This window comes from Daphnia pulicaria, chromosome 6, assembly GCF_021234035.1.
Source record: "Daphnia pulicaria isolate SC F1-1A chromosome 6, SC_F0-13Bv2, whole genome shotgun sequence".
Taxonomy (NCBI): domain Eukaryota; kingdom Metazoa; phylum Arthropoda; class Branchiopoda; order Diplostraca; family Daphniidae; genus Daphnia; species Daphnia pulicaria.
Genome location: NC_060918.1, coordinates 20,632,745 through 20,701,628, shown reverse-complemented (window position 1 = coordinate 20,701,628; position 68,884 = coordinate 20,632,745). Strand labels below are relative to the sequence as shown.

The 68,884-nt window shown below is 39.5% G+C and overlaps 5 protein-coding genes, 2 long non-coding RNA genes and 1 pseudogene across 11 annotated transcripts; 5 read left to right on the top strand and 3 right to left on the bottom strand.

The window, feature by feature from the left end:
- The first annotated feature begins 12,681 nt into the window (after positions 1-12,681).
- On the top strand, positions 12,682-14,960 carry LOC124343439. Its single transcript, XM_046796747.1, has 7 exons — positions 12,682-13,007; positions 13,069-13,189; positions 13,258-13,510; positions 13,581-13,787; positions 13,859-14,078; positions 14,155-14,468; positions 14,545-14,960. The coding sequence occupies exons 2-7, from the start codon at positions 13,131-13,133 to the stop codon at positions 14,590-14,592; spliced, it is 1,101 nt and encodes a 366-aa protein (XP_046652703.1). The 5' UTR covers positions 12,682-13,007; positions 13,069-13,130; the 3' UTR covers positions 14,593-14,960.
- A 3,896-nt stretch (positions 14,961-18,856) lies between these two features.
- Positions 18,857-19,945, bottom strand: LOC124343442. Of its 2 annotated transcripts, XR_006919261.1 has the most exons (4): positions 19,821-19,945; positions 19,472-19,753; positions 19,189-19,407; positions 18,857-19,126 (listed from the first exon to the last, which is right to left on the bottom strand). It is a non-coding gene; the product is annotated as an uncharacterized LOC124343442 (long non-coding RNA). The 2 variants fall into 2 exon arrangements; XR_006919260.1 differs by having other exon boundaries at positions 18,857-19,407.
- A 1,294-nt stretch (positions 19,946-21,239) lies between these two features.
- On the top strand, positions 21,240-22,655 carry LOC124343441. Of its 2 annotated transcripts, XR_006919259.1 has the most exons (5): positions 21,240-21,543; positions 21,631-22,007; positions 22,071-22,235; positions 22,298-22,498; positions 22,562-22,655. It is a non-coding gene; the product is annotated as an uncharacterized LOC124343441 (long non-coding RNA). The 2 variants fall into 2 exon arrangements; XR_006919258.1 differs by lacking the exon at positions 21,240-21,543 and having other exon boundaries at positions 21,563-22,007.
- Positions 22,656-24,702: 2,047 nt separating this feature from the next.
- Positions 24,703-32,261, top strand: LOC124343438 (6-phosphogluconate dehydrogenase, decarboxylating-like). Of its 2 annotated transcripts, XM_046796744.1 has the most exons (12): positions 24,703-24,806; positions 28,673-28,794; positions 30,061-30,180; positions 30,282-30,477; positions 30,556-30,604; positions 30,702-30,733; positions 30,810-30,981; positions 31,112-31,196; positions 31,255-31,490; positions 31,565-31,701; positions 31,776-31,998; positions 32,078-32,261. In XM_046796744.1, the coding sequence occupies exons 1-12, from the start codon at positions 24,799-24,801 to the stop codon at positions 32,171-32,173; spliced, it is 1,476 nt and encodes a 491-aa protein (XP_046652700.1). In that variant the 5' UTR covers positions 24,703-24,798; the 3' UTR covers positions 32,174-32,261. The 2 variants fall into 2 exon arrangements, with proteins under 2 accessions (XP_046652700.1, XP_046652701.1); XM_046796745.1 differs by lacking the exon at positions 28,673-28,794 and having other exon boundaries at positions 24,709-24,806.
- Positions 32,200-37,498, bottom strand: LOC124343435 (proton channel OtopLc-like). Its single transcript, XM_046796741.1, has 15 exons — positions 37,382-37,498; positions 37,245-37,325; positions 36,175-37,161; positions 36,016-36,084; positions 35,507-35,949; positions 35,327-35,419; positions 35,224-35,287; positions 35,050-35,151; positions 34,855-34,954; positions 34,342-34,482; positions 34,109-34,269; positions 33,372-34,028; positions 33,123-33,308; positions 32,953-33,057; positions 32,200-32,878 (listed from the first exon to the last, which is right to left on the bottom strand). Exons 3-15 carry the CDS (start codon positions 36,190-36,192, stop codon positions 32,669-32,671), a joined length of 2,349 nt encoding a protein of 782 aa, XP_046652697.1. The 5' UTR covers positions 36,193-37,161; positions 37,245-37,325; positions 37,382-37,498; the 3' UTR covers positions 32,200-32,668.
- A 1,828-nt stretch (positions 37,499-39,326) lies between these two features.
- Positions 39,327-44,893, top strand: LOC124344411 (sodium/potassium-transporting ATPase subunit alpha-B-like). Of its 2 annotated transcripts, none has more exons than XM_046797949.1 (24): positions 39,327-39,470; positions 39,629-39,917; positions 40,018-40,221; positions 40,327-40,440; positions 40,496-40,748; positions 40,831-41,009; positions 41,084-41,111; positions 41,203-41,264; positions 41,353-41,551; positions 41,633-41,747; positions 41,814-41,946; positions 42,032-42,224; positions 42,286-42,534; positions 42,606-42,744; positions 42,837-42,979; positions 43,046-43,183; positions 43,252-43,308; positions 43,393-43,454; positions 43,529-43,623; positions 43,745-43,919; positions 44,047-44,094; positions 44,160-44,242; positions 44,310-44,411; positions 44,586-44,893. In XM_046797949.1, exons 1-24 carry the CDS (start codon positions 39,460-39,462, stop codon positions 44,704-44,706), a joined length of 3,192 nt encoding a protein of 1,063 aa, XP_046653905.1. In that variant the 5' UTR covers positions 39,327-39,459; the 3' UTR covers positions 44,707-44,893. The 2 variants fall into 2 exon arrangements, with proteins under 2 accessions (XP_046653905.1, XP_046653904.1); XM_046797948.1 differs by having other exon boundaries at positions 39,328-39,470; positions 39,626-39,917.
- A 236-nt stretch (positions 44,894-45,129) lies between these two features.
- LOC124344592 (diuretic hormone receptor-like) lies at positions 45,130-60,300 on the top strand. The gene is made up of 12 exons (XM_046798189.1): positions 45,130-45,206; positions 46,547-47,100; positions 49,573-49,780; positions 54,498-54,591; positions 54,674-54,767; positions 55,315-55,395; positions 56,849-56,928; positions 57,404-57,535; positions 58,293-58,478; positions 59,601-59,791; positions 59,881-60,005; positions 60,136-60,300. Exons 2-12 carry the CDS (start codon positions 46,767-46,769, stop codon positions 60,213-60,215), a joined length of 1,605 nt encoding a protein of 534 aa, XP_046654145.1. The 5' UTR covers positions 45,130-45,206; positions 46,547-46,766; the 3' UTR covers positions 60,216-60,300.
- Positions 60,301-61,519: 1,219 nt separating this feature from the next.
- LOC124342185 lies at positions 61,520-64,496 on the bottom strand (annotated as a pseudogene).
- Positions 64,497-68,884: the final 4,388 nt, after the last annotated feature.

Below are 68,884 nucleotides of genomic sequence, written 5' to 3'. Positions count from 1 at the left end.
CAAGAAAAGAATTTATGTTTAAAAAAGATAAGTTACTCTGCCATTAATTATCCTAACGTACCTCAATGTTATTAATATCACATACTCCCCTTCATCAACTTCTTTATATATACTATATTAATCTCCATATCGTACATAAAAACCGAAAAACGTAAATAATAAATTTGAAGAGACCCTTAGATTTTTTATTTCCGACGTTCTCCCTATCACTCTGAGAAAACAGCGCCATATTATTGAACGGTGGGTGGTTGGCTTTTGGGGTCGTTCCTAATAGATTTGCTTTTCGGAAACTATCGTATTTTATTTTGGGGGAATTTTCCTCAGATTTTAAATGATTCATCAGCTTTAGTATAGTTTTAATTCGATTTCAGATTATTAGGGCTGTGCTGTTCATTTCTCCCCTTAGGAAAGACATAAAAATTCCAAAACAAATGTCAAGAGAGTTTGTAAAATGTGAAGAGTGTCTAATGGATGTCGACACATCCAATCTGTTGGAGCACATTACAGTGTGCACGCCTCAAACCGGATAAGGAACTGTAAGTGAAAATTCTGAACAAGCTCAGTATTCAGCATTCTCTCGTCCATCAACGTCTGCAGCATCACATCATTTGAACGAAGAGGTTGCTATCGGTAGGGTTTTTGAAAAGTTCGCTATTGAAGAATTTGTAATCAAAACATTTTTATATACAACAGGAGATGCACTAAGTGCCCTTCAAGCGTTCAAATCCACGGCGTTGGACTTCTCCTACTCTCCTACTCCGACTCCTAGGAAAACATAATCGAAGTAACACTACCAGGATATCTTGAAGCAGCGACAACCGCAAAGTTTCATCGATAAAATTAAGAAACCACTAAAGGTTCGTTACCTTTACGAAATAGGGATTGATACAGGTGGTTTGAGAAGAGCATTTTTTAACCCATCTTGTAAACGCCATTGTAACCAAATTGATCCGAAGAAACAATTGCAGTGAAGAACTTTTTTTCACGGCCGGCGTCTTCACCGCAGTTGCAGTTCTGCAGGAAAACGTGACAAGAAAATATGTCATTACTAATCTGAAAACTTTTGTCGGGGATTGAACACACTAGGCCTTGACGACGTAAGTCTTGCTTTTATATTTGATATATTTGATTAATATATTTGAGTTAATACAAATTTGTTTTATGTCTTAGTTTGTGGTGAACAATCCTTCTGTAACAACCTTATTTCGTGATGACCCGGTTACGGGGGACTGCCCGGACTGCTTGATCACCATGTTAAGGACCAATATAAACATTGATCCTACTGCCGATTGCGAACAAAGGATTACGTTCCAGCTGTTCACTCGGTTCATGAATCAAGTCGATAGTAATATTATTGATATTTTAAAGAAATAACCCTAATTTTAAATACTTACTTATTCCGTCTTCTTCCTTAGATGGAGAAATTTTCCGTGCGTCATCCATCGAACGAATGGAGGTGTCGGACATTTTAATGTTTGCACTAGATCAAAGCACATAAGTGCATCGATGGAAAAAACAATCAACGTAAGGTATGTTTTTCCACCAGCCAACAACTACCCCCGACCATCATTATTATCCGACATGTAATGACGAAATCACTTTATCGGTAACGTGTGATTACAAAGTGTTGAAAAATTCATGGATTGAGGCCATCGCCTAAATTGAGGCCGGATTTCATCAGGCCTAATATTCCCGACAATTTCAACTTCAAACAAATGCAAAAAAACTATCAATCTTTTTTGTATTTTTATTGATACTGACTGGACTGGCCTGCTATTATTTTATCAGCTCCAGCTTGAATTTTTTCTAGCTCCAATTGATCAAATGTCATTTCCATTTCAAATTTTCGTTAAGCGATTTTCATTTCAACTGGAAATGATTGTAATCGAATGTTTTTTATTCTGTGTTTTCTATGTTTTTATATTGTGTGTTATCAGTCACCAAGAAAAATTCCCACCCAGATTTCCACCCAGAAATATTCCCACCGAAAAAATTGCTGAACATATAAATAAATTCGAATGATTTCAGTCTAATAAAACAACCTTATAAACAGGTGATTTCCGTCAATATGCCATAAAGATAGAGGAGCTCTGACGAAGTATTGACGCCTGATAATTAATTGCCTTGTGGGAAAACCGAAAGTTACAACAGCTTTCATATACGCAGCACGAGCCCTTAGAATAGTGCTGTAGATAAAGCACCCACTCCACCAACTCGGGTTGTATACGCCAATACCCGGGTGAACACCCGGATAACGGGTAGCGGGTAGAACGTTGCCAAATATCAAATAGAAATAATGGATGGAGTGAATTTATATCGTGAAAACATGTTGCCAGTTTTAAAGAAATATTTCATAAATAATACAGTTTTATCTTTTTAGTTGTAAAATTACTTTAATTTTCGTTTCTTTATGTAAATTTATTTTTATTTTATTTTATTTTTATTGTTGCTTCAAAAAATTACCCATTTTCCCCTTATTTGGCATCTACTCGATCTACTCGAGTGCAACTCGAGTAGACGGGTAGTTATCGATATCACCCGGGTACACCGGGCATCGAGTCAAGTCAGCGGGTTGTACTCGACAGCACTACTTTAGACGGCTTACTTTGAAGCCCTGTCCTCGGATCGCTCTAATAACCCTATTGAATCCTAGAATAAAAATTTATGAATGAAGAGGACTGATAACAATCAGACAACGATCATTTTTCTACCTTTTACCCATTCTCACCATCCAACTCCATTATTTGACGAACTCTATTTTCAAGCTCAATATCCTCCATGTAAGACATGTTCTTTGAAGTTAAACGATCGATGATCGCTCATCATCCTTCGAACGGTTCGAAGACTAATGCCGTTTAATTTGGCAATAAATTTGGCTGTATATCCAATGTCTGAAAGGTTCAATAGGTTTGAAATTATACATTATTTTATGTGCAATATCATTTAAAGATTACCAAGCTAGGCTTCCAACAGCACAATGTGAAAGAAAACAGAAAGCAGCACAATTAATAAAAAGTCATGGAGAACAAGCAAAAATTATGAAAACTTAAGCAACATTCTTTGTCCAATTTTACAATGTAAAATAGTTACTCTGAAGTTGAAAATCTGCTCAAATTAGATTACAAAATAAGAATATGCAGAGAATCTTACAGAACTGCCTTCACATAAACTTGACTTATTCAGGTTTTGAGGTATTGTTCCAAAATATGTTTCATGCGGGCGGCCACAAATTGGGTCAACGGCTGTCAACGCCTTTTCAGTCAATTAGGTGGATTTTATGGGCTATGCGTTTCCTCCATTTACCCTAATCTCAAAATAGATCTAGAAAATTAGGAGGGAATTGACTAACACTGTTATGGTTTGTCCAGTACGGCTGGCGCAGCCTTGGTTTCCAATGCTGCGGGAACTCACATGCGACATTCCTCTCCTTCTGCATCCGTCCTCAACTTTGTTGGTGTCACCCAAAGGTGAGCCACAACCTCTACTGAAAACCGGGGCCTTACAATTAGCCGTTTGGATGTTATCCGGGGACAGTTCCGTTTTCGGAACCATTGGTCAAGCTTCTCGTGGACAGCAACCGGAATTCAACATTTTCGACATAAGAGTCAGCCTAGAAGGATTGGAGTTATTGGTGTTTTCAATGGGGTTGAACATTTCTTTTCGGTATCTTTAAACTCAGTTTTGGAGTTTCTGGCGCATTTGTACCAATCGGGCAGGTCCTATAGCACTATCAATATCAATCGGTTGATGCTCTCCAAAATACTTCCGTCTTTTAACGCAATCCAGTAGGGATTCACCCACTAGTGAAGAATCTTCTGGACGGGTGCTACAAGTGTAATCCCCCTAAACTAAGATATGACTGTACATGGGATCCTAACGCAGTCATTAATTATATGTCGTAGTTGGGTGAAAATCGCAGTCTCACAATATCGGTTTTAATTCGAAAAACCGTCATGTTGTTGGCTCTGGCTTCTCTGTTGAGAGTTTCAGAACTGGCCTGCATTTGTCTGCCGTCAATAATCGTTTCAAATAGCGGAGTTACTTTTACGCTTTTGAAACCCAGAAAAGCGCAGCACAACAACTAAAGTCAATCGTTATTCTGGGTCTTCCGGATTCGGCGTGTTGTCCATTTGAAGCGATCAGAGTATACGTCGACAGGACGTCGTCAAACCATCGCAACGATAAATTTATTGATTTTCTTTTCATTTCGTTTATTTCACCTCATGGAAACGTTACGGTGAACAACATAAGTGAATGGATACGTCCAGCCCTTACCTCATCCGTAATTGATACTTCCCTGTTCAAAGCAAAATCCACAAGAGGAGAAGCGGCCTCTAAGGCACTGGCTTCCGGCATGTCAGTATATCGTATTCTTTAAGCTGGTTATTGGAGTAATGCGTCTACATTCCGTAGGTTTTACCAGAGAAATGCTATAGCGCCGATGACACCAGCAATATTAAATTCAGGTGCGGGGGTGTTCGCGGGACCAATTTTAAAGTCACCCTTAGGGTCGAAAGTAGTAACTTTCGTAAGTATGATTGAAAATACAAAAATCAAGGAACAGACCGTTAAAGTACGTTTTTAACGTGTTAAAACGATGCGATATAGTATTCGTTGATCATGGTGAGTGTTGATTGAGGAATCCGGGGTACAAGTGCTTAAGAAGTATTAGTTTGATTAGTGATATCCCTGCCCTTGAAGGATATGACCGAACTATTAAATATACGGAAGATCGCTTTGCATGAATGACTGATGAAGAAAAATTAGAGGTATTTGGACAATTTTTCAAATTGCTAAAAATTTGTTGAAAACTTACGAAACCCAAAATAACTATGACAAAAATTGTAGCGGAAAGAAGAGAAATGGTAAGAACATTTTAAAAACGAGGAAATTATTTACCAAGTACAGCAACTGTTCGCTAGATACAAAACCAATTAATGAGCCAAGGAATGAGTCGGCACAGAAAAAGAAGGGTAAATCCTTAAAGGAATATTTTGAACGTTGGTTTGATAAGATGTTAGAGACCGAAAAAGGAGTTCTTAAAATCACAAAAGCTGATTTCGAATTTGATGACGACCGCTTTATAAAGTGTCTTAAGTGTGACATAAAGCATTGCTAGTGACGCTGGATTCACATGGATCTTTCAGAATAACTTCTGCTGTGCGTCATTTAAAAAAATAAAACACTCTCCTATGACAACAGCTAACACTACAAAACTGAAAAACTGTAGCAATCAGCGCGATAGTCATACTAAGACATCCGGTCAAGAAAAAAAAATTAAGGACAAAATCAGGAGCCGAAAATACGATAAGGAGATTGTTGTGCAACGGATCAGTGAAGGTTGCCAGCCAAAGGAGATAAAGCAACGAGAAACAGCTAACGAGACCCAGGATTTTTAGTTGATGGCTCTAGTATGTCAGTTACTAGCGCCAGGTTCGTCGTTTCTGACGATTCTCCAACGAGCAGCGAAACACCAGACCAATCATCAGATACAATGTCAGATACCATACACAGCGGCCCTATCCTACTTTTCATGTAACTGCCAAACGGTTAGCAGCTTACTAAAAAATTGATTGAAACTACTTCTAAATTCTTCTGCCTTTTTTACTCGCCTTACTAATGCTATTAGACATCCCTATCCGATGTTAAGCTTACTTAAACTGAACCACTAAAAATTCTTTTCTGCTTTTATTAAACACCCCCCAACCCCCCAACCGTAGCAGTAGCTACTAACCAATTTTCAACCTTCTAAAAAATTTTCAACCCAATAAAATATCATGAAAGAATCTTGTGTCTAGGTAACTCGCTGCTTTTTATTATTAATTCACGTTGTCACGTAACAGTGCTCGCCAAACCGGAATAAAACATACAAGAGAAACAAAGATATAGTGCTGGATGGAAAAAAATGGCTGAAGCAAGAAATTATGGCCAACAGTAAAGGAATAAGGGTTGAACATATCTGGATGAGAGTTGACATGAACAAACGAGTGAACATCATATAAGAGCAGGGAACATCGACGATCGACAGAATCATATTTACTGATGACTGAAGCGAGGATGTTTGGATTAGAGTTGGCTTGTGTTTTTATTTCCAACTAGCCTTGGGCTAGAGGTATGCTTTATTGTTTGTTTACATAGTCCTTTTCACTGCAGGGGGTTGGAGGCTTGTGATGTCTTTTGTCAGTGGGGGCTCTTAGGGGCTCCCTTCTTCTGGGCTCTTAGGGGGGTATTTTCTTGGTGGGTGTTAGGGGGCTCTTGAGATAGCTTGCTTAGGCTGTGGAATTCGATATTTTGGAGTGTGGCCCTTGTAGGAGTTTTATATTTCCAATTTTATTTAGTATCTTGCTGGTGTTGTTAATTGTGTTTGGACTTCTAAGTTGTGCTTCATGTGGATTGGTGTGTTAGGGCGGCTGCTGAAAGAGCTCCGGCTGGTTCTTGTTTATGACGGGGATTTTTTAACCATCGCCGGATATTAGACTGATGAGGATCATTCGCTAGCGGGCTCTTCCATTCGCAGTTTGCGTTCTACGTGGGATCTTGCAGAAGATGATTAGTTTTTGAGATCTTCGTCCTCCTATTAGTCCCTCTTTGTTGGTGTCTTTGTTGGTGGTTCAGGATACATTATCTTTTACATTTTTTGTACTTGAACTTATATTTTTCATTGTTACCATGTATTTTTTTTTTCATTAAGGCGTCTTCGTCGTTGATCTCTTGGACGAGTTTTGGGATTTGATCCTAGCCTAATGCTCTCCTGGTGCATTATTTGGCTGCACCCAGAGACGGGAGTAGAACTCTTCCTACTATAAGGCATTCCCTAGTGTTGTTTGGTTTAAGAATTAGGCTAGAGCGTTTCTTATTTTGTTTATTGTATTGCTGACCTGTTGAGGCCAAGCAGTGTGTCAACGCCTATGTTGACGTTATGGGCAACAAGTAACTGGTGGATTTTAGGCGGGATCTTCAGTTGCATGGCAGTCGATCAGAATGTGTTTTGAGTTTTCGATGAACTCGCATCAGCTAGCCCTCTTGTCCATTCTAGTTGAAAGAGTTCAAGTAGTTCTGTTCTGATTCTGTGGAGGCATACCATGAATGCTTTGTCATTGTAGTGGAACCATTTTCAGGTATGGAAGCATGGTTTAAAATTGATGAATTGAAACAATCCTGTTATTTGTCACGCTACGTACGGCACCAAATCCTTCGATAAAACGGAAGACCAAAACGGTGATGTAACTAATTAGGGCCACAGAAGTCAATAGAATGAAGACAACATTGATGAAGACAGATGCCCAAACGAACCACTTGGCAGAAAACATTTCGGTCATTATTCCGCCAGAAATTTGAGTGACTACGTAACCCCAGAAATAGGTGCCTAATACCAATCCTTGAACAGGCTCGGGATGACTAAATAGACTAATTTGCTATACGAAATTTCACAGAGCTAAGAACAAACCTTTTCGATTTCCAACAGTTGATGTTTCTTATTTTCCTGAGCAGAATACACCTAATCCGGATTTTTAGAGTCCCATTCCGGATTACGATCCGAAAACGACCTCCGAAAAAGGGGGTATTTCGGTGCGGTTGAGTGGAAGATCGTTTGTTAAATATCTTTATAACTTTTTATTTTTTATTAGAATTTCATCATCGTTAATTTACTTCCTCTCTATGTAGTTGAAAAGGAGGGATTCAAGTCGCATTTGTCTGGTGTAGCATCCCCGCACTTAAAGCTACATGGCCGAACGTGCTATACCTCATTACTTGAAAAAGAATATGCTAATAGACAGGAGCAACTTAAACACGCATTATTTAATTGCAGTGATGCTGCCACAACTATTGATGCGTGGACATGCAAAAGAAGATGATACTTAGGCGAAACAGTACATTGGTTAGACATGACGAGCATGAAACGAAAGAGTGCCTGCCTTGCGTGCCGTCGCATAAAAGGACGTCACAAGCATGAATTTTTGGCCAAACTCATTGAATCTATTCACGAAGAATACCAAATTATGGACAAATTGCGTGGCTCAACGACGGATAATTGTTCGAACTTCATTAAATGTTTTCGTGAAAGGGGTGCATCATCTACGCTCCCAAACTATGAAGAAGAGAACCATCAAGATTACGAAGATGATTCCGAGGATGAGGAGATGATTTTTTTTTAAATTGGAGATATTTTGAATGACTATTCAGTTATCACAACGATTGAAAACAAAAATACGACACTACCTTTGCATAGACGGTGTGCTTGCCATCTACTCATTTTAATTTCCAAAAAAGATATCGACAAGATCCAAGATTTCATTTTCGAACAATTAAGATAAACTGTTTTCGAGAAACTTCAGAAGTTATGGAATAAGCAAAGTTCAAGTTCTCTTAGCTCTGACATAATCATGCGACACTTAGGTAAACTCTTCGTTGTTAAATACGCGATACGCGTTGGAATTCCGAATGCTTTGCAGTAAGATGTTTTGTTCAATTATTGAAGAACAAATACCGTGAGAAGAAGAAATTTTTTGCAGAACTCAAGCTTGATTTCATAACTTTCAATGAAGAACTATTTTTAAAAGAATATGTTGTCGTCATGAGACCTGTGAAAGATGCATTGGACGTTCTACAGGCTGACGTACACGTAGGAATGGGCTATTTGTTACCTACTCTTAGTGTGTTGAGAAATAAATTGACGTCTCTTAAGAATTACACTTCAATTACTTTTTGCCAGTAGATATAGTCTAAACATGTAATAAAACAACAAATAACCAAAGTGGTAAAAAGAAGAGGTAAAATTTGTACTGTGGTTATCGTTTTTCTTCAGAAAACGTTACCAATTACCTTTTGAGTAAGATAGTGTGTTTGTATGTGTTTAATGGAGCGTGATAGTGAGCTGGGCTAACAGTTCATTTGTCTAATATGTTAAAGTCCCTGATTGAAGTTTATGGCTCATGTGGGTGATCTTGTCGAGGGAATCAGACGTGTCCACCGTATTTTTTTTTTCTTTTTGGGACTGCTGGCCAGACAACAGACTGGCGGAGGGAAGCTGGGTAGATCTGAGCTCGGATTCTGCACAAGAACTTTGTTACAAGGTTTTTAATTGAAATGTCGTGAAATTAACTTGAAAAGGATGAAACTGGGGATGGCTGCCATTTTAAGCTGTTAGCAGTATATGTCGTTCTTTTTTTCACACAAAAAGATGGAAGATTGTTCACGAGGAGATGGAAGACAGCCCTTGAAAGGAAGGATCGGTATAGTTACTTTACCGGGAAATTCATCTCTTGTTTTCACACCTTCTAGTGGCAACGAACAAGTCCCTATTCCAAGCGGGATTTATGGGATAAAAAGGGATTACGAGATCTAATTTAGTTCTTTAGTGTAGAAATTCATTTGTAAAAAATGCGCCAGCTCGCTTTCAAGTTTCAATATAATATTTTTGTTCATAGGAAATGACATCTCATTTTTCGGAAGAGGGACTTAGTTGGCGGCAAATCCTTGGAATGCTGACTTTTTGTCTGCTGTTGTCAGTTACAGTGTTGTCGAAAAAAAAACGAAATGAAATTGAAACAAATAAGGAATTTGTGAAACGGAAAGTGGTCTACAACATGTAATTATCATTTTCAAATCATTACGTGACTTGAAATGTTAATAAAAATCACTTTTTCAATTATCTTCCTAGATTTGGAAAATATATCGCGAATAGAGGAAGTTTACTCAAATATGTTGAGGAAAATTCAGAATTAAGCTATATGATACCAAAGTTTTAGTGTAAAGGAATATGATTCAATAACAGCATACATGGCGAAAGAAACGGAAATTAGTCAAGCTAATGTGCCAAACAATGAGTCTCCTACAATCAATTGGGGACAAAATATCAAACGTAAAGAAAACTATAAAGAACCAAATTCCTTTTACAACCTAACTGTCAGAAAAGACAATGAATCGAATGAAACTGAAACAACATGCCTCACTGATGATGAAAAATAATTTTTCGATTATTTGCGGAATACAGAAGATGAAGTACAGAAGGCCCAGTCCTATTTACCACCTATGTGAATCCGGTACGAACGTTGGCTACTCCCTTTTGGTGTGAAGATGCATCAGTTCTCCGATGACACTCAAGAGTACCTAAGATTTCCAATTCTGCCTGACTTTCTTGGCCAAGTGAATGCTCTTACTGTTCTGGCCAACTGTGCTTCGTCCACGACTGACTGGTTCACAAGGAATAAAGTAAAGCCTAACTCAAGTAAGAACCTTCTACTCTACACATCTTCTCCTCACGCTGCGACCAAGATAGTGCCTATTACTCTCGCCCTCGGTGACACCGTCATCCCGCCGTCCGACTCAGTTAAAAACCTGGGTGTTATTCTTGATAGCTCCCTCTCCATGGTGGCCCAAATTAGTCGGGTGTGCAAGATTGGCTTCTTCCAACTACGGACGATTGGCAAAATTTGGAAGTTCCTGATCACCTCAGCTGTGAAATGACTTGTTAATGAATTGGATTTATCGCATGTCGACTATGCCAACTTCCTGCTCGTCAACCTACCAGAGAAGCTAATCGCTCGTCTTCAACGACTACAGAATGCTGCTGCTAAACTGGTCGTCGGCGCCCGCAAATTCGACCATGCTAAGCCGATCATCAGCTGCCTACGCTGGTTGCCTATCAAATTATTTTTAAAAAAAATATTTTTGTTGCTAGAATTGATTTTTTAATATTTTAATATTTTCTAGATCTTCTACATTTACGTGGTGACAACGTGCCATTAACAAACGTTGTACAAGATGCTGTTGATCAAGCAATGGAGCTTGCTGAGATTCCCTGTATGGGGAAGATGGCATACAAGGGCTTAAATGGCGAAAATAACAATGGAATTTGCGGCACATTTCGGTATGTCTGGAAGTTTACTCATCGTTCTTTGATAGTACATATACTCAACAGTGAAGAAATTAAGAAATCAGTGAAATTTCTAGTTGACACACTGCTATGGTAAACATTTCAGTACTAATTATAATACTATTTAGCTAATCTACATTAAACACTTGTTACCACACAGGACAGTACTACCGGTAGTAGGACTAAAAATAATTCTGCAATCTGCAGACCCATTTGCAAGAGATGTGAAAGGAAAACCTAAGGAATCTACGATACCAAAATGATGTTGTTTGTGCTGTGTTCTAGAATATTCTTTGGTACATCCAGCGAATCCGAAAGGTTGAGTCTATTGCCATGACTTTCCGTCTGCTTTTTCTTTACGCGACGGACCCCACAGTCTATTACCACGAAATCTTTTTCTTTGCAATTAGCGTCTGATTTTCTATTACCACGAAAGCCTAGTGTCCCTCTCTTTTCTTGGTAATTTTTTCAGAACTGTCTTTTGCCACGATATGCTGTTACATTTTTCGTTACGTTAAATAAACGTTTGTCTATTGCCACGAAATTTTGTTTTCTCTTTTTTTTCACTTTTTGGCTAATGAGGTGTTACTTCCTGATTTCTTGTCATTATATTTTTCTTAGAAGTTGACGGTTCAACTGATTGCGCCCGCACCCATTGAACATGTCTTATTTTCTTCATTCGTGTTAGAGTTGGTCTATCGTTTGGTGTTTTTTTTCTGTGTTGTTTAAAAAATGTCAGCCCTTGACCGTTTAAAGATTAATGAGCATTTTGTAAATTTTGATGATGTTTTGAATTTTGTAGAAAGACTTACTACTGAACATTTTATGCCTCTTCGTATCACCGATAGCAAAACTATTGAAAAGTACAACGAGTCTCTAAAATGCGAGGAGTCTTATCTTGATTCAAATCTTAAATTTCATCACGCTAAATTTGTTTGCTCTCATTTCGGTGAACACCGTTCGAGATCTAATGGCAAACGTTCTAATCAGTATATGCGTGCATGTAAATGTCATTTTTGTTTACTGTTTCTTATGTTCGCAAATCGAATGATTTTCGAATCAAATCTGTTTTTCCCAAGCATTCTAATCATGCTATGTCTGAGGCAACTATTGATACATTTCGTAGGAAGGAGTAAGTTTTTACTATTTTTTCTAATAATGAAAAATTTATTACTTTCCTTTTTAATTTTTAGGCGATTAAATTGTGATGTCAGTGATTTTATAGAGAACTCTCTTTTTGCTGGCGCTCAGCCAACTCTCATCCGCAAAAGGGCTTTTGTTCAATTTGGAAAAGATATTCCCGCTAAGTCTATTCAGAATATGCATCAGAAAATTGCTGGTTAGCAATTTTTTTATTTTCCCTTTTGAATGTTCAATTAATTTTTTTATTGTAATAGGACTCCCTAAAGACGAGTGGATTAATTCCGCCGAGTTGTTGCAGTCATATGCCGAGAAAGATCCAAATAACACAATTAAAGTTATCCATGATGAACACGATGTGATAACGCACATCTTTATTCAACTCTCTGTTCAAAAGGATCTTTATAAAAAATTTGGCCATCTCGTCCAGTATGACGCCACCCATAGAATCAATAAGTGTGGCATGCCGCTCTACACGCTATTGGTTGAGGATAATTATGGAGTTGGGCAACCTGTGTGGTACTGTTTTATGAGAGAAGAAACCACTGATTCCATCAAATTGGCTCTTGAAACGTTTGCCCAGGTGAATTTTTTTTACTTAATTTTTTTTTCTTTCGCTTATTAAATTTTTGTTTTATCTGATTATTATTTTGAATAATTTGAAATCGCGTAAATTATAATTTTTCTTATTTTCAACGCTAGATGTCTTTTCCATGCTAATTTTTTTTATTTTCAGTATAATGGCATTTCTGTCACTCAGACTGTTGTCACCGACAAGTCTTTTTCGGAAATTTCTGCGTTTTCCGTAATTTTTCCAAAGGCAACCCAATTGTTATGTCATTTTCATGTTCTTCAAGCTGTTGACGCCAGACTTGTTAAAGCTAAACTTCTTCCTAATGAAAAAGAGGAAATTTTTAACTATTTCAAAATGGCTTTGCATGCAAGAAACTTGGATGAACTTCGGATGCAGCTGGTTATCTGACAGCTCTAGGTTTTTATTTTAATTGTAATATTCTATTCTATTGAATAATTTATATTTTTTCTTGTTCTAGAAATTGATGGTCTAGGAGAATACTTTACAAAAGATTGGTTTAATGAACCTCATCCTTGGTGCATGATGTTTCGTGACAATAAGTTCACAAAAGGCAACAATACAAACAACCGCCTTGAAAGGTAAAATTTTAAACTTTGTTAATGTTTCATCCTTCATTAGCTTTTATTTTAACTTTCATATGTTTTAGATATCACAGCACAATGAAGACTGTTACTGGTCATCGATCTTTAAGATTCCCTGAACTTCTCCAAATCATTTTGGACATTTTTTGTCTACGTATGATTGATAGAGACAGGAAGGAAGTTGAAGCGAGTGTCAAATTTCCTACACAATCCATTCCTTCTATCCTGAAAGATTTTTCTCAAAAAGTTACTCGGTATGCGTTTGAGTTGGTAAACCAACAGATGAAATTGTCTAAAACTGGATACAGCATCATTAAAGTAATTGTTTTATTTTTCATTAATTTTTACCTTACACATAATGTTACGAATATTTTTGTTTTTGATTTAGACAGATTCATCATTCCAGATTACTTCTGGAACGAGTAATTATTGCATTTCTCGTGACTTGTCACGTTTTTCTTGCACGTTTTTTGCTAACTATCGCCTTCCGTGTCGTCATTTGCTATTCATATGTGTTGAAGAAAATTTGACTCTTTCTTCTAATTGCTATGATGCGTGCTGGAACCAATGTTCATCAAATGAAAAATCGTTTGAGGTATCTAATTAGTTTTTATCTGAATTTTTCGATATTTATTTATGTTTTTTTTTATTATTATTTTATTTTAGGTTCCTAAGGATGGCAATACTGTTTCACCTATATCTGTTTTTGTTAAACAGCGACACGGAAAAGTCGTAACTAGAGAAGATATGTGGAATGCCGCCAATAAGTTATCAAAGGAATGGTGCAATGCCGTTCAAGACCTTCCACTTCCAGCATTCCAGGGTCAAATAAACCTCATGAATAAAATGCTTTCTGGAGCAAAGAATTGTCATGTTGTTTCGTTCGGTACGTGTTTTTCACACCCTTCATCATCATTTTCATTTTGTTGTTAATTTTATGTTTCTTTTATTTAAATTTCAAGATATGAGTAATGGCGCATCTGTCGACGTATCTGATGATGTCACAGAACAATTAACTCCCTCTACATCTAAATCATCGACTGTTAGTCGGAAGGGTAAAGCTTTGAAAAAGAAGTCATTAGATGATTCCGCATCGACATTTGTAACCTCTCCTCCCAATAAAAAAAATTGTGTTCCGAGTACGTTGAAACAGTTGCAGTTGCCTTACCAAAAGCGCTATGCTGGTCGTCCTCGCACATCAAAGGCGAGTCATTTTGCTGCCTACACTAAAGCTCCGAAATCTTTTTTGGCCAAAAATACTACAGAAAAAAATAAAGTAATATTTTTTGTTTCTATTAGTTAGTTTTATGTATTTTTTTCTAATCTAATTTTTTCTCATTACGTTTTTTCAGTGTTTTTGTCTTGGATTATTGGTTTTGAGAAGGTATCTCTTATTGTAGATTTTGGAAGGAAGATTAAAGAAGAAGAAATCATTAGCATACCCGACAGTGTCAGCAATGCAATCATTGAAAAAATCAAGCAATGCAATCTTTCCTTGTAGTTTATGCAAGAGAAATATTGAAAAAAACAAATCTTCTGTTGGTTGTGATTCTTGTCTCCAATGGTATCATATGGATTGTGAAAAGTTGAGTCGAGTTCCAAATTCCGAGAATTATTTTTGCAAGACTTGCCGTAAATGATCTTTTACTCAATAGGCCTAAGTCATGCAAGTTTCAATTTCCAAAATATTTTTTTGCAAGACTTGCCGTAAACGTAAATGTTCTTCTCTTTACACAATAAGTCCTGCCTTTTCCTTTTTATGCCATTTTTTTTCCTACGTTTTTGTACTTTCCAAATCAGACCAAATAAATTTTTGGTGTTTCCTTTCTTAGAAAAGATAATGAGGTGTTGTGTTTATTTCTGCTTCCTTATCACCTTTTTCCAATTAATTTCATCGCCCTAATTCTTTCCTAGAATTCCACCCCCCCCCCCCCATAATCATAATTCTCCTTATTTCCCTTCCTTTTCTTTTTTCAACTGTGCTTTCCTTAAAGTCATTAGGCTACCCTTCTTCATTTTTTGGAAATAAAGGACGTTTCTAGTGCAATGCTTTATTTCTGTTTTAGTTTTCTTTATTCAGTGTTTCACTTCTTCTCAATTTGTTTGGTTGTCTGTCTGTCTGTGTGATTTTAATTTTCCGTTAATATGGAGCACAAAACTGTCCGCAAGTGTGTTGAACCATATTTATCTCGTTTACTTGCTTTGGATTGTGACGTCATCGACATGGGAGACAATGAGTAGCCCTAAATAGATATAATTATTATTATTGTAAACCTTTTTTAAAAATTCAAAATACTTTTTTTCTTTAAGAATAAATTTGGTTGGACGTTTTGTATCATCGTATGCTCAAGTGTGGCTTCCTTCCAGAGTTGAACTTAAAAAATTCATTTTTGTTGATGTTAATGGTGTCACATTTGCATCCACTGCTATTTGCCACAAATATTTTCAATTTGTTCACGATAATCTTGAGGTATAATCTTTTTTTTTTAATTATTTTATTATAACTGATATCATCCATCTAATGTTTAATTTTTTAGATAAATTCCATTTATCGTATCTCTGGATTTTCCACTTTAGGCTACCGAGACCAACTTAATTTTCCTTGTAAATCAAATATTCAGTTATTGTTTAGCAGTCTCACTCGAGTAAGTTACGTTAATATTTGTTCAAAAAATCAATTTCTCATAACTCCTTAAAATTTCTTATAGTGTGTTCCCGTTTCAGTAACTGATGGCGATGTTCTTTTTGATTACCCTTATCTTGGTTACAATTTTTATTCCATCTTATCTTTAAAGTCCCGTTATGTTGAAATTGGAGAAATTTTTGGTAAGCTAATATTTTTTAAATATATAGTTCGCAACCTTTGTTTGCTTTCATTTTCTTTCTATTCACTTTCCTTAGATTTGTTTGGTTTAATTTCTGCCGTGAACGAAGATGGCTCTATCTTACTTAGTAAAGCATCCTGGTTTTCACGAGGATAATGTTAGTTTTTTATTTTCTTTGTTATTTTTTAATTTTTAATTTTTGTTTTTCATATCAGGTATTTATCTTAGGTCATCCAGAAATTGTTGATCATTTATTCAGTTGCAACGGATGTCAGCCAGTCCCACGTGATTGTCTTATCAAAATTTGTGGTGTTAAGCTTTCCACTTACTGTACTTATTGTGTTATTTTTCAGCAGAAATTCTCTGATTCTCATCATATGAAAAAATCTCGAAATATATTTTCGAACTTAAACATTTTTCTTTTAGTTGTTATTACCTTAAAAGTTAATGACTGTTTTTTTTTAGAAAATGAGTCAAGTTTTTAGTCCAGTTTATTTACCGATAGCGAATTATTCTACCATTTTTTATAGAAGATCGATTTCCGTTTCAAGAAAAAAAATTTTCGCAAGAAATTTTTTTCCAAGAAAGGATCGTTACTCTTTTTTTCCTATGAATTAATAAGTGACGAAATTCTATTGTAGGAAAACGTTTATTTATTGGTCCATGCGAATATATTTTTTTTTGTTAGTATTGTTTGATTCTTCATTGAGAATAGTCATGTTACAAGATTCGTCGCAAGAAATTGTAGGTGTGGGAGGAACACAGCGAAATGCTGTTCAATCACGTCGATTTCAATGAGATTTCAAAGGGGAAGAGGGTAATACCATCGCAGCATTTCGTATGTTATCAACTATTCCAGCAGTAACTTATTTAGCTAGGAGTAACGTTTGCTTGTATATGGAAGTAGACAAAAAGGAAACGTGTTCTTTTTTCTTAAGGTTGAGTCCTTTATTTGCTGGTGTAGTCATAGCTACAGCACGATGTATTAGGAGAGGTGGGCAAACGCAGTAGGGCGCCCCCTCTTAAAACTGTGCCAACTTTCTGAAATTGTTTACACTTCTGCCGCTAGGTTCTCTAGTGTTAGTGGCCCTGGAATTTGGCGCGAATTCTCTGAAGTTAAGCGTCTGCCATTGTTGATAGTAGATTGGTAGATTCCATTTCGTTGTTTCATTTTATAATTTCGTTCTTTAAGTTGTGGTGATGTGTTTTTGATAAATCGTGTTGTGAAATGGTGAAGTGTTTCGTGGTTGGATGTTCTACGGGATACAAATCAGCAAAAGAAAATTTCTAGTCAATTTCTAGTCTATGAATATATTGTCCTTCGTTTTCGCTTTCAAGCAAAGTGGAAAGAAAATTAGATGGATGTTGCCTAAAAGTCAAGTAAGCAACACAAGTCAAGAAAATTGTCCAAATTGTGAAAAATAGTAATTTTTATTGCATTTTGTTTCTTGTTACATTTCATAAGCGAAAAAAACAATCAAGAATTAACAATTATTCTAAAAAATAATAAATTGTAATTTATTTGACGTTATTACAAACTAGCATGGTGTTAATTTTATTTTTACTGAACTGAAACACCCTTAAACCACGATGCGTTATCCACAATGGTTAAACTTCGCGCCAGATTCCAGGGCCACTAACACTAGAAAACCTAGCGGCAGAAGTGAGAATGATTACCGAAAGTTGGCACAGTTTTTTCCTCTTGCGTTTGCCCACCTCTCCTAATACATCGTGGCTACAGGTTGTCGTTTTTACTCATCTGATGTTATTGAACAGAAAGGAGTTTCTCTTCGTGTTGTTTTGCCTGACTCTAGTAGTATCCGTTCTGAACCACCGGAAGAAAAAATGTTCGCTGCCATCTACAAGAAGGTCCGCTTGGATAGTTCCCCTCCTGATTTTACTGGAAATGTCCACTTCATGCTCAATCGAGATAAATATCAATCTTTTATGACGTATGCCCTTGTTGAAAACGCAAAGGAGGAATTCGACCTGACACTACGTCCGTGGCAGAAAATGGTCGTCAAGAGATTGGAAGAACAGTGTGACCGCAAAATTTTATGGGTCTTTGATTACGATGGAAATACGGGGAAGACGAGACTTGGCCATTATTTGATGATGAAGAAAAACTACCAGATTTTGTTTCCTGGAAGCACACACAACTTGTGCTCAATGCTCAATCCGTTTGCGGCAGGATTCGTTTTTGATTGCTCGCGCAACGCCTTCACCTCAAGTGGAATCAAACAAATGAATGAACTGTACGAATTATTAGAGCAGCTCAAAAATAGATTTGTTGTTAGCGGAAAATATCAAGGTTCAATGAAAATCCCAATATCAAATAAAGTAATCGTATTTGGAAATCAAGTTCCAATTTTGGAACGTTTGAGTTTGGACCGTTGGGATTTTTTTCACACCAGATTGGGGTATGTTTTTTTTTAAATTGAATACGTGAAGAAATACTAATATTCTGATTTATATTTAGACATGTTGGTATTAATTGTACCGGATTGGAAGACTATTTCTACCAGTGCTCCGTGGACCGTGAAAATAAATTTAGCGGATTGAAGCCTTGTCACAAGCTGCCCAGTACGAAAGGCGACGCAGATGCAATTGCTGAGTACGTTGAAAATTATCACATCAGAAAAAATCTTAGATTGATTGGTAGCAACAAACTGGCCTTTCCTCACGGCAATATTCATGCTGGAATTATAAATCGTCTCTACCGAGAAGAAAGATACGAAGATTGTGTTGCGTATATATTTCTGAGCATGAGTGTCTGAAAGACAGTATTATAACAATTAACAGTTTGCATTCATTTCTTAAGATGTGAGCAATAAAAATATCTTTAATTTTTTTTTTCTTGTCCCTCAATCTTCTCCCTTGGAAATGGAACAATTTTAAGTTTTAAACAATCATTTCTAAAATGGTACTACATGTTGGACAAATTCTGCTCCAAGTGTGACGAGGTCTGAAACAAAATTGCAGCAACACCCAATGGAAAATGTCCCAATGCAACACCCAATGCAACACCCAATGCAACACCCAATGTTTACTTTAACGCCGAAAAGGCGTCCTCGTGCGAAACTTTCTCTAGATTTTTCTCCGTCAACAACTGTAGACAAATTTTTTTTTAGTATCAACACTGTTTTTGTTTGTTATTTTTACGTTACGTACGTGTAAATTCCTGACGAGAATCAATTTTTCGCTGAAAACTATTCGCCCGTCAACTTTAGCCACTCCGCCATTCACATTATCTTGGTAATGTAAATTACATTATCGCCGGTAATATGTTTATTTCCCGATACGCACGTGATGGTGAAAATCATTCCTTTGTTGCCCTTACACAATTTCGACTCTGCGAGGAGATCGTGGCTGTCTGCGTCTACTTACGCTCTGTAGACAACCAAAAAGAGAAAGGTTACTAAAAACGAAAATGGAAGGTTTCTAGGTTACTCACCAAACGGACGATGTTTCCTGCCCTTTTGAGCGCTTCGACTGCAGCTGAATAGGTAACGTTCACCACCAACACATCGTTCACTTTCAAGATGACGTCGTTGATCTTCATTCGTTCGGCGATAGCAGCCGCACCGCCCGTGATGATCTTCGTCAGAATGATGGCTTGATCTTCGCAGATGTGTTGCTTGTCAGGTCCACCCGAGATGATGAATCCCAAACCAGAGCTAACTCTCTCGATAATAATTTCCTCATAATTCCCGTCCAATCCATGGCATCTGTTCGCCTGTGTGAAAAAAAAAAGAAAATTAAATTTTCAATTATTCTTGGCTTCTATGCGTTATTATACTCACATGCTTATCCACTACCAAACCGGGCGACAGGTGAGATTGAATATGTGAAAGACAAGAGGAAATTCATCATTAGTCAAAACAACATTTGGTTCAACAATTATAAATCAAGAAAATGCATTGCTAATGAGCTTCGTAGATAATGTGACAGGTTGAAATTTACTGCAAAAGAGGGTAAAAAAAACCCAACTGTTTCCCACACGTTATTCAGCTGATTAATTTAACTGTCACAGGAGCGGTGGAGAACTGGCACACAAGTGTTTACAGTGAAGTTGTAGTGCGACTGTTTCTCAACTGTGACTTTTCTCTGCAATCATTAAGAATCCAATATTGTCACAGTGCAAGGTAAACATTTTCTGTTTTGCTAGGAAACAATGCCATTAAATGTTGATGATGGGGTGTGAGATAGAGGTAATCACGGAACACAACCCAAAATAACCAACGGACACCGACTGAAATTTCCCACACGACATAGTGAGGGTGAGGGTAGACGAAAGTCTGTTATTTTAATTTTAACGTCAGCCGATAGGGAAATTTCCCGAATAAAACAGAGAGGAAACGACAAAAACTTACGGCATAGTTCACAGACTAGTAAGCTATATCCACTTTCGCCACCAATCGTTCTTGGCCATCTTGACACATGAATAGCAGACAGACGGCGTCGATAGATTTAAAAAACAAGGCCTGACTAAATTGAATTTTTATTTTTCATTTTCCTCCTAACTTTTTTTTTATAAATGAAACGCCTTTCCAGTCACAAGGGCAACACTATTACGCAATTTTTTATTAAAAAAATTCGAATTTTCATGCTGAGGCAAAACTACCATCAAGTATCAACGTAAAAAATGTAATCCGACCAGAGACTAGAAACTTTTTGGTAGCTGCGTAGCTGCCAACACACGTAAAACGAACACATCCACCAAACTGTGTGTTATCTAATTGGTAATTGCATGGGGGTGGCCCTTTTCCGGTCTGGACACCTGTACTGCCGTGTGCTGCTCTCTTATGGAATTTATTTTTTATTTTTTCCTTTTCAATAGCTACGACAAAACACACACACTGTGAGAATTTTTGGTAAATATTGTGAATGTCACGCTGTACACTCTAGCTACTCCGCGCTGGTGTAAGACTTCAAATTGCTAGATACTAGCTACGCCTCGGGCTACGACGTCGGTGGACACTCTAGCTACTCCGCGCTGGTGTAAGACTTCAAATTACTAGATACTAGCTACGCCTCGGGCTACGACGTCGGCGGACGCTCTAACTACTCCGCGCTGGTGCAAGACTTCAAATTGCTAGATACTAGCTACGCCTCGGGCTACGACGTCGGCGGACGCTCTAGCTACTCCGCGCTGGGTGTAAGACTTCAAATTGCTAGATACTAGCTATGCCTCGGGCTACGACGTCGGCGGACGCTCTAGCTACTCCGCGCTGGTGTAAGACTTCAAATTGCTAGATACTAGCTACGCCTCGGGCTACGACGTCGGCGGACGCTCTAGCTACTCCGCGCTGGTGTAAGACTTCAAATTGCTAGATACTAGCTACGCCTCGGGCTACGACGTCGGCGGACGCTCTAGCTACTCCGCGCTGGGTGTAAGACTTCAAATTGCTAGATACTAGCTACGCCTCGGGCTACGACGTCGGCGGACGCTCTAGCTACTCCGCGCTGGTGTAAGACTTCAAATTGCTAGATACTAGCTACGCCTCGGGCTACGACTTTTGCTTGGTAAGCCATCTATCTGCCGTTTATTTTAATTTGACTTTTGCCTCTTGTACGCCAACTATCTGTCTTTATTTTGTTTCGTGGCAATAGTCAACGGTTTGTTTATTGCAACGAAATGTCTTGGCAATAGCCGTTTCAGACGAGTTCTTCACGAAAACAGAGGACTAGTAAGCTTTTATGGCAATAGACAAAGTGATATTAATAGACACGAAACGATATTTTCAGATTTCGTGGCATTAGTGAGTCAAGTCTGTCGCGTCACGAAAAGGCTTTCGTGGCAATAGATTTAACCAATCCGAAACCCAAATATTTGTACTTTGGTCAAGAAAAAAAAGAGAAATTTTGACATTGGTCTTCACTTGCCCACGATATTCCAGTAATGCAGTACTCTTAACCGAAAAAGAATCATCATAATATCACACGTGTAGTATTCTAGTAGATAATCTATTGAATGCCATACACTTTAGGTAAATTTTGGGTTTTACAATGAAAAATTTGTTTGATTTTCATAATGATTTTATTTTTATTAGATTCGACCAAATGTTCTCGGATAACGAACTTCGGCTAGCAACAATAACCAATCCCATTTTTAAGCTCTCATGGCTAGAAAAAGAAGAAGATATGGAACGTGCAATAAAGAGTTTGCTAACTTGTTAATTTAAGCGTCTTCAGGGCATCCAGCAACAGCTTTCTTCGTAAGAACATCTAAAATTAAAAGATGAAGCCATAAATGTATCTACTATATATTCATTTACAGCTCAGGTGAAATCAGTGATGGTAGTTCATCGTCTTTTTCTGGCCCAAGTCCAGAAAAACAACGAAAAAGAATTATTTTGTTTCTATCTCGAAGAAAACAACCAAGAAAAGATCTGATGAAGAGATTGAAAACTACCTCAATTTTTGTGACAGCTTAGATTAATTAGAAGACTATCCAATTATCCAACAAATGTAAATGTAAGTCGTATACTAGTTAATTCTAATTGACACTAATGTAATGAAAATTATTTGTATTCTTTTTCAGACGATACAATGTTACACTCCCATCATCGGTATCAGTTGAAAGACTTTTCAGCCAAGGAGGTCTGATTTTCTCTCCAAGACGTTTGAATTTGACTGACATACACTTCGAGATGTTACTGTTCTTAAAAGTAAACAACAACATTGTCAAAGACTGGTGAGATTGTGATGTAATGAATGACACACTTAAAAGTAATCATAATTGTTTTTCACTTTTGTCTATTTGTCTTATGATTACCTCTTCTCTTGATTAACTTGACAAATAAAAACAACTGGTGTGAAACTGAAACTTTATTTCTTAATAATTTACAGTCCATTAAAAAGTACAAACAATTTCAATTATACACTATTCTATTGATTATTGAATGTATGACAGTATAATGCTATTTTTGGTATACTTATTACTTTTTAAACAGAAAGAAAAAAAAACAGACAGAACATTTGATTTTGTTTTTAAGTTGACGTTTGGAAATTAGAACGAAAAAGTAGCAAACATATAAAAAAGTACTAATTTTTACCACTAGGTGTCGCACTGAAATAAGCGAAAAAATGTAAGCGCCAAACAACTAAACGACAGTTGAGCGGACGCTTTTTTTCCATTTCCAAGCCCGCGCACCTTTTTCTCTGTTAAACAGAGAAATCACGCGCTTATGAGGGGGCTACAACCCGGCGTGGGTGGAAATGGGGGGGGGGGGGGAGAACGGGCCAAAAAATTAATTCGGTTTTTAATTAATGTAATAAATATGAATTTCCAAATATTCCCAAATATGAAGTTCAATATGATGCGAAAAATCTGAAAATGAAGACTGTTGTTCAGCTTGTGAAGCTCTTCATTTCAGAGTTTTTCGCGTCTTCCTACCTTAATTCTTTCTGTACTTATCCCCCTTCAAAGTACCCTACTTTGCATGGAGCTCTATAGAGTGTTCCCAAACTTAGGGATCCATTTTAACCCTACACTCTACAACCCCACACTTGATAAGAAAAATCTGAAAAAAATTCAGCTTAATGCTAACTATAATGACTACGGCCAAAATTGGATTTTTTGGGAACACCGAGAAAAAACGCATTCCCCCATAAGGTTCTCTCGCGCGCGCTCGGGCGTTCCCAACTTCGGGTAGTTACTGTATTTATTTGTAATGAATATTTCAACGAAAAATCTCCGTTTATACTTTGTCATTAAAAGGAATGACTGACCCGGGTAGTCAGAGCCTCCAGCGGGTGCCCCAATTTATTTTCAAGAATTAGCAGACAAAACTACTAGCAGACGACAGTGCGTGCGTAGACCTCTACCTTTATAGACCAAGGTCTGAATGAAGGCTTTGGGTTAATGGGTAAAGATGTGTGGATTAGAAAGTTATGATAAAATAAGAACGAGGAAAAAGTAAAAGGGGGTAAAATGTTGGAACTGAGTACAAAAATATTTGTCGGGTCGTTGTCTGTCGTTAAAACGAGATAGAAATCCGGAAAGTTCGAATGAATTCGTCCATATTACGAAATTGTAGGGATAGTTAAACCCACTCAATTTTGAAAGGAAACCTCTCTCGAATCTTAAAAGGATAGATTATGGCCCACTTTCTTATCGGCATTCTCCTTTTTAAGTTCGTAACCTATATCGGTCCCGTCCTTTTCTTCGCGTGCGTTTCCCTCAAGATCCGCTATGTAAGCAGACGCTAAGCGCAAAGGATGCAAGCCTTGCTATCTCGCTCCACACTTAAAACAAATAATATTGAATCTTTATATATACTATATTAATCTCCATGTCGTACATAAAAACCGAAAAACGTAAGCAATAAATTTGAAAAGACCCTTAGGTTTTTTATTTCCGACGTGCTTCGTATCACTCTAAGAAAAAAAGCGCCGTATTATTGAACGGTGGATGGCTTTTGGGCTTGGCTTTTGGCTTTTGTGGATTGGCTTTTGGGGTCGTTCCTAAAAGATTTGCTTTTCGGACACTATCGTATTTTATTTTGAGGGAATTCTCTTCAACAACTATTTTCAACAACTCTCTTCAACAATTGCATTTTTTTAGTCATCATTTATTTCCAATTAGTTCTTTTTTTAGTGGGAGGGGTAAGGAAGAGAAAGGATTTCTTGCATAGCCTTATCTTACCTTATTGTGATTCCGATATCATATAAAGCAGGTGTGCCAGTATGTATCTCTTATCGTCAGTTGTCTGGTGGAAAGCAACCAGTGAAAGTGCATTGTGCTTCTTATAAAGAAAATTGAGTTTTTTTACCAACATGGAAAAGTAAATCAATATACGTTCTCTATCTGTATCTAATTCTATAATGTGTCAATGTTATCTTTAAGTTAGCAGAGGTAGGGGTTGTATGTGATGACCATACAATGAGGAAAACGACCTTTAAAAAATTCAATTTTTCATTAAATATAAAAAAATTAATCTTTTTTCTTATCACCATTGACTGTCATCTTTCTACATTGCTGCGTATATTTTTGTTGCGTTAAGTTGATTTTTAAGGAAATTATGATGCATTATTTTCTTTCCATTTTTAGTTTCTTATATCAGAACCAGTAATACAATTTTAGCAATCAAAATAAGCATTGAAGGGAGTAAATATTAACTTTATTTCTCAAATAGTTTTACCTTAAAAACTTTTGGAAAGTTGAAACCCGATCCGCAGAGCCAAAAGTCGTGCGAGTGCCTTTAGTGAGCACCATAATTGGGGATTGCCGGTCTGTTGCTGCAAGTTGTGTCAGCGCGTATGGTTGAATCTCCAAAGACATTCTTTAATGGTCTGCCAGAACACGTGATTAGCATGCCAATCAAAAACGGAAAACATTATCTCTGTCAAGCAAAAATTGCAGCAAAATACCAGCAATCCCCCTTGCCTTGAAACCAAACCTCCTCTAACCTCTTGAGATTTTGCAATCAGATGCCCATATGTGTGAAAACTTAGATAAAGAGACCACTCTCTTATTTCTAGTCCTCTGACATACTTGCCTAACTATATTGTCCAATGTAGCGTATATTCTTAAGAGCTTGGAGTGCTTGGTTGCTAGATGGCACCGGTATTTTTACTTTTTACCCCTCCTGCTGAAAGTAAAATGACATTATTTTCTTAATTTCCTTATTATATCTATAGTTAGAATAACCAAAAGCACTGAATTTATTTATATTTCCATAAATTTTTTCATGAAAATACCCCACCGACTAGCCTTAAAACGGTGAGATAGGTGAAGAATCCCGTCCTTAATTAGAGCAGTCCATACTGTAGCAGACCCGATTCCATAAATACAGTACCCTCGTGAAGTTAGGAAACACGGACTACGAGCCAAAGTATTCCCCTTGTTTTCGCTATAGTTCACATTTGAGTTACTGCAAACGAAATCTTGAAATATCTTCGGGAAGATGAAATGACTGCATTCCCAAGATTTTTTTGGGTACTATATTTTCCCCGCAACTGAATAGATTTAAAGTTTGGAGACATCGTCGCTAACGGCCGTATGTTTCCATGCCAAAGTGTGTATTAGGAAGAAAATTGCAATAAATCCAAATATGTACAGTCCCCTCCATAAGTATGGGATCACCCCACGCCGTTCCATAAGGCGGCGTGTATTTTTCATATGGGTTTTTCGGTTGGCAAAAATCGAAAAAATGACATAAATTCACCAAACTTGGGATTTATGTCATTTTACGTCTTTTCTATTGTCTGAATTTTTTTCAGATTTTTTCCCCTATTTTTATGCCTAGAAAAGTGGCGCACAAAGTATCGGAAAATTAGTGCGTAGGCCGGAAAATTAGTGTCATTTCTATACGTAAAGTATAGTATATATATACGTAAGTAAAAAAGGAAGCAGAGCGCCAATGGTGTATAGAAACGAAACTAATTTTCCGGCCTAGGCCAGCTGATTGAGGTTGTCAACCGTAAATGAAGTCTTCTGCAGTCTCTTATTTCAGAAACTCGGGAAACGAATAAATCTGGGAAAATTCGAAAATAATTCATATCATCATGAAAAACTGACAGTAAATTTATGAAAGGGTATTGTATACACGGTTTGAAAATAAAAATTCCTTCTAGGAAATTAAATATATAAAAAGCAATGTGAAAAGCCATTTGCACCATAAGACAACACGGGCGGCGTCGGAGTGATCCGATACTTTGTGCGCCACTTTTCTAGGCATAAAAAATAGGGGAAAAAATCTGAAAAAAATTCAGACAATAAAAAAGACGTAAAATGACATAAATCCCAAGTTTGGTGAATTTATGTCATTTTTCGATTTTTGCCAACCGAAAAAACCCATATGAAAAATACACGCCGCCTTATGGAACGGCGCGGGGTGATCCCATACTTATGGAGGGGACTGTATATTTTCATTTGAAAGTTTTCAAACAGTCGACGACATAGTTTTCTACAACTGGACAAAGTTTCAAATTTTTTTGGACAACATGCTAATATTTTACGATTTTTTTAAAGAACAAATGCCGATTCATATTTGTGGCGCATTGGCCTTGAAATCCTTGCTGGGTATATGAATGGAGGGAAGAAAATGGGAAAGAACAATGGGGTCTAGTGGTTTTTTCTTTTCTATTCTCGATCCCCCGGGGCAGGATAAGCGTCATGCGACGTAGAAAGAATCACGAAAAATGTCATTAAAAATTGCCAGAAATTACCATAGTATTATAACTTTGAATATTGCCCAATTTTTTGCAAGTTTGGCTCTTACCTACCTAGTTTTACCTCTTAATACCTAGCAAGAAAGGTCAATAGAAAACTTGTCTTGCTAGGTAAGAGCCCTGTTAATAATAAACACATAGTAAGCTTCTCTTTTTTATTTGAGATAGGGGAGAATAAAAGGTGTGGCTGTTAGTCGCAAGGCAAAGAAAAAGAACTGAGAGATAAAGGACCACAAAACGTCCAATAACGTTTGCATGGAACTGAACATCTTATGAACTTTCGAGAACATAGGGTCCACTCCATCTCTGGGGACAGATCGTTTATAAACTTAACCAGCACAAGTTTCAAATAAAAATTTTAATGTTTGAATTTATTGCAATTTTTATACTAACACACGGTACGGAATGGCTCAGTTTAATAACCCTTTGCTGACCCCTCTCTCATGTGTGTGCGCAGTTAATTCTTAGCGCTATAGGGAGTTTCGCGGTTGCCATCTTGACACGGTATTTGTGTACCCGTAGTGAAGCTACGTCCAAAAAGCATTTGCATTGTCCATAAGAAACGTGTACGAGTGGAAAAACAAAAAGAGAGGGGAAAAAAGAGTGACCGACCCCTTTCTTCCCCACTCTATTCGTCCCTTCCTTGACTGTCCTTCCATTCGTAACCTTTTCTTATGGACAATGCCAATGCTTTTTGGATGTGGCTGCACTACGGGTCAACAAATATCGTGCCAAGATGGCAACCGCGACGAACCTCCCTATATGTCTAAACCTACTGTACGAGAAATCAGATTCTCGGCATATTAACATTATTTGCCGGGGGGTTACAGTTTGCACGAAAGGATGGGTTCCCAGACAATGCGACAGACTATATGGTTTTGAAATAGTTTCGTTGTTTCAAAGTGGTAGGAGTGATCACACCTTTTGTAGAAACCTGACATCGACCGAGCTACCAAAGGTTTTTTCACTCTACCCCTGTTTGGGGAAATCTTGAAGCTAGCGCGGACAAAATCTTTTGTCTAAATCAAGTGCAAGAGATGTTTCCTAAATATATTCAGGGAATATGCTGTCAAGCCCCGCAGCTAAATAGTCATATTACAAACCCATCCTTCCGTGCAAACTGTAACCACTACTAAAAACAAAAATAATTTGAATAGGCCAGGAATCTGGGTTTTCATAAAAAAAACGTAAAAAAATGTGTTTAATAGAATAGAAACGTGATGGCATAGCAACGTGGTTGGTATGGCAATGTTGCAAGAATTGCAAATATTTCCAAAGTTTCAAATTTCCAACGGTTAGCTCCGCTAATTTATATCACCAACCGCTAGTGGCACTGCTTGACACCGTGTCCGTTTTTTTTCAAATTTAGCATTAAGCTGACCAATCTCCCTTTTCTCTGGTCTTATTCCAACTAAAAGTAACCGATAGCCAAACTTTTCCTTATAATCATTCATAATCTATTTTGTTTTCTATTAAGGGCCGATATTGGCGTAATCGGTTTAGCAGTGATGGGACGAAATTTGGTATTAAACTTGGTCGATAACGGATTCCGTGTTTCCGTTTACAATCGAACAACTCGCCAAGAACGCTTATTGCAGGGTAATTCATTCATAAAACCTTTGATGGGTGTGTTCATACCATGATTTGTTGTCTTCGTAGCTTTAACACGTGTGTAGTTTGCCCGTCCAACTAGACTGAGTTTGATAAAGCCACAGATAAGGAGATGGCTTACTGTGTAAAGTCTGTGTAAAGCTCCGGAAGCTTTACCTTACTTGGCGGTAGGGGCGTTCCTGAAGGGGGAGAACTACTGGGAAGTGCTTCCGTAGCTCGCCGAAAGGAGCAGCGCAGTCTAATTCGTCGTCTGAGGAGGGGGAGGGGGCAAAATGTCGACTGCTGGACTTTACACATAGTGGCCCATCTCCTTATCTCTGTTTTTTCCCTAATCGAGATTTTCGACCTTTTCCAGACCTGGCAACTCAGCATCGTTACGTTGTCTATAGCCTTGGTAGGTCTATACACCTTGATAGGTCTATACACCTTGACAACGAAAACTCCATAAATTTTCGGAAAAATACTATAATACGGATAAAAAAATTTGAAAAAATTTTGAAAAAATTTGAAAATTTTTTTGAAAAATATTGAAAAATTTTCGAAAATTTAAAAAATTTAAGAAAAATATTTATTTTCGAAAATTCAGAACATTCGTAGAAAATTCCAAAAAATCTAGAATCTAGAAAAATGTTTGAAATTTAAATTCGTATACCCTAGAAGGGAGTGGAAAACCCCCCGAAGCTAATTTTTAAAAATGCAATTTGGCAGCTTGTAGTACGTTAAGTGCCGAGAAATTTTATCGTTGCTTCTGAAATTTAGAAATTCAATTTCATGAACCATTATTCAATAACATTTATCGAATCTCTTATAGTATTGTGAATTTGCAATAATTTGCGAAATCCGCCGGAATCTGATAAATGAGCTGTACACTATTTGAGTTCTATTCCTGTAAGTTCAGTTTCATGAAACAGTTAGCAGCTTTCAAAAAAATTATGACAATACACATAGGAAATGTTTTATTAAAATTGTCAATCACGTTTTCATATAATTTCTAGCGTATAAATAGCGTATTCGGTAAACTTAAAATATGACTTGTCAGATTTTTCAACTTGAACACTTCCGGATCACAAATTGATTGAAATAATCGGGTGGAAACCGGAAAGTCTCAGGACTCACGACAGAAATTGGCCCTCATGAGATTAGCATAGTTACGGAAATGTTTTTATTTATTTATTTAACAAAAAAACCCGAACATTATAGAAATTTTAGAAATTTGTTGCGAATTTTTTGTTTTAATTATCAACATTTTCACAGAATTTCTTGAAAAAGAAGCTAAGCAGTTGGTCGATGCCAAAAAGGTCATTGGTTCCTTTGATCTTTCGTCTTTTGTTACAAATATTAAACAACCGAGACGCATTCTGCTCATGATAAGTGGTAATTTTAAATTTGTACGCAACATTTTTCATTCAACTACCTACTGTGCCGGGTCAGTGATTTAAATTCTGTAACATCATCTCATTTTTTTTTCTGGATAGCTGGGCAACCCATTGATTACGTGGTTGATGAATTGACACCTTTACTCGATAAAGGCGATATAATCATGGATGGCGGCAATTCAGAACAATCCGATACCACACGCAGATACCGAGCACTCCGCAATGTTGGCTTACATTTTATGGGGATTGGTGTTTCTGGAGGCGAAGAGGGTGCCAGACATGGTCCATCTATTATGTAGTGTTTTACAATTCATTGCATTTACGACTAATATTGAGACTCTAATGAAACAATCTAAGAAAAACTTTTCCACAGGCCAGGCGGAAGTCTTGAAGGATGGTTGCACACCAAAGATATCCTGCAAGTAAATTCTGATATCTATTATAAAATCCATATGAACGGATAAAAATGTATTCCTTATAGTCAGCAAAGTGCGCATTAAAGATCAAACATTATTTTAGGCAATATCAGCCAAAGCTGATGGAAAACCATGGTATATACAGTCTGTTAAATCATTTGATCAAAAAGTCCTTTGAATCTAAATTTTTATTCCAAATGCCCCCAAAAAGTTGTTCTTGGATTGGATTGGATATTTCTGGTAACCCAACATCGTCGGAAGGCGCAGGACATTTCGTCAAAACTGTCCACAACGGAATTGGCTATGCTGACATGCAATTACTTGCCGAGGCATATCATCTCATGAGAGATGTTTTGAACATGGACCTCACAGAAATAGCTGAGGTAGGCAGTCTTGTCAACAATACTCAAATAAAATACATCGTAATTTAGGAACACGCCCGAAAATGTTTGAGGACAACTATTTGACAAGACAATTCGCATTTAAATTGTTCGTATATTATTCCTTATACAGGCATTTGATAACTGGAATGCTGGCAATCTTGAGTGGCGTTTATTGGAAAACACGGCAGAAATTCTCAGATTTAAGGATAAATTTGGTTGGTAAAATTGACTAGAGATCACACGAAGTAGCTGCATCTTACAAAATTTTTTTAGGTGATCATCTGGTTGAAAAGATTCGTGATGCAGCCGCTCAAAAAGGCACGGGTAAGTGGGCCGTAATTGAAGCTATGAATGCTGGTGTACCAGCAACAGTGATAAACGAATCAGTGTCCGCGAGATTCGTTTCTGCCCTCAAAGATGACCGTGTCGCAGCTTCCACAAAGCTAGTGGGCCCCAGTCATCAGAAATTTGATGGTAACCTTGCCTCTATGGTAGATGATATAAGGAAGGTAACGTAAAATCATTGAATAAAGTAAAAGCATAAAATTTGAGATTATACTGAGTTATTGTTTTACTCATATAGGCTGTTCAGGCATCTAAAATCATTCTCTACGCCCAAGGTTTCATGCTTCTACAGGAAAGTCTACCTCGGCTGTTTGGATGTTACTTGAATTGCGCTGATTTAGCCCAAATGTGGAGAGGTGGTTGTGTTATTCGAAGGTGAATGGCTTCATTTATTAGCCCACATATAATATGTGGAAACATATAACATTATTAATTTCCTTTTCCCATAGTACTTTCCTGGATCATGTCAAAAACGCATTTATTCTGAATCCTCAGCTGAAAAACTTGTTGATGGATGAATATTTTATAACGACATTGGCGGATTTTCAAATGTCTTGGCGCCGGGTTATAGTAACCGCCATCAACCATGGGATTCCAGCTCCGGCATTTTCAGCAGCCCTATCTTATTATGATAGTTTTCGATGTCCGCGACTTCCTGCCAACTTGTTGCAGGTTTATTTAAATATTTTATCGTTGCATAGTGGAGTTAGTATAACAACACTTACCCTCAATAATTATCTATTCTTTAAAGGCCCAGCGGGATTTTTACGGAGCTCATACATTTGAATTACTAGAACAACCTGGCGTATTTCATCATAACGATTGGAATCAAGGAAAATCACAATAAATCATCCTTTCCGATCCATTACAGTATACATGATCAATATCACGTTTATTAATATTAAAAAATAATAATAAAATAAGCGGAACATGAATGAGACAAAGGATTGATTCGTAATCGTAGCAAATAGGAGAAACAATTATATGAAAATACTGCTGTGCTCCAAGCAAATCTATACTAACCATCAGTCACTAACAATAACACGATATGCAATTTTTCTCTGCCTTGTGTCTGCGATCATTTGCGGTTATACGAGTGATAAATATAAGCGCTATATTAAGAAATGAGACAAATTAAATTCTTGGAAGCATTAAAGGATTAGAGTTTGGTGTGAAGCTAAATTGGGAATTTTTTCCTTCAAGAACGAAATACCCATAACTGCTGAATTACAAATAAAGAAACGTACGGCGCGGTGAAATGTTAATTCGATGGAATACTGCATTCCACAATGTAAAGTTAATTATTAGAATATACTTTGGCGTCGTTTTTTAAATGCCAAAACTACATCAAATCAGGTTTGACTTTGTAGCATCGCTTCCAGATTTCGCAGAGGACAACTGTCGAGTGGAAGCGATAGAAGATAGTCAATGGCATGCTGACGTTCATGATGATAATCCATGGCCAAAGACCAAAAAACTCGAGTTGCACCGGATTGGCGTCAGCTCTAGATTTTTCCAGCGTATTGACCGCCCACATGGCGATATTGCATATCTACCACGAAAAAAGGAAAACAAAAACATTCAATCCTCCATCCTTATTTTTTAAGGATATTAAACTGCATATACCAAGAGGAAAGTGACCACTTCACGTCCTGGCTTGCGAGATTGCTGGTCGACGGTGTAAGTGTGTCGTCTCGATGCGTCCAGAATGAACAAAGTTTGAGCCACAGCCTAATGCAAATAAACATTCCATAAATATCGAGTTTTCATTGAGAAATAATAAATTTTGATCGAACCTGGAAGGTGGCGGCAAGAGCGCTTAGCAGAACCAGAGTCGAGTTGTCTTCTCCTTCCGTTTTGACCGAGTAACAGCAAGCGATCACCGTGAACAACTTGTACGCCATCAGCCCAATTTGAGCCACCACCAATAGAACGGCGTCCAATCCAAAGTGGCGCGAAGAATCAAATTTTAGTTCGCGAATCTGTCGAACGAAAAATCATTTTAAAAAATAAATGAATAATAAATTCGAATTTATACATAATACCTGATAGATGCCGACCATTGTAGAGATAAATGCAGCGCAGAAAAGCAACAACCGAGACACGGCAACTTCCATAATGGCCAGCGCTCTGAAAGTGTGATTGTTAATCAAAGCGTAGAAGAGGATGAGGCTGATTATGATCCCAACCAGAACGAAGATGCCAGCGAAGAGACCTTTATTGGCTTTGGCGCAGTCTACCGAGTACTGGTGTCTTGATCGGCGTCCGGTTGCCGATCCGGCAGAGTTGCTCCGGCTGTAAATTCCGCCATCATCTTCGCTCATCGAGACGTTCTTCCACATGACGTAAAGAATAGCAGCACAGATCAGCGAATATTCGATGGCGCAAGGGAAGAGGAACTGGCTGGCGTCTTGCACGACGTTGCCCATCATTTCTGATCTCTTGCACTCGTCTACCAGCGAATTGGTGGGCGGTTCGGCAACAACGCTTCCGTATTCCGGGACGACAACCGAATTTTGAACCGTTGTTGGCGTCGAGCTTTGACTGCCGTGATGACCGTCTGATTCGTGATGAGAAAACTGATGAAGGATTTCGTGTTTGGTCTCTTCGATGATAACGTTAAGCCAAACGCAGAGATTAGTCGCCACAATATGCATCAAGCCAAAATAAGCGATGGCTCTCGGCTTGCAATAAGCCGCCATCTGCAAACATCCAAACACAATCAAACAATTTGTTTCGATTGTGCACATCATTTTGAAGTTGTCCAAGAAAATTTAATCACCTTGGCGTTGAGGAAAATGAAATACATCTGGATGAAAGTAAAAGCCATTCGGACGGCTGGAGTTGCGGCCATTAAAATGTTGTGGCATTCACTGGTCGGGTCCGTTTCAAAGTACTGTGCGAACTCCAAACCGGAATATATCATCGAACCCACACCAAAAGCTGGGAGTGATTTAAAACAAAATATTTAAACTTTAATAACCTATTATGTGTCATCAATACTAATTAACAAACCAACAGCTCCGATGCGCAGGTAGAAACTTCCGTAGTGTTGCGTTCCTGATTGTTCATAGATACGTGGTGGAGAATCCTCCGAATGGTCGCCGTTCATATCCTTGAGCTCTAGTATTTTGGACGGCCTCATACTTCCACATCCTGTAAAAAGACCCAATTTAGTTTAATTAAAATTATGCATGGTTTTGATTGCATCAATCATTGCAGCTAACCTAGTCTACTGTTACAACGAAATCGCAGATATAAAAATGTGGGTTATGTAATCAATCAGAAAGAAAGTGCAACTCGCATATTTACTGAGCTACCGCAATCACGTCTCTACGTTTCTACACGTTATAAAGCGGAACGGGGCGGTGCGCTCTGGCCATTATAATTATCAGCCACGGCGTGAGCGACGTGCATAACAATCGCCACCGTGACATTGTTTTGTAAACACTATCACAACAGGCAAGTCTAAAAGCCTGTGAACCGCACACTACACAATAAAGAATTCAAATATCAAATGTAGCTCACCGAAGTAGCGATTACCCTTGGCCGCTCTATTTTTCAACATATTGAAGAAGACAAAGAAGAAGTAGGCGATAGAGCCAAAGTACAAGTACAGATAGAAACCCTGCATACAGATGAAGAAACACAATGACAAAAATGGAAATAGTTTGAAAATCACTGGGAACCGCGCTCGTATTGAGAGTTTAGCGTATCACATACCAAATAGGAAAAAGACGGGACGTGATTGGATATAACTTCGGTCATGGGGAAGGCCAAGCCCATGACAACAAGCAGCTTGGCGTACAACGCACTGATAACTGTCTATTTTTAAAAGAAACATTATTAGGTTTGTAATTGTATTTATCAACTGACGATTGTAATGAATGAAGTTACTAGCAATGCGTTGCTGTTGCCAGATGAATCCAGTCGTGGAAAATAACCGAAATCGTTAGAAAATCTGAGTTATTATTAAATGTCTTATAGTATCTTATCTTACTCTCCTCGCTCCTTCCATCGTGCAACTAGTGGTGTAGGCACGACATTGCTCAACATGTTAAAGGTGCTGTGCATGGGTGTCAGACAATATCTCCTTTTCAAAGTCCATCATAGTATCGCATGAGAAAAATGAATTACCGTTACAGCAAATTTCTTATACAAGAAAAAAATGTAATTTTACTTGGAAGATGGGTAACGCCGATTATGTGCATTGCTGTTGCATCTAACAGACGAAATTCGTTTGGATTGTTGGTCAAAGTAAAGCGACTTCTTAAAATCATCTTCACAATCGCCAGACTGTTCTACAATGTCGGGTGACGAACGGCGACGGACTTTTTCGTTTTGCAGGACGGGCGGAATTCCACCGTCACAACAATCGCAATAATTCTGTGATGCTGGCTCATCTTTCAGTAGAGTCACCAACGACATTTCCGTCTCTGTCGTTTGATCGCTGCAGATTACAATGGAATCAACAGGATCGGCGTAGAGGGCCAAATTACTATTTTCGGGCAAAATCACTGAGTGTTCATCAGCAGTCTCTCCGGTATTTGTTATTAGAATGCATTCGACTTCGGGCTCCGTTCTCTCTTGAACGACTGACGCGTACTCGATGGCTAGCATTTCCTGAGTCGGGATCGCACAATTATTTTCACAGATTTTTAAAACATTATAGAAATATTCATTCCTTACCTCGTCGCTCGGAGACTCTTCAGGTGATTCTGCTTTGACTTGTGAGCTGAAAAAGGCGACCCTACCTAACTATATGAACCGAATATGTTGAACAGTTTACATTGCATGGCAGTTGACAGTGCGTCAAAGCGGAATCAAAAATATCAATAATAGTAGTACCCAAAGTAAGGCAAACATCCAGGCGTAATTCAATCAGTTACTTATGTGATGAAAGAAATGCCGTAGTACCTGTGTTGGACGTCCAGGCGTGATCGGTGTTAGCAAGCAACTGAAAGTTGGTCCATACCAACGCCCTAACACTCATCGCTCTTCTTCAAAAATTTCTATATTTTTATCGCTTTCTGGTGATGTTAATACATTGAAATTTTGGCAGTGAAACAAGTTTTTTATATAAGAAAAAAATTTAAACTCTCAGAAAGAATGAAAGTAATTATAGGTCTTCACGTTTGACCGCCATAGTTCTGAAATCCAATTAACTATTGAGCAGACTCTGCCATTGATTGCCATGTATAGTTATTGCTCTTCTGCCCAAGTTCGTCTAGTGCCTACCGATCGTTTAATGAAGCAGCAGTGACTCGGATCACGAAGGTTCACGCACCGGCCACCGAGGACTACTGATGTGCAGACAGACAAATGCGCCGGTCGCTATGCGATCTCACCAGCTATTGAGTTTTTGTCTATTCTTCCACATCTACAATTTCAGGTCGTTCAGATTATTTGTTGGAGATTTCTTCAAAATATCTGACGGGACTGTTAATAGGTAATTAAAGATCTTGAATTTAGAACACCGCTGCGTGTTTTTTTTGTTTTTTTCAAGAAATTTCGTTTCTTCTTATTTTATGTGACATAGTTAATACTCTGCTAGAACTAGACTTATTCCCAATAGGCTTTAATACTCCAGAGTTGTGTAATTAGGCTAGGAAATTGACAGAACGAATAACAGTATTGGAGAAAGCTCAAATAAGTCCAATCACATAGCTTCCGATAGCTTCTATTCAACAAGTTTTTCAGCGATTTTCCCTCCTATTTCTCGGTAATAAGACACGGCAATTTCTTATATGGTGATTGACAAGCTCTTGATTATCAAAACTTTTTTTGTCCTCCAGCTCCTCTCTATGCAGTTTCCCCTCGTTTGGAAGGCGAAATCTTATAAAATGGGCACGTCGAAAAACGTTAATAAAGTATACCAAAGACAAACCATCAAAAGATGGCATACATAAATATAATACTTTCTCGTCATTTGGAATTTATAAGCTGCAGTCGACTGCAGTGCAGTATCAGTGGATTTTGGCATATTGTTAACATTCACCCTGAAAAAATCGAAAACATATTTCTTCTTGGAAACTGAAAGAAAAACAAAACTTACCAGCAGGATTACGATATAGACTCTTTAGAGAAGCCGGAATATCGCCAGAATGCGCATCAGAGATGATTTCTTGGCTCACCCACTCTCCCTGTCTCAAACGTTGTCCTTGACGACACGATTGACACACAAGTGGGTAATGCACTTGTCGTACGCGTGCCCTTGTTTCTACCCTCCTTCAAAGTGTCGTTTGTCTATTCCTCCTTCGCACGCGAAAAAATAACGAGGCATGACAAGAAAAGGGAATTTGTTTCTTTCGTTTGCACGAGAAATGAAAACCAATCGGAACCCTACAAACATTCATTCTTTCGTTGATAGCGGCAAAAAGACACACGTCGTTTCGTCGTCCGGAATCGACCGGATCGTGGACTCTATGCTAATCTGATGGATACGGCATTACACAACAACTGGTAGCTCTTCAGGTCGATTCGTATTGGAACGTGTGGGTGAGTGGACTAGAGCGCCGGGTTCTAGTTAAAGATTTAAAGAAAGAAAAGAAAGAGCGTTCTTGATTCGGGAAATCGGAGTTAATATTCATGGATGAGAAAGGACGTGCCGCATTGAAAGTGCGCAGCATACAGCAATTAAATGCTAAACTGTCAGACCCTTCGGTCTAGTGAGGTTTTATTCAAAAGCAGGGTCAAGTATAGTCTGCCAAAGCTCGTGTTTATCGCGGGTCCTTGTGTCGTTAGGTACACGAATAAGTGTCGTAATGATTATTATTAAATTTCAGAATAATTGGATGGCGATGACGTAATGTAAAATTGCACGGTGCGGCAACCCCGTTTTCCATTTTTTAAATATCAGTGTGATACGTGTCGAGACTCGAGAGCGTGTTGCAAGCGGGACATATTTAAAAAACAATTCGCCTGAGATAAATTCATTTGACATGGTCAACATCAGCTAACAATTAGGCTACAAACGTTTGATTGCGCAACATATTTGAATTCGCTTTCACGGATTTTCCATGATTTTCGTAATCCCGGAATAATAAAAACGATATGTAGGTCAATCCGATTAATAAATTGTGCTAATCGCAAAACTTTAGGCCGTCTATTGGCTTTTCAAATCACGTGAGAAGTTCGATTCAATTTGACTGGCAGAAATGAGCTCCTGGAATCACCTTAATCTTAGCGAATTGCCATTCTCGACTGTAAAACACACAGAGGGTCATTGTAAAAACATTTAAAAAAAACGTACTGGGTTAAAAGTCAGGTCGTTTTCCAAAGTTCGACCGTAATCAGAAAAACGAATCACGCAGCAGCTTCTTTCCTCGTCTTTCTTCATCTGCTTATGTATAATGCAATTTCAATCGTGCATAATGAATAGCTTAGTAGATGGACACCTAGTTCATCTGCACTTTTGAAGTATGGTACTTAATTGGCAAAATTGATTTCCCTGGAACACTTACTTTAACTCTCGTTTATTTATTTTTTATTATTTTATTGGTTGATTGCTAATTATAAATTGAAAGGATAATAAGAATGTGCACAGAAATTTACAGTGTTTATCTCTGAATAATGAGATAGAAGTCGAAATGTACAAATGGGTCTTTAATTTAACGTACTAGTTAATAGATTTGGATAAAAAATTCCCCTATTGCCTCCTCCTCTCTGCTTTCTCTTATAGATTGAAGCTGCTCGAATTTGCCGGGATTTTCTAAGCGATTCGTGCCAAGGTTGATTACCTGGAATAAGCTGTCGATGGTGAAATAACGCTCTCTTGATGACATGCTTTAGTTCGAAGCTCCAACGTGAGTTTAAACCAGGTTTTGGACGTGGAATACATTTTTTTCTGTCTGTTTGGTAACGCCATGCAAAGGATTCATCGAACGTTTTAACTTTTAAATCCGTCGGTTTATTCCGGATTCGACTGCTGTGAAAGAGTCGGTGTTTTTCCAAGTGACAAAGAAAAACACTGGACACATATAAAAAGACGGAACGAATTTGTTTCGGCCATAAGAGCGTGTAACGTTGACAAGTTACGTCCTCTTCAGCATTGTCCTCTTTATAGTACAGTTCATCTAAGCGCCCCTGACTGTATCAATTACAAGTTCATAAAGGAATCCATCGCCGGGGAAAATGCTTAGAAGGTTCACATTTCGATTTCTTTTCCGGTGTTTTCAATTGCTGAATTTTATAACGTTTATTTTGAGTTATTTCAGTGAATTTGCAATACGCTGGTGTGGCATAAACCGGCATAAACAAAAGGAATTTAAACTTACAATTTTTTTTTCCCTCTTGAAAGCAGGAGACTTTCGACTGGTCCGTGTGCGGCCGTTGGCCAAGTCAACCCTAGCTATGAGCCCGATAGCGCGGTGGAAGGACGCCAGACAACCGTCACTTTTACGGGCTTGTCGGCCAGCGCTCTGAACTCCAAGCCGTTTACACCGCTGAAGAAGAAGAGCTCGCTGATGAGCTTGTGGAGTAATGACAGCCGTGATCAAAAGCTCAAGACTTTGAAACAGGAGCTGGAAATGGATGAGCACAAGATCCCCCTGCAAACTTTATTCTCCAGGTTTAAAACAGATCCAGTCAAGGTATGGTACTACCCAACATCCACCAACGATCAACTGATACCGATAAAATATAAATACGAATAACATAATCTGGCGTGTGTTTTTTTTTATTATCAAAAAGGGATTGTCGCAACAGTACGCACAAGAGAAGTTACTTCAAGACGGACCTAATGCTCTGAAACCCATGAAAGGCGAGCCGGAATGGAAAAAGTTTCTCGGCAAACTGTTTGGTGGTTTCCATCTTTTGCTCCTGTTTGGCGCCTTCCTCTGCATGGCTGCTTTCTTCATGGAGTACAGCACTTCGGATCAGCCGTCTTACGATAACGTACACTTGAGTGCTGCTTTAGGCCTAGTTGGCATGCGTTGTAATTCGTTGAATGCGACTAACTTTTTTTTTGTTTTTGTTTTTTTTGTTTTTTCTTGTTTTCAGTTGTGGTTATCGATCATTTTGATCATATTGGTTATCGGAACTACCATTTTTGCTTATTATCAAGAAAGGCAGAGCAGCAACATTATGGATTCCTTCAAAGGCATGATTCCACAGGTAAACGTGATTTATTATTGTATCAAAGTTTAGTTATAAATTTAATGATTTGCAGTTCGCCGAAGCTACAAGAGACGGAAAGAAGGTAACGATGAAAGTTGAAGATCTGGTAGTGGGAGACCTTATCGACGTGAAATTCGGAGACCGCCTGCCAGCCGACATTCTCATCCTCTCGTGCAGCAATTTCAAGGTGGACAACTCTTCGTTGACCGGTGAATCAGAGCCGCAAGCCCGATCGGCCGAGTGCACTCACAACAATCCGCTGGAGACCAAAAATCTGGCCTTCTTTTCATCTAACGCTGTCGAAGGTTTCTTTTGACATTTTCCTACCTTGTGTACATACGTCTCGTCGCGGTAGTTTCATTCAAGTTTGATTGCCAAAATCTCAAGGTGTGGCCCGAGGGATAATCATCAGGGTCGGAGACAACACCGTCATGGGTCGTATTGCTTCGCTAACATCTGGTGTCGATGCCGGACCGACTCCTATGGCCCGTGAAATTCAAGGCTTTATTCGCTTGGTTTCTATGATCGCTATTACTACTGGCTCCATCATCTTCATTGTCGCCATGGTACATTTAAAAAAAAAACTACCAAACAACCTACAGATTTTTCTCTAATTTATCTCACTTTGTTGCACTTACAGGTCCTTGGATACAGCTGGATTAACTCAAGTGAGCTACTTACTTAAACATTGATTTTGTTACTCTTTTTTTTTTACAAAGCGCGAGTGTTTTTACGACTGTGTTTCCTTTTATTGCACAGTTATTTTTCTGATTGGAATCGTCATGGCATACGTCCCACAAGGACTGGTTCCGACCGTCGCGGTAATAATTTTGTGTTTTTTTTTTATATATTACTATATTTTCGAAATGACTCAATTGAATCGATTACTCTTTAAATTATTGAGCGCAGATTCTTCTCACATTGACGGCCAAAAGGATGGCCAGGAGGAATTGCTTAGTCAAGAATCTTGAAGCCGTGGAAACACTCGGCTCTACTTCGACCATCTGCTCCGACAAGACGGGCACACTAACGCAGAACCGCATGACCGTGGCTCACGTCTGGTTTGACGACGTTATTCGACAAATGGATACCAGTGAATCCCAAAGCAGTAAGCTTTCAAGCTTCCATACGAATCCTTGACTTGGGTTAATAACCATTTTGGAGAAATCTAAACGCTAATCGTACTCAGGTGATGTGGTGTTTGACAATACCGCGTCTGGCTGGAAGGAACTCAGCCAGGTAGGCAAACTATGCAGTCGAGCCGAGTTTGTTCCTGGACAGGAAGACAGACCTATTTCAAAGAGGTCTATAACAAATGATTAATTTTTTGTCCAAAAGTGGAATGCCTCAACCTTACAATATTTTTTCAGAGACGTCAAAGGAGACGCTTCTGAGCAAGCCATTCTCAAGTGTATGGAACAGGTCGACGGTAACGTTGCCGAATATCGCAAAGAATTCCCAACAGCTTGTGAAATCCCCTTCAACTCCACCAACAAGTATCAGGTAAACTCAAACCACTGATTATGGTTAGGAATGGAAATGAGCCGATGATTCATGTCAATTTTTTTCTTCTTCGTGATAATGTTAGGTGTCTGTTCATCGACTAAGTGGAGTTGAATCCTCAAACTACATCCTAGTCATGAAAGGAGCCGCTGAAAGAATCAGCGCCTTGTGCTCAACCATTTTGGTGGATGGCAAAGAAGTTCCGCTGGATGAGGGATGGAAGAAAAAGATCGACGACGCTTACTTAAAATTAGGAGGCCTGGGAGAGCGTGTGATCGGTGAGCCGTTGTCACCAAAGTTAACAATCGAGAAATGACAATTAATTGAACGCTGTTGTAGGATTTTGCGATTTACAATTGCCAGCGGCAGATTTCCCAGACGGTTTCAAATTTGACATCGACAATATCAACTTCCCCATCAAAGACTTGAGATTCGTTGGCTTGATGTCCATGATCGATCCTCCGCGAGCCGCTGTACCGGATGCCGTCCGTCTGTGCCGTTCGGCTGGAATTCGAGTTGTCATGGTGACCGGTGATCACCCCATCACGGCAAAGGCGATTGCCAGATCGGTCGGCATTATCTCACCCAGTAATAAATCTTTATTTTACGGTACGAATGTGCTCACGGTATGTGTTCATGCCACAAATCTGATTTGATAGACAACGAAACAATCGAAGAAATTGCCGAGCGATTAAAGATCCCTCAACGGGATCTCGATCCTAAAATGGCCAAAGCCATCGTCATTCACGGAGCTGATCTCAACGAACTCGACCAGGATCAACTGGACAACATTTTAAGGTATTATTTATTTCTACTGTTTTTGGCTTTATTTATTTATTGATTTTTATGTACCTTATCTAAAAAAATAAATGAATTGCATCATTTATCAGACATTATTCGGAAATCGTCTTCGCCCGGACATCGCCTCAACAGAAACTCATCATCGTAGAGGGTTTCCAGCGTCTTGGATCCATTGTGGCCGTCACCGGAGACGGTGTTAACGATTCGCCGGCATTGAAAAAAGCTGATATCGGTTTGTCTGAATGAAGAAAACAATTTAAACGGATTATCACAGTCAAATTTTGCCATAATGATTCAGGTATTGCTATGGGCATCACAGGCTCTGACGTCTCGAAACAGGCGGCCGACATGATTCTTCTCGACGACAACTTTGCCTCCATTGTTACGGGTGTTGAACAGGGCCGTTTGGTATTCGACAATCTCAAAAAATCAATTGGTGTGTCTTTGTCTCATCATTTCTCAATCGTGCAATGTTTAGTGATTGACGTTATTACTTTATTACAGCTTACACCATGGTTACTAAAATCCCGGAGGCTGCCCCCTTCGTGGTATTCATTGTCGGTAAGATTGCGCGCCACCAACAGTTATTTATTGCTGCATAATTAACGCCACCGTTATATTTGTTTTTTTTTTGTTTTTTTTTAGTTAATATGCCTCTGATGCTTGGCGCCATTCCGATTTTGTGTATCGATCTCGGCTCTGACTTGGTAAACGGAAATATCTTCTTGTTGAATTGCAGTGAATTCAAATTTCAAACTAGTAATTGGCTATTTCTCATTAGTTTCCCGCTATTTCATTCTCATACGAGCGACCAGAAAGTGACATCATGAAACGTAAACCCAGGAATATGTTCACTGACAAACTTGTCGACAATAAGTGAGTAGAAATAATCATTTCTATAAAAAAATTAAAAAAAAAAACAGTCCTTAATTTAGGCTTGTTATTTAATATAATAACTGTTCGATGAATTACAATTTGTTCTTAATGATAAAAACAGGTTATTAGAAATTGCTTTCTGGCATACGGGAGTTTTGGAGAGCTTTGGTTGCTTCTTTGCCATGTTCGTCATCCTTGGAGAGAACGGTTTCAGACCCTACGATCTGTTAGGCATGCGAGCTGAATGGGACTCTAAAGCCATAAACGACCTTAAAGATTCATACGGCCAAGAATGGGTAGGTTACAATTGCTTATTGATGTCAACATTCGACATATGTACGTACGTGATATCTTCGTCCATTTTTTAAATATTTATTTTGCTCGTTTATTTTATTGTTTTTTGTTTTGTTTTTTTGTGCGCAGACCTACAACGCCCGGAAAGAACTAGAGAAAACTTGCTACGCTGCCTATGTTAGTATTTGTAAATTCTGATAACATTTTTTGTATTTGAAATTCTTATTTCATCGTTCCCACAGTTTGCAAACGTGGTGGTTCAACAATGGAGTTCCCTTCTGACCAGGAAAACGAGAAGGCTATCCACTTTCAAACATGGCTTTGAGTAAGAATTTCAAGAATTTTCTACAGATATTGATATAATTATTATAATCAAATTTTTTCCTTGACAGAAACAAATTGATGAATTTCGCCCTTTTCTTTGAAACATTGTTGACGTGTTTTTTCATCTACACACCCGGCTTGAATACCGTCATCCAGCTCCGCCCAATCCGGTAAGCTCGCTAAAAATGATAGCCCTTAACTATTGGGTCTGAACTATTTTTCAAATAAATGTCTAAAAATTGCTAAAAATTAATATAAGGGTTTAGGATCCAAATTTTATACACATAATAATTATTATCTAGCTAGAATCTGTTTTTGACTGTATTATTGATTTTGTTTTCCAGTATTACTTGGTGGCTTCCGGCGATTCCCTTCTCTATCTTAAATTTCCTTTACGAAGAAGCAAGGAAGGCATGGATTCGAAAATTCCCCGACGGCTGGTGCTCACGAGAACTTTATTATTAACAGTTCAACTATTTTAGCTACGTCATTGCTTCTTCAAGACTGTTCTTGTTTGAAAATCGGACAGAGAAGTTAGAAAATGTGTGATGATCACATAACACTGTTAAATATAATAATTTTGTAATTGCGCAAAAATGGTGAACATGGGTTAAATATTATATATAAATATGAATAGAATCAATGCAAATCACCCAATCGTTTTGTTTTGTTTTTATTTACTAATCTTTTCCAGAATATTGGAAAATAAACATAAAAATTTTTTTTGTATGCATCAGGGAACATAAACTCAGTGCGGGTTTGCGATTCACCTACGTGATGTAAAAATGTTACGATGCTATAGAGAAGTGCGCACACTCCGAAGAAAGGAAGAGGAGGCTCATAGGTTGGCATCTTCGTAGGGGCTATAACAGTTGCACGACCGCCTCAGTCGACGACTCATCGTTAAAATGACGAGCGTTTCCTGAGTGAAACTCAACAAAAAGCACACTCCTCCTCTACACTATGTACGTATTATTGTTCATCCGGCGTGTTTGCGTGTTATCGTGAGTGACTGAGAGCGCCTCCGTAGAATAAATATACCCCGCTCGGTTCAATATTTATTAATTCCATCCGAAGGATACTTAATACCTTATATTAGATCATAAAATATGATATAAAACCAAAGGATTGCTTGCTGGTTACTGTTTCATTTTTCCTACTTCCTGGTCGCATCTTTTGTTTTTTTGTTTGTTTGTTACGGAACGCCAAATGACCCCCTAAAATAATAGCACTCGACTAGTGCTATTTATTTTAGAAATCCCTTGAATAATATACAACTGGGTGGCGCCATCTAGCGGTTTCATTCGGCGGAACGGAATGTATCGATTTTTCCCGATTGTACACATTCATATCGATTGATAATCATTTCCACAAGCGAAATGGTGGAAATTCCGTCGAATTGTGGATTGTGGAAAGACTTCTAATGACTCTGTTCACGCCGTTCATGAGAGTGTCAGTTCACGCCGTTCATGGTAAGGTCTTCTTGTGTATAGATGCTTATGTAGATGGCAGAAAATTATTCAGTCGAGCGGAGCGGCGCTGGCGACGCCGGTGTTCAACTTCTGTCAAATGTCCAACTTCTCGACTTTTTGGACATTTGTCGACACAGAAGATTGTGGGTACGGTAGATGTGGGTAGATGTACGGTAGATGTGGGTGTAAGATGTGGGTACATGTTTTCCTGCTGTTGGACCGGCTGGACGAGGCGGAATGAGAGGGATCGGTCAAACCGTAAGGAGGCGGCCGCCGCCGCCTGTGTCTGCAAATGCGTCCAGAAGTTGGACATTTGGCCGACGTCGCCAGCGCCGCTCCGCTCGACTGAATAATTTTCTGTGAAGATCAGCATCTACACAAGCATCTATACACAAGAAGATCTTACCATGAACGGCATGAACTGATAATCACGGACGGCGTGAACTGACACTCTCATGAACGGCGTGAACAGAGTCATTAGAAGTCTTTCCACAATCCACAATTCAACGGAATTTCCACCATTTCGCTTGTGGAAATGATTATCAATCGATATGAATGTGTAAAATCGGGAAAAATCGATACATTCCGTTCCGCCGATTGAAATCGCTAGATGGCGCCACCCAGTTGTATATTATTCAAGGGATTTCTAAAATAAATAGCACTAGTCGAGTACTATTATTTAAGGGGTCATTTGGCGTTCCGTAGTTTGTTTTTCTTTCTTTTCGATGAACCCGGATGAACCCAAGAAGTGTGATGCTACATCTCATGTTGCTCTAATTACAATAGTATTCTATTTAATCATTTCTATCGGATTTCTCATTATTTGTGAATAGGTGAAGGTGAAAAAAATATTGTATCTACCGAGCAAGTGGAAAAAACGACAATCAAGGAGTTGATTCTAGACAACGATAGCGCAATGGGTTCTCCGAAGCGATGCTTTCCCAATTAATGTATAGTTGAAACTTTGGCATTTGGCTATTAATCAGACCCGATATCGATCGTTCCGTTTTTGCCACTTGGACATATCAGCTGCTCTAACTTGGACGATACACTATGGACCGGGAAAATCACTTTCTTCACCATCCAATGATGGCGTCGAAAAGCGTGTGGCTGGGACAGTCGTTGGACGTTGGGGAAGATAAAAGTGTCGATAAAACGCTGGGCTTGGACGAGTTGATGGCCCTCAACATCACTAACGAGAACGAACTCGACTGTTTGTTCAATTTCTTGCACGAATCCTACCCACCGGTGATATTTGAAAATCTCTCAGACTCCTTCTGCAACAGCACCTGGGACGGAGTCAGTTGCTGGCCGACGACAGTGGCCGGTTCAACGTCCTTCCTGCCCTGCGTCGACGAACTCAACGGCATCAAATACGACACAACACGTAAGTTCTCTTTCAACCTTCTTCTTATATTGAAGTGGCACTGTCGGTTTTTTTTGTTCAGGTCTTCCGGTTATACAGCTCATATTTCATTTTTTTTTTTTTTTTAATTAGTCTCGTACAAGGAAAAAAAAAATTAATTTTATACCAGATTAACTGAACATTAACTTCTCAGTCAATAAATTCTTAGCTAGGCTATATAATGTTTCATATTTAAATAATTATATACGCTTTTATGCGTCCTTAGATTGATCGTCGCTTTTGATGTTTGTTAGTATGACGCCATACATTTGATCTTGCCATCGAGCTATACACCCACGTCGACATAAACTATACATAAACAGCAAACGTCGTTATAAGCAGACTAAATATAACACTATACAGTATGTAGGGTGCCTTTCGCGTAAGGTGCAACTCTCTCCTTTCATAAAGCTGCTTCAAAACACTCTTTTCTCTCTGGGGAATAAACACGCTTTCTGTTTCCACTTTCTTCCAAGATTTAGGCAATATCCATTTTTAGAGCAGATGGGAATAAGAACAGAGCGAACAATAGTCTTCTTTTACGCGTATGTACGCATATAGACAAAAAGGTGAATAGGGTATACGCAAGAGATGATGCAATTTGCTCCGAGTTTGAACTTGACGAAGCTATTGGGACGAGCGGCAGACATGACGGTGAGGATGACTATATATACACTATAGAGAAATGGAATCGAATTTTCAACCCTAGGTTACCAAGGGAGCTCTAAATGGATTTTCAGTCTTCGATCAGCTTTTGCATATACGCCAAGACATTTCAGATTTGTGTATATATATCCGGCTTGCATCCAGCGAACATAGCAGTTAGGCTAAAAATAGAAATACAAATACAAGCCCATACAAAAAAGCCATCGGATATATGCAGGAAGATTTCACGGCCTATATAAGATTACCTTTGGTGTATCATATTCGGGGGTCTATATCGATTTCACGTCTAAATGTTATTAAAACAACTCCGCGGTATATGGTACTTGTCATGCTCGATCCCTTTTTGATTTTATTTACCTTCCGGCTGAAAGCGGAAGGAAATTCTCTGCTGCTGCTCCACTTTTTGATACTCCCCCGTGGAGCGATGATTGAGTCGCTCCCCAAAACCAATTTACCAACTTACTGAACCCATAAATGCGGTGGCTTGCTCCTTGCTAGGCCTGTTGCCTATATATCGAACGGATACAGCCATTTTTTTTTTAATTTCTCCTCGCTATGTGAACTTTGATAACAAATAAAAAAGGATTTCTTATACTCTCTCTGTATATCCATTAAATATTGCCCCCACACTAGAGCTACAAGCGTTGAGATTTTAAAAAATAGATCATTCATTAAGCGCAGTAGGACCGGTACAGAAAAAATTCATAATATTCGTCGTACCCCACGGCAGTGTTTTGTGTCGAATATTCAGTTGATTTAATTAAGCGGGTAGGCGTCGCATACTGTATATACAGCTTTGATATTCTCATATCTGCCATCTGACGGTCTATTTCCATGAACGGAAATGTGAGTGGGCAGAGTTATATTATTTGTGCTGTTGAAAACCTGGCGCGGATCTTATTGCATCCAAATTTTCAGTGCATACTATACTTTTGAGTTGAATCATTGATTTTCCGGAAAATATGACACAGGCTTTACTCCAGTCAGTTTTTCTTGTATACCAATCTTTTAAGGTTTGGCAAAATTATCTTGTAATAAAAAATGGCAACGGAAATGAATCAGATTCTATGTCGAATATACAGGTCGGCGTTATACCTATCTTCATTCATCTCGGCTATTTTTGAATGGCATCATTCACTGAATAACTTTGTGATTATTTCGAATCAATTGAACTGGCCGGAGAGAGTCACGGGGAGTGTACTAATAAAAAGCAATTTGGGCCGTCTACGTTTTCAATTACGGGCGGGGACGAGAAGACGACGGACTGCTGCCGAGCAAGAAGACGAACAACGCAAATAGCCGACATTGTAGGTCACCGGCAGAGTTCTAGGAACACGTCGCCCTATGAGAAATGTTACTTTGATAAAGAGGATTATATTGACTCTCCATGGGCGGCCGGGCGGCCGGGAGCGCTACAGCAGCCATAGGAGCTGTCAGTTAGTCAGATTGACGTACAAGAAAATGTAACTTTTGTTCTAAGTTCATTTGAGACGGCAAACTAAATGCCACGGTGATATATATCAGACACAGCGCAGCAGATTGTAGGTGGTTTATATGCACGTTGAATCCACAATAACATTTTGTATAATAATGCGCGCATATGGTAGCCTATACAATCATTTGAAAGATACAGCCGAGACGTGGTTATATGAATTTTCTTAAAATGTCTTATTTGTATTTTGTAAATTCATCTGGTTGGGGATTTTCTCTGCTCATTTAAATTCTAACATTTTTTATTTCTTGATTCACAACTGTATTTGTTGTTGACGACGATTGCGGCCACGTCAGATAACGCGACGAGGGTCTGCCAGCCGAACGGCACATGGGCCAACTACAGCAATTACCGGTCGTGCGTCCCGTTGTCGTCGGACTTTGGCGGCGCGACGCCCGAATATGGCGTCGGCATCAGCGAGGACACGACCACCATCTACTTCACCGGTTACACCGTCTCCATCGTGGCGCTGACACTCGCCATCTGGATTTTTATTCACTTCAAGTTAGTCATTTCTTTGTATAATAATTTTGTTTAAAATTTTTAATGGGAATGAACCTGATGGAAAGATTCATCAAATTCGATCCATGTGGATCCAGAGGATCTTGTCCTGTTGCTTGTATAGGACTTATCTGGTCCCGTTTGTGGAACTGGAGAAGACGACCGCCAAAATTAATTGAAAGAGATGCCAATACACCACGGTTAACCGACAATAAATCTCATTAACGCGAAATAGTACACGAAAAAGAAAAAAACGTCGGACCGGCTTCCCTTTATATTCTGGATCCTATTCGGCTTTTAGCAGTCTGGATGGGAGGCTCTGCCGGATCCGATATGTTGGCCGCTTCGTAATCAATTCTTTTCCTTTTTTTTATTCTTCTTCTTCTGGCCAAGATATGGGACGGTGGGAGAGTGTCAGGGATTTTTAATGTGTTATCCTATTTAACGATTCTGGTGGCGCCGTAGTTCTAGTTTTTTGTAGTGCATCTGTTTGTTTTTGTGTCGAGACGTCCATCTCAGATTTCTCCGAATAAAGCGAACCAACGGGATCGCCGGTTGTCAACCTCAATGGCTGCCGTTTCTCACATTGCCGTTGATTGAAAATAACGGGAAACGACCAAAATTGAGGGGGAAGCCGTTCAAAAGGCTTACTCCGACATCGTTTGCCCCCCCCCCCCCCAACATCTCTCCACACGTCCGCAGGCCTCACGTATTTTGACGTTTGATAGAGACTTTCTCGCTACTGATGGAATACTGTCCATATCGTAAGGACGTGCAGGCAAGCGCTGTTTCTTTTCTGTTTGGCCATTTGTCTTGTATTATTCATCGTCGAGATATCGCAAACGAGCAGATCGATACCATTTCCGTGCCGATGACTTGGCTGTCAGAGTGTCGAGTTGATGGTGGAGGAGACGTTCATCAAAGATGCTGCATGATGTGCTCTCCTCCATATACCGTCAGCAGTCCCTTAACTATTTTCCGGCATATTGATATCGATCGCCCAATATTAAAAAAAAGGGAAAAAAAATTGGACTTTGGGAAGTGTGGGATGACGAGGCTGGCGGCTGTTGTAGCGGACGATTGGGCGGGGTGGAATGCGGAGCTGTCGAAATGGCTAATGGAATGAGATCGAGCGAAAGAGAGAAAAGAAAAGAAAAAAAAAACAGGAAAGCTGGAAGAAGATGTGATGGAGGTGAGACCCAACTAAAAAAAAAATGGCACGTACGGCGCGGTATATACGAAGCTCATCCATCCCGATCCGTCGGAGGGGAATGAGGCAACCGACGGGGGTATAGACGCCCTGAGAAATGATGACCGTGCGCGTTATTTTTTCCCCGTCCAACCACCAAACATAAATCATGACATCAATCGATTATTTCATTCGTTGGTCCTCTTTGTACAATTTCGCTCTATATTTAGCTGCAAGTCTGCGCATAGAGATTTATAATTGAATCAAGTTACGTCTGTAACGCACTTTGTCGATATACTAGGTTTACTAGCTACTAGTTTATTTTATTTCTCCTTTTTTTTCCTTCGCCTCTGTCTACCTTTGTCGTTCCTATTTAACGAGTTGTGCGCAGCAAGAATAACAGGCCAGTTGGAAGAATGTTCTCAATTGGCCTCGATGTATCAATGGGCAACATTTCTATGGATCTGGGAACCAAGCGTTGATGCCTGATGGGTCATGATGACGTATGATATTTATATGGCCGTCAAAGAATATCAAGGTAAGGTTTCTTTAATGCGACATACGCGCAGAGAGAAATAATAATCAGAGGATCGGGTCTCTAGAAGAAAGAAAAGGGCTCGTGCCTGCGATAGACTAAATAAAACCGGAGCGTACGTGCTGGTTGCTGAGGAAGACGAATATTGAGAAGAGTCGTCGTCGACGTCGTCAACATCTTTTGGCTTGCGGACTGATTCGGCACGACGATCCCATCAAGTCAGGCGTCTTCTTTTGACTGCTGCTGCTGTTGCTGGTCCTTTTATTCATCGTCGCTTGTTTGTTAGCTGCTGCTCCGATGACGACCCTTGGTCCTGATGGAGGGAGAACGGATCGATCCCGGCTCGCAAAACAGAAGGCCTTTGAATGCGGCTGCAGCTCGCGTTCTCTGACATATCCCCATCATGCGAAATTGCAAATAAGCTAATTGTAACAATGCGTTTCAGAATCTATTGTAATCTAATGAGCAGTTTCACTCAGCTGCTCTTGGCTTAAGGTATACTCTACGTTGACTATTTTGAGACTGAAATCGTGTTACGTGTTTGATATACCCATTTGTTCTCCTCGACTGAATTGACTTTACTCTGAGAGTATGCTACAAGGTATGCTAAGACTGTATGCGGTATACTCGGGTATACTGAAAGTAAATGCCTATATTACGGTATGCTTAATTAATAATTATAGCTAAACAAGTTTGGCTTACAAAGTACAAACAAGTGAAATAACCAACAAAACAGACGTGTCGTCTCTAAGTAATAAGTACGACTTATTACGACTATAAATCTTGTTATGCCACCAGCCTATTATATCCCCATAGTAAGGTTAGAATTTGAAAAACAATCGGCGAATCCGGGCGAATCATTAGATTTTATTACGAATAGCAATGGATTGGGATTACATTCAATGATTGCAACTGGCCTTAGTCGCCTTGAGTTGCATACTCGTAATATCCTCTTCAAATAAAAAAACAAAATAAAACAAACTCATCTGGAATCACACGTGGAACGATCCATCAATCCGGCTGACAGAAGATAAAAGATGCTGAAAGAAACCGCGAGATTTCCTAGAAAAAACAAAAGAATAAGTTGCTCTCGTCTTTTCATTTCTTTTCGTATTTTCTTGCGCATGATGAGAGGCAAAGTGATGATCCCTTTTCCTTGTTTCCAGGGCTATCTAGACTCATCGTTTTGACCCTGGTAGGCTATATAATATGTTTAGATCCATATACATTTCGCATCTTCTCATTTTGTTTCCATCTCAAAATGATAAGCCAGGTCGCAAGTGTATAATAATAGAACAGGTTGGAGTCTAGTACATTAGCTTTCACGATAAGCACTATATACTATTGATGCTGCAATTCTTTCTTCATTAAAATATAATCTTCAAGAAAGGCTCCGACTATCGTCATTATGAGTCGTGATAACACACGTGAGCTGGCGTGGTCTTCTCTCACCTTCAAAGATATACCGCGATACCACGCGATATAAATGGCCACACACGACCTTTCTTATTATCCAGATTCATGCATTTTCGTGCTGTAGAAAAGATGATATTATACATATTCGTCATAGCGCATTACAATAAATTTTAAGCGAGTCTCATTTTCCACGAATTGCCATCCGCTATGCTGAATGAGCTATATCATATACAGCGCCAGGGAAAAAAGGAAATCGAAAAAAAGGATAGAAAAGATTGAGGTCGAGATATTCATGTGGAGGTTCGACCATCCAGCAAAGCAATCCAGTCATCCGTGGATGGAAATGAAGCATCGCGGTAACGTCGAATCGATTTTTCCTTATTTTTCATCTTCTTACGCTGTGCTTATTTCGCGGATTGTATTCGATTCATCTCTTATTTCACTCTATTTTCAAAAATCGTATCACGGCGATGCACACAGACTTGTCGGTCGGGCAAAAATCTGAAAAATGCAATTTTTTCAATAGAATGTCCGCGAGATTGACTCTCGTGTGTGTATAAATCTGGTGTTGCATGCGTTCGGGCATATAAACTAAACTAAAAAAAAAAAGCCTATATAACTAAGTCTCTGAAATTGGAAAACAAAATTCTTGTGGTGGGACTAAATGCGACACTGTGTTGGAAGCGGACATCGATCAATATATGGCCGTGCGTCGTCGCAAATATATATATTGAAAATACGAAGTATTTACGGTTAGAGAAGAAACGTGATCCCGGCAGCACGATATCCCTTTTAATTGCGGATTCCATTGGCAAACATGCAGCTTTGCGGGAGGTGTATAAACATGCCAGATGGAACGTCTGTTATGTTTGTTGACAGTCGAACTGTATAGAGGCGAAGGCTCATATGACGTGTTCTAATCCCTCCGCACGCTCCGATTGGTCGAATAATGGAAAGCTGAGAACGCGTGGGAATCATTCACGTGCTGTTGCCAGACACCGTTACAAGATATACATTCGTGTACACAACACGCCGTAATAATGCCTAAAAGCCCTGACAATGTCTTCTCTGGTCTCCAGTTGGACAAGAACAATCCCCAGCATTGTCCATCTATAGACGTACGGACGCATGTGTGCGCCTATTAATGTCATTGTTGAAGCATTGCGTCTACTTCCTGGACTGGGAGAGTATTATATAAACGATCGTTTCTCCTGAAATACGTTACTGCTACTAATGTATTGGACATGGACATGGAATCCAAAGTGATTATTACCAGACATTGTTTCCAAATACTATATTACTATATGTATATATTATTCGGAGTTATTCCCCACATGAATTACTGGCATTTTGTCATCAGCCAAATTGAATAACGCAATAATGATTCCAGCTATCGGGAAACGATTCAATGTGTTCTTCAGACTTATTGTAAATGGGCGATTTGACGGTAATCTACGAGTTTAGCCCGTGTTTCAATAATAGGCACCAGATTTAGCTATTTGTTATTTTACGCTGATTCGTAATAACTGGTATTACCTAATCTTAATCGTATGCTCTTGTCAACGTTCGTGTTTGTACAGGGACCTACGCTGCTTGCGCAACACCATTCACACGCACTTACTCATCACGTACGTCATGGCCGACCTGCTCTGGATCGTCACGGCCACTCTGCAGGTGCGTGTGCCCCGTTCATTTCAAATTCCAGTCCGCTAATAATAATTAAAAAAAAAAAACATTCATTTCTTGGTATTAATAGTTGTACCGGGGCGAAACCAACAAAGGATCTTGTATCATCGTCATTTTCTTGCACTACTTCCATCTGACCAACTTCTTTTGGATGTTCGTCGAAGGTATTTAAGACCTATATCCCAACTCCCAAGTTGACTATTTTTTTTAAATACATGAGAGAGAATCACGATCGGTTCATCTCTCGTTAGTCTTCCAAATTCAATTATATTCCCACTTCACTTCCAACACAATGATGTTGGAGGACCTTCTCCGCTCCTACCTTTCTCGGCCCTCGTATAAAAGCGACTATAGAAAGTGACGGGTGTGATAGGATAGAAAGGCCTGCAACACGCTGATGGAGTATATGGGCTGTACATTTCGAAGGATCGACGGCCATCAAGAGACTCAACAGAGGAAGGAACGCTGGTATACATAACGACGACAGAGGGAGGAAAAAAAACTCGAAAAAAAAGGGACAAACCCGAATGTGTACGTGACTATATGTGCTGAATGGCGACTCTGATTCCGCTCTGTTACCTTCCCACTCTCTGCTGAGCGCTTTTCCTATATTTCTTTTCTTCTTTATAAAACGAATAATAAAACATATTATTGGCCTGGTGGTGTATGTATGATATCCGCTGTATTCATTCTTGACCTTTCGTCACATAGGTTTTTATCTCTACATGCTCGTCGTGGAGACGTTTTCTGCCGACAAGATCCGGTTGCGCATCTACGCCCTTATTGGCTGGGGTATATAAGATGACTATCTTTTCATTCATTCATTTCCTTTTTTTTGTGTGTGTGTCATTTACTTCGATCGTTGTTGATTCCCGATTCTTTTTACTTTTTTCAATTCTTAACCGTACGATTTCATCAGATTAGTAGCTGGTGCAGTATAGAATAAAAATTCTACAAGGATTTATAGAGCAGGAAAGATATACAAACAGAGTCGACTGAAAATGGAGGTCGCTCATCACGAAAGACGGCGATCGTCATATTTGTGGATAGGAATTTCAAATAAAAAAAGAAAAGAAAACCCACAAATAAAAAAGAGAGCGTCGCACTATGGCACTAGGCCTATTCATGCTGTTCCTTTGTGAACGATCACGCAAGAAGGCTCTATGAATGCGCGTTTTTTCCCCCATTCCGTTTTATTGTGCGACCCCGTCGTCATCGACGATGTCTTTTTCATCCACCCCCATCTCTCTATTGTGTAGTTGTAAAATATAAGTTGCAGCGCGTGTTATATTTCATCGGCCCAACATGTATTGGCATCCGTTCTACGTCTATAGGCCTATATAGGCCAGCATATAGCCAACGAGAAGCATTTTTGATACCCTGCGAATTAATTGTCTTTTATTGGCTTTTTAAAATGGCCTGATTCATTTTTGGCTTTAATTAAAGCCTGCATGGGGATACCGTTTTTATGAAATCGGTTAATTGATCAAATTTAGCATCTCGCATACTTTCGGTTTCTAATCGATTTTGACCTCATTCCCCTTGGCATTCCGCGGCTGATGCAGCCGGAAGACACGCAATCTAATGTATATACAGAACTTATGACCGAATCGACTTTATTTTGATGAGGGAATAACTGGACGACTCTACGGTAGTATCAGATGATATTTTAAAAAATGGGGGAAATCAGAGTCGACTTGTGGGAAGGGACAAGATTTGTTCTTAGTATGCTGCTGGGATTTCCCATCGGGCTAACTTGTTTCATCGTCTTCCGTTTCCCGTGAAAGCGACCTGTATATATAGCAAGATGCGGAACATTATTACGGAGAAGAAGAGAGAAAATAGTGTGCGGCTAGATTTTTGTTGGGGCGTTTCGTTTCGTTCGACTGAAAGCGCACATCAAGAATGGGAGAAAAGTTCATTAAGGAAATGGAAAGCCCAGGACATCCGATCTGGCCGTCTCTCCTTTCTCAGTTGATTCTTAGATTTTTATTTTGTTTTGTCTCTTTTCTTTTATTTGCAGAAGAAATCGATTGGCGATAGCATTATTAACATCATTATAGTTCTCTCTTCTTTATTAATATACTCCCAGTAAAATATGAAGTAGTACTATACTTCGTAAAACAATTTTACACATGATGGAGTCATTCTCATTTTGTAATCCTATCGCGTACACGAATTTTATTTTTATTTGGCTGAAACAATGTTTAATTGGTTATTTTTTCCAACATTGTTCGTTTGGCAGGGATTCCGTTGCCGGTCGTCATCGTTTGGGTCGTCGTCAAAGCCAACTGGTTCACCTACACGTCGACCGAAGGCCAGCACGTAAGTCCTTCACCTCTTCACTTTCACCCCTCTCGCCTTTCTAATTTCTTTCGCACACCCACTCGTCGCCAAGTTTATGATAGACAGCATCTGATTACAAGTTTCCTTATACGCTAACACTCGAAAAAATAATAATAAGCAACTTAGAAATAAGCGGAAATAAGGGTCTATTACTCGGGCATGGATATCCGACGACAAATTGTTGCTGATAAACGTCTCAAACTACAGTATATTACAGTGTTACGAGCATTTTTACATTATTACCACGTATACGTATCTAATGACCCTACCCTGTGCCCTGGATGGTCGGCTCCGAATTTCGGAGCAAATAACATTTTCATTTGCGCAAAATCCATTCGTCAGCCAATGCATCCGCACGCGAGCCAACTTATATGACGGAGTCGATTGACAACTTTGGTGTAATGAACTTGCAGTTGTTGATTATATGTGGGTTGCTTTTGTGCGTCGTTTACAGCAGAAGCTGGACCTGGAGTCGTTCCTGGCCAGCTGTCCGTGGATGGTGGCCAACAGTTACGACTGGATCTACATGACGCCGGCCATCGTCGTACTTTTTGTCAACATTCTCTTCCTTGTCAAGATCATGTGGGTAAGTTGCGGGCACCCCCTTTTCTTCCTTGTAAGTTTGGACTTCTCTCTATACAGTCGCTTGTTTTCATGACAACAGCAGAATATCATAAAACAAACAACACAATAACTATCGCTGGAATGGTGTGGGCGAGCGCTTTCAGTTGATCGAGTCCAGGAGATGTTTCCATTTTGCACAGTCGACATCTTGGGCTGCAGACCCGAATTCCTTGGTGCGAATAACGAAGAAAAGGGCGATGGGTTCAGACTGTAAGGATCAAACGACTTGCCGGCTCACCATTCTAGCAGTTTCGACACCGTCGCTTTTTCAATCTCATAATAGCAACCGTAGGAACTGGGAATTTTGTTGAAAAAAAAAAGAGGCGGAACGAAAATTAATTAGCCTATGCTGCGTAAGTGTGTATTACAAGTGTCCTCGTCGTTTGACATTGTATCGCTAGTCAGATCAAAGAGTGCGGGATATCGAACCTATATACTGTATAGAACGAAAGTTCAAACCCATTATAGCCGGCAAAACCTAGAGAACGGATACAGTTAGAGTCAAGTTCAAACAGACGCACATATAGATTTATTAATGGCGGCTGACAGTATCCATTCAATTCCATCTGGCAACCGTATTTATTATTTATCTCTCTCGCCGATTTTGTCCCAATGTCAGAATCGTAAAGGAAAAAGAATCCCCCAACCACCTGATTTCAGATGAATTTGAGATATTTTTCAGAATTATTATTTTAATTTGCGATGTTGTTTGTTTGCAGGTTCTGATAACGAAATTGCGTTCGGCCAATTCGGTCGAGACGCAACAATACCGCAAAGGCAGCAAGGCCCTTCTGGTGCTGATACCGCTCCTCGGACTCACTTACGTCCTGGTCATCGCCGGCCCAACGGAAGGACTCATCGCCATTTATTTCTCACACATTCGAGCTGTTCTACTTTCCACACAGGTATTATACACACACGTCATATGTCAATTATTTTAACTGTTTACTCTTCCGTGCAATTGTCCCCTCCGGTAAACTTGTGTCGCTGTAGCTTTGCCAGCAATATCGAAAGGCACATTCGTTAGTTCGAGCCAAGGAGACGGATCATGAATTTCCATAAAAGAAAATTTCGTTTTAAAATTTAAATTGCCGGATTGCGTTACTGCTCGGCGGGGGGTATGCGCATATGCTTAACTGCTGAATGGGAGTTTACCTCCAATTACTCTCTCAAATCTGGAGGGGTTTATTGCTGGTTTCAGCTACGCTCTATGTATAAGAAGTCCGCTGTCTTTCATTAGAGTCGGATAAGAATTTTATAGTAATTCGACCTAAACTTTCTCATTATGCTGTATGTGCACCTCTATTTTTCGGAGATTAGGGGAGCAGCACATTCGATTAAGCGTTGAAAGTGTGCATTAATAAGTTAGCAAACTTACGAAATAATCAACGGATTACTTAGGATTCTTCTGCGCTTTGGGTGGTGTAAGGTACTCTTGGAACTAATCAGCGCTCCTATTTTTACCTGCTTTTGACTATTCCATCAGTTCCTCCAGTCGATCATTTTCAACTTGCTCCTTCTTAATAAATTCTTAATAAATAACTCACTGGTTTATAAGTATCGATCGATTGAACCCTCCGCTGCTGCATTACATATAGATGAGCCAGTCGATGAAAGTTTGCAATAATGACAAGCTGCTACTTTCTCCATCGCTTTAAAGTTTCCCATGCGCAAATAGCTAGAAAGTGAATCATTAGAATATTTCAGATCTCATTACGTACGTAACTTATGAGTCAAGACGCGCCGCACTCTGCTGTAATCATAGAACTCTCATCTAGTCTTACTTCCGCTGTCACATTTCACTCGATTAATCTGACCAAGTTCATCAATAATAATGATTTGCTCCCGCATAATTTTCAATTCATCTTTGATTGAAAAAATTGACTGGACTAGACTTTTCGTGAGATCCGATCAATAATGTTATCATTGATGTTTCTCAGACTCCAGAATTATTCGTTCGAGTTGTGAAATAAGCGACAGGAAGAAAATATTTGATAACGAGACTATACTTATGTTTTCTGATTTAGGGATTCCTGGTGACCCTTTTCTTCTGCTTCCTCAACACGGAAGTGCGCAACACGTTGAGACACAACTGGGCCAGGTGGAAGATGACCAGTCGCTGGCTCGAAGATTCCCAGAATCATGGCAGTCGAAGAAATGGCACGGCGACAGACAGCAAGCGCAACTCCAAGGAGGGATCTCGAGCTCCATGCAGAAGGTGAACAAACCACTTCTTTCATCTCATAGTGACAACAGTCAATTTATAAAAATGTCAAAATCTAATTTTGTTTTGCTAATTTAATTTAGGCTTTACAGCTATCCGGATCACAGCAGCAAGCGTGATTCAGCCTTCAGTGAAGTGACGATGGTTGCGCCATTCACTCCCATTTCAGTCCTTCATCTGAACACCTTTGGACCAAGCAGCAGCAGTGGTAAGACTTAAAATACCACGGATAAATTGTGGTGATGCAGATTTTATGTTATAAAGCCCGTTCTGTGTCTGTACCTTAATACTATGAATTCACGTGAAATGCCTAACAATATTTTCTAATCTAACGACAGTTGAGGACGAGATTGAGAACCGAACTGAACGTTATTCTTCGTCCAATATTGCCAAAGAATCGAGAAATTCAGTTTGTTAATCGTCAGATGTCTAATATGAGGGAACTTTCGCCAACTATACTACGGACGGACCGGTTACGTCATCAGGGCGAAAACTTTTTTTTTTCTCGCGTAAGTCATAATTCATCATTTATGCCGGTATTACATTTCTAAGTTAACTGAAAAGAAATTAATTTTAAAATAATTAATAATCGAAATCCGTAGGTAAGATTGAAGACGTAATCTGGGTCATTATCAGTACGACCCACCTGGTGGACGAAATTGCAAACTTATCACACCTTAATGTATGCCACTCATTACGGACCACGTCAAATGAGGAGCAGCTCTCATCCACAATTTTTATCCCGACTGTTATCACGAAATGGCCCAGTGCTGCAGATCTCTCAAGAAACTCACAAGCGTGATCTTTAGTCGAGCCTCCCAATTTCAACGGCGTTATATATTCGACGCCACTTGACGACTTTCAGCTCGACAGCAAGCGCCGCTCACGTATCCACTAGATTGCGCAATAAGAGACGTGCAATGTTTAGATTTTCTCTGCATACTATCGACATCGACATCTCTTCGCTTGGAGAGCAATTCCGCCCGAGCACGAAACAAACGGCTCTGTCTCTGTGTTTTCCAGCATCCGGTGTTACATAATCCACTTACCAAATTCAATGAACAACTCGAATGTCTCTCCTTGTAAAAATGTTACATAAATTTGCAATAAATTGTGCGTATATTTTGCAAAGAAAGTTATATAGGCTTAAAAAAAAATCTCTTTTCCAAGTCGTGCATTATTGATATAATATAAGCTTGGGAGTAATTTATTATTATCCAATGAAATGTCGCATTGTGAGAAATTGTTGACGACTTGACACCACCGAATTTATCTTAATTCTTTCGCTCTACATTCTTTCGACATATCCTCTATATATATACTTGCTAAAATTCTAAAAAGAAAGGAAATACAAAACTGTCACCGGCAATACAATAAAAGGACAAACCAAATACTACACCAACAAAAAATTGCACGCAACACACAAATCGCCAAACGCGCTAATATCACAGACTTCCGATTACTGCACATTGGTCCCAGCGTTTACGGAAAGATGAGTAATACATATAATTTTAATAGCATTAGAATTGTCTGTCCTCTTGAGTCGTGACTAGAATCAAACCTATACATAATTTCCTGCGGCAGTTAATTAGAGAAAATGTCAAATGAGTCAAAAATTTAAACAATAATGCGAACATTGAGGGAGAATTACAAAATGTTATGCAAAAGACGCGCGAATTTTCTGCGTTCTTGCATTTAAAATACCAAAAAACCATTAGAGTATTAATGCCTGCCATCGACGCTAATGTGGACATCATTATTTAGCTCCTGATGGCTCATCATGGTTAGTGATTCGTCAATAGGATTCAATTCAGAGACCGCTTGGACTTTGTCCGACAGGTAATGTGGAACTTCATGAGCCGCTGATTGATGGGCGTCGATTGTTGACTGGAGAGTAGACGGCGGCGGTACGTCCACTTCAACTGTAGAAAGACGCCTGGTACGTCTAGTACGCCCCGCCTCTTCACCAACCAGCCAATAAGTCATCATTTCACCTTTGCCCTTTAATAGTTGAAAGAAAAAAACAAACATATTATTTGATTGAATTAACATTAGCAATTCAGTTGAATTCGAGTGCAACTTACTCGAATGGACGTCATTCCACGCTCTTCAGTGATGAAACCGCCTAACCGATCTAAAAGCTCTTTGGTGGCTCTAGAAATGTGAATGCGGAGAGCTTGACCGGTTGATTCCATCCTGGACGCAGTGTTGACCGTGTCGCCAAAAAGACAATACCTGGGCATTTTTAAGCCGATCACACCGGCAACGCACGGACCTGATCAATTAAAATCAAAATTTTCGTATTACTTCTTTCGTAAATATGCTCTGGATTTCACAGTGGGCAGCACCGCTATTATACATACCTGAATGAATTCCAATGCGCAGTTTGAGCGTTTCTCCGGGTCTGTGCCGGCTGTGAAAGTTGCGTATCTCGGAGAGAAGGTGGAGGGCCAGCGAGGCGATTTCGGCTGCGTGGTGGTCTCGGTTGCGGATGGGCAAACCGCTGGCCACCATGTAAGCGTCGCCGACCGTTTCCACTTTGTAGGCGTCGTAATTCTCCAGGATGGAGTCGAACAAAGTGTAGAGCTCGTTGAGCAGACCGACGACCTGGAGCGGAGTGCTGGCCGCCGACAGCGACGTGAATCCCACGATGTCACTGAAGTAGATCGTCACCGAATCGAAACTCTCCGCCTTGACGGGCTCTCCTCTTTTCAGCGATTCAACTACCGATCTGATTAATTGCAAGAGATTAAAAAAAAATTAGACTGGCGGAAATTTGTGGAACAACAAAAAATAATTACTTTGGTAAGACCCGGTGTAAAAGTGCTTCCGTCTTCTTCTTCTCCTCGACGAGTTGATCTGTCCGTTCCTGGACGAGACCTTCCAGGTTATGCGTATACTTCTCGTTCATGGTCATGAAGCTGTCGAAAATGTTGGGCTTCCTGGGAAAAGAAACAAAAACGAACGAATTGATTATTTGAATTTCCTTTTGGTTTTTATAATAGAGAAACTTACAATCCGGCTTCCATTTCCTTAAGACGGCCACGAATGGATTTGAAATTGGGACGCAATTCTGGCGTTTCTTGCCAGCAGTCCTCCATGCAGCGAATGATGTACTCTTTGCAATCCAATTGCGAAACGGACGGCCTGAAGAATTTGTAGAAAAACCATTCCGGATGGGCGACTCTTTCAATGATTCCTGTCCAGCCAATACGGAATAATTTGGATCAACAAACTGCGTTGTTGGAGTCAAAGTAAAATTGTATTTCTTTTAAATACCTTTAGTCGACATGGTGTCCAACAAATCTCCCCAAGGTCCTTGACAGCCAAAAATTTCATAGAGAATGATGCCAAATGAGAAGACGTCACCTTTTTGGGTTCCTCTAGGGAAAGAGTTTGGGTTGCGCAACAGTTCCGGAGCTCTCCACAAAAGCCGTCTGTTGTCACACGTCGTTTTCGTTCGAGCTTCAGGACTGGAGGCTGCAATTGAACAAAAATATATTAGTTTCAATTATTACAAATTCTTAATTAACTAAAAATAATTTACCTTTGAGTTCATGTAGACCGAAATCGGTGATTTGCAAAACCCAGCGCGAATCGACCAAACAGTTGGACGATTTCAGATTGCCGTGGGAAACGATTTCACTGTCGTGTAGGAAGGTCATCCCCTGCGAATATCATCAAAAATTGCAATTAATTCGATTTTAAAGAAGCGGTAATTGAGCTGCGACGACGGACATACCTTGATCAAGTCAGTGACAAGAGAGGCGATGAAGAAAGTGTCCAACTTGAAATCCAATTTCAGGACATCCTCCAAGCTCCCGCGGGCGCAATAGGCCGTCAGGATGGACACGCTCCCGTAGTCAACGGACACTCCCATGAATGAGACGACATTCTCGTGGCGGATGGAAGTCATCTGCTTCAATTCAATTCCTTGCACATGTTCTTTGTGAAATTGACGTTCTTCGTCGACGAGATGGCCTTGATGGCCACAACGTTGACCTTGTAGCTTCCGGTTCGGATGAACAAACGTTTCACGCCCAGGTCGACAGATGGCGAATCTTCCTTGACTCCGCCGGAAGACGACGATCCGGGACCGGCACTGCTGCTGTTGCGCCTGCTGCTTTGCCCACAAAATGCAATGATAGGCCCTCGAGCTCCGTGAGGATCCGAGGTCACCGCCGCCAACGAAGAGGACTGCGGGCAATCGTTGATAATATCCTTGGAATTGGTGATGATGAATTCGTGAATGTCCACCTTCCAGAGCAAGCACGCCAGCTTGTATTCATAGCAGTAGTGTCTATCGTTTGTGGAAGGGACAGCCAAAAAAACCAGAAGGTTATAAGATCAATTAAATTTATTTGATGGGAATCAACTAAAATCACTGGGTGTAAAATTTGGATAGAAATCAGGGGGAATCGGACACTGGCTACCTTTTCCACTGGCTACCGATGGGGGCAACACTTGCTACCCCGACAGTGGCTACCTGTATAAAGTGACACCGGCTACCCACAGATGGCAACACTTGCTACCCGTTGCTTAGCTACCCATTTCGGAATGTGACGGGCTGACGGCACACAGCATACACAAGGCCACCAGTTTCTGAGAGCCTATACGGAACCTTCATGTGATCTTACCGGCGGTGATCAGCAGCCGTAACAGCTCTGTTTTGAACTCGCCGGAACGGTGCGCAACACATTATACAATTCTTCTGGGAATTCTGAGGGTGATTCTCTGCGTTAAACAGCCTAGTTGTCTGACTTTTTGCAAGGCCGCCACCACCCAACAATTCTAGGAAGTTTTGAAGTTAAAAAGTTTTCTAGTTTATTCCTAAGTCCTTTTTTACATGTCTTTCAACAAGTGTTTGGCTGATATAATTTGCACTTAACTTGAGCCCTGGATGACATGAGCCGAATTTCAACCAATATCTTCCTGGTCACATCATATTGTTCATTGGCACCCTCTCAACTTCGCTCGTCATTTCTGAATATAATTAAAAACAACTTATTTTCCTAACAAAATTATTTTTTCCGGGACCGTTGAGGCCAATAAAGGATCTGTCGCCATGGCTGTTATGTAAATGCCTCAAATAAATGCGCGTTTCTGATCAGCCAGCATTGATCAGCCAACAAAGCTGTGGTCTGATTTATTTCGGATTTTCATTAGGCTAAATAGTTGTAATTGCGGTTCATGCTGGGTTCATGCTTTGCATCCCTCCATATTGCTTTCAATGTTCAATCTGGTTCAATGAAAAATTACCATTGCCATGAAGAAAAATCACACAATGTATAGCTGGAAACTGTTTTCCTTTTTAGATCAAATGCTGTATTCTTTTCTACTGTATTTTTTACTCATATATCTCCTCGCATCACTTTACAGTTTATTATTTTAGAATTTCAAACAAATAAATCTAGGTAGCCAGTGTCCGCTACCCATGGGTGGCCAGTGTCACCATCTGTGGGTAGCTGGTGTCACTTTATATAGGTAGCCACTGTCGGGGTAGCAAGTGTCGCCCCCATCGGTAGCCAGTGGAAAAGGTAGCCAGAGTCTCCATGCCAAATCAGGATCCACACCTGGAAGCGAAGCCGATAGTTACAATGGATGTTGTGCTGGAAATGCCCAACGGGCTGCATGATGTGGGTGGGCCGTGTTCCTTCATCCGATTTGAAATGGTTTTCCCGGAAAGGCAACATGGATAGAACCGTGTAATTACCCTCAGCATCGCCGTTCGAGTCGATAAACACCTTGTGGGTATAAAAGAAACAAACAGTGTATAAGAAATGCTGATGGTTAACATATAGAAATATTTGACTTACGTCGAAACCAAGAACCGATCGATAGCGCCGATTGCGGATGCGTTTCATGACGCTGGTCCCATTGCTTGGATCGTAGCCGTCCGCCAGTGATTCTGTCAACGCCTGGGCGTAGATCGTAACAGCGTCGTCTTATTTGCATTTGGAGAAACTAGACTATTCATTGCAGCTTTAATGCCTTTTTCCGTGATTGCAGAAAATTTGGCTCGCAGAATGGTTTTTTCTCTTCTCTGAGATCTTACCATCACAGGCTCTACTTCATTGATCTGTTTTACGTTAAAAGACTAGTCACTGAAGTCAACAAATGTTCAACAAATGATCTTTGATCTTTCACTTGACGTAAAAATTCGGATAATGAAAAGGAAAACAATCAGCTCATTTGCTTTCCCAACGGTGTAGCAGACGAAACTCTTCGCGGCGATTACAGCATTGCAATTTGCTCCCTTCCACATAAAATGTCTGTGATGCAGAGAGCCAGAGAGTATGGAGTTCGTGGCAAATTTCCACCATTTATTCCAGTTTTATTAGGTAGCGATTAATCATACTAGTTTTCCGGGTTAGACACATGACTCGTAATCTACAATCACATATATCACATAGATATAGCGCTGTATTCAACCTACAAACCTACACAACTCTCTCCATACAATATTCCCCACGTGAATTACATTGCTTAGTTCTTGAATAGATAAATTTGCAGTCCCGAGATTCGAGCTAGCCATAATTTAGTTTATCCCATATTTCTTTCTCCTTTTCAATTCAAAAAATGACGCAGAAATAGAACCGCGTCCCAACTTCTTAATGTGGGAATTCTTTGACTAAAAATTGGCGTATTACAATGTCCGATTTAAATTATTCAATACAATGTTTTTAGTGACGGTATTAGAAACTAGGAAATAATATTTCATCATAAAAATTATTTTAAAAATGTAATTAAAAAAAAACTTACTTAGATAAGGACATTTTTTCTTGTCTAAGTAAGTCTAATAAGTCAGTTGTTGCCATCTCAGTGTAATGTGATTTTTTTTCATCACTTAAAGAAAGCCATCTCCACTGTGCTTTTCTTCTCTTCAATACCTTTCCCAAGCCATACAAAATTCTCGGAATTCTGATATAACTCGTAATGAGTTGACAATTCCATCCTTTACATAAAGATGTAATAAGAAAAAGTTTAAATCGATCATGAACATTATCACGCTCGTTCCTAGATATTACATACTGTTATGATGCGCAATTCCTGAACGTCCGTAAAAGGCGTAACTCTGGAACGTCAGTAGCTTCAATAATATAAGGTCTTCCTTGTGGTCCATTAGATAGTTCTGTTACAGTCTGGTATTGAGACTGGGTATTCTCTGTTACAGTCTGGTATTGAGACTGGGTATTCTCTGCTACAGTCTGGTATTGAGACTGGGTTTTGGTCTCTCATAAGGGTACGTTTTGTGTCGTCTTATTGTTTAACCCTTTTTCGGCCGTAGGGACATCCGTGGCAAGATCCCCTGGATCTCTCTATTGCCTGTCGGGACAAATCCCTATAGGGAATCCTCTCTTAACCCTTGTTTACATGGCGTCTAGAAGCTAAAAACTTTTATCGGCTCACGTCGATAAAGGGTTAAACTTGTCTTTCTCGTCTTTTGTCCCTGTCTTTTTAAATACAGTTAGTTAAGTTGTGTCGAATAATTCCCCCTTTTAGTTATTTCTCTCCGTTCCGTAACATTTTTGGTGTCAGAAGTGGGATAGGATCTCTGAAAAGTTTATATATCAACTATCCTATTTGAACCCTGGGTTAGAAATTTACTTATCCCCTTATAAATTTTCGATCTTGTCCTTTTTTATTTTCATTTGGATTTATCCTCCCGTATTATATTTGATTTGCCCCTGATTTGCCTTAAAATTGGATTTGCTTTGCCTTTTAATTTTGATTTGCATTTTAATGTGATTTTCCCGTAAAAGCTCTTTGTAGTAACCGGTTGGTCAGTCCCCATTTAGTGTTCATTTTTCTCTTTCGTATATTTTTTTATAAGTCCGTGATTTTGTATTCGCTGAGTAGATTTGTTCCCCTTGTAGAACCATCTTTAATTTTGTATAGGTAGAGCGAGTAGCGTACTGACGCTTTCCTTGAATTCATGCGTCCTTGAAGCTCCCTAAGTTCGAAATTCCGCGTAACCGACCGTTACCTTGTCCTGTTGCTGTGAGTCAGCAACGTATGCCCCGTCGACGATAGCATTGCGACCATTGTGTTCAAGGTCAACCATCCATCTGTAATCATTGCGGAAGAGCTCACTATCGCCCGGCTGTTGCGGCATAAATTATAAACTGAGCTACTCATCAACAACAAGGGACTCTTCCTGATCATCAAGAAACGATGGATGCCGTTCAACAAGCTCTCGCTGCCCTCACCGCCATAGTACAGCAGCAACAGCAAGCTCAGCAGCAGCAACAGCAAGCTCAGCAGCAGCAACAGCAAGCTCAGCAGCAGCAAGGTCAAGCGCTTCAGATCGCTCTGCAAGCCATCCAACACAATCAAAATGCTGATGCCAGTCACACCCTCCCAACCTTCAGCGGAACCATAGAAGAGGATGTGTACGTTTGGCTCGAAACAGTTCAGCGAGAGTCAACTGCTGGAGGATGGAACGAGGACCGAAAGCGAAGAATGGTAAACGCAGCTCTACGTGGCGTCGCAGCTAGCTGGCAGTGGCAACCACCGGTCGGAGCCGTAGACAATTGGGCCGGATGGTCAGCCGCATTCCGGGACACATTCCGCAAACGCCACACGTTTACCGAATGGGAGACTATGGTGAAAGCAAAACAACAACTGGTGGGTGAATCTGCTGCTCAGTACGCTTTAAGCAAGGCTACCTTACGACAATACTGCCCGCACCAAATGAACGAAGCAGAATTCGTCCCTTACTTGATCAACGGAATCCGTCATCACCAGTTCGCACCAGTTCTAGTCCACAGCCAACTAGCCAATGTCCAGGCCTTCATCGAAACTTATTCCCGTCTAGAAGCAGCTATCATTCACACGCCAGAGATTCCGGACAAACATGGCAAAACAATCGAATCTCTTGTCGCCCAAAATTCGACGCTCGCCACGCAAATATTGGATCTGCAAAAGAAAATGGCTTCCCAACAGCAAGCACCACAGTATCACCAGCCCCCACCTATGCGCCAAGTCAATTGGCAAGATCAACGGCGACCGCCCGGAACTATGGACGACAGGCAATGCTACCACTGTCACCAGTACGGCCACATGAAGCGCGATTGCCCAATTCGA

Coding starts and splice junctions, on each gene's coding strand:
- LOC124343439 (XM_046796747.1), top strand. CDS start 13,131: ATGATGTTTCGTGACAATAAGTTCACAAAAGGCAACAATACAAACAAC. Junction 13,788..13,858: donor CAAATGAAAAATCGTTTGAG/GTATCTAATTAG, acceptor ATTTTATTTTAG/GTTCCTAAGGATGGCAATAC. Junction 14,079..14,154: donor TTGTCATGTTGTTTCGTTCG/GTACGTGTTTTT, acceptor TTAAATTTCAAG/ATATGAGTAATGGCGCATCT.
- LOC124343438 (XM_046796744.1), top strand. Junction 30,734..30,809: donor AAAGCTGATGGAAAACCATG/GTATATACAGTC, acceptor GCCCCCAAAAAG/TTGTTCTTGGATTGGATTGG. Junction 31,197..31,254: donor CAGATTTAAGGATAAATTTG/GTTGGTAAAATT, acceptor AAATTTTTTTAG/GTGATCATCTGGTTGAAAAG.
- LOC124343435 (XM_046796741.1), bottom strand. Junction 34,270..34,341: donor CCTGCGCATCGGAGCTGTTG/GTTTGTTAATTA, acceptor AATCACTCCCAG/CTTTTGGTGTGGGTTCGATG. Junction 33,309..33,371: donor CAATGGTCGGCATCTATCAG/GTATTATGTATA, acceptor TTCGTTCGACAG/ATTCGCGAACTAAAATTTGA.
- LOC124344411 (XM_046797948.1), top strand. Junction 39,918..40,017: donor TTAAAACAGATCCAGTCAAG/GTATGGTACTAC, acceptor ATTATCAAAAAG/GGATTGTCGCAACAGTACGC. Junction 41,748..41,813: donor GACAGACCTATTTCAAAGAG/GTCTATAACAAA, acceptor ATATTTTTTCAG/AGACGTCAAAGGAGACGCTT.
- LOC124344592 (XM_046798189.1), top strand. CDS start 46,767: ATGGACCGGGAAAATCACTTTCTTCACCATCCAATGATGGCGTCGAAA. Junction 54,768..55,314: donor CTTTTGGATGTTCGTCGAAG/GTATTTAAGACC, acceptor TTCGTCACATAG/GTTTTTATCTCTACATGCTC. Junction 59,792..59,880: donor TCTCGAGCTCCATGCAGAAG/GTGAACAAACCA, acceptor AATTTAATTTAG/GCTTTACAGCTATCCGGATC.